The sequence below is a fragment of the Coffea arabica genome, chromosome 2c, assembly GCF_036785885.1.
Source record: "Coffea arabica cultivar ET-39 chromosome 2c, Coffea Arabica ET-39 HiFi, whole genome shotgun sequence".
Taxonomy (NCBI): Eukaryota; Viridiplantae; Streptophyta; class Magnoliopsida; order Gentianales; family Rubiaceae; genus Coffea; species Coffea arabica.
The window spans coordinates 26206600-26271690 of NC_092312.1; the positions used below are offsets into that span (position 1 = coordinate 26206600).

General features: G+C 35.4%; 10 protein-coding genes across 12 annotated transcripts; 5 read left to right on the forward strand and 5 right to left on the reverse strand.

Moving 5' to 3' along the window:
• The first annotated feature begins 1776 nt into the window (after positions 1-1776).
• Positions 1777-3173, forward strand: LOC140035271 (uncharacterized). Its single transcript, XM_072075533.1, has 3 exons — positions 1777-2201; positions 2317-2469; positions 2616-3173. Exons 1-3 carry the CDS (start codon positions 1905-1907, stop codon positions 2811-2813), a joined length of 648 nt encoding a protein of 215 aa, XP_071931634.1. The 5' UTR covers positions 1777-1904; the 3' UTR covers positions 2814-3173.
• A 5781-nt stretch (positions 3174-8954) lies between these two features.
• Positions 8955-9972, forward strand: LOC140035578 (uncharacterized). Its single transcript, XM_072076855.1, has 2 exons — positions 8955-9135; positions 9260-9972. Exons 1-2 carry the CDS (start codon positions 8955-8957, stop codon positions 9970-9972), a joined length of 894 nt encoding a protein of 297 aa, XP_071932956.1.
• Positions 9973-12189: 2217 nt separating this feature from the next.
• On the forward strand, positions 12190-14300 carry LOC113732201 (thioredoxin-like protein Clot). The gene is made up of 2 exons (XM_027257858.2): positions 12190-12405; positions 13876-14300. The coding sequence occupies exons 1-2, from the start codon at positions 12261-12263 to the stop codon at positions 14127-14129; spliced, it is 399 nt and encodes a 132-aa protein (XP_027113659.1). The 5' UTR covers positions 12190-12260; the 3' UTR covers positions 14130-14300.
• Positions 14301-14916: 616 nt separating this feature from the next.
• On the reverse strand, positions 14917-21667 carry LOC140003714 (sister chromatid cohesion 1 protein 3-like). 3 transcript variants are annotated; one of them, XM_072075535.1, is made up of 14 exons: positions 21379-21667; positions 20106-20373; positions 19981-20027; positions 19843-19892; positions 19676-19743; positions 19225-19595; positions 19018-19135; positions 18803-18939; positions 18256-18725; positions 17874-17913; positions 17637-17721; positions 17427-17562; positions 16928-17059; positions 14917-15379 (listed from the first exon to the last, which is right to left on the reverse strand). In XM_072075535.1, the coding sequence occupies exons 1-13, from the start codon at positions 21500-21502 to the stop codon at positions 16955-16957; spliced, it is 2019 nt and encodes a 672-aa protein (XP_071931636.1). In that variant the 5' UTR covers positions 21503-21667; the 3' UTR covers positions 14917-15379; positions 16928-16954. The 3 variants fall into 3 exon arrangements, with proteins under 3 accessions (XP_071931636.1, XP_071931635.1, XP_071931637.1); XM_072075534.1 differs by having other exon boundaries at positions 14917-15416; XM_072075536.1 differs by having other exon boundaries at positions 14917-15416; positions 20106-20353; positions 21379-21479.
• A 1767-nt stretch (positions 21668-23434) lies between these two features.
• On the reverse strand, positions 23435-26890 carry LOC140035272 (small ribosomal subunit protein cS22-like). Its single transcript, XM_072075538.1, has 4 exons — positions 26397-26890; positions 25206-25307; positions 24775-25074; positions 23435-24061 (listed from the first exon to the last, which is right to left on the reverse strand). The coding sequence occupies exons 1-4, from the start codon at positions 26745-26747 to the stop codon at positions 24023-24025; spliced, it is 792 nt and encodes a 263-aa protein (XP_071931639.1). The 5' UTR covers positions 26748-26890; the 3' UTR covers positions 23435-24022.
• Positions 26891-30538: 3648 nt separating this feature from the next.
• Positions 30539-34968, forward strand: LOC113728850 (FT-interacting protein 3-like). Its single transcript, XM_072075539.1, has 2 exons — positions 30539-30892; positions 32393-34968. Exon 2 carries the CDS (start codon positions 32398-32400, stop codon positions 34780-34782), a length of 2385 nt encoding a protein of 794 aa, XP_071931640.1. The 5' UTR covers positions 30539-30892; positions 32393-32397; the 3' UTR covers positions 34783-34968.
• Positions 34969-35288: 320 nt separating this feature from the next.
• LOC113732205 (histone H3.2) lies at positions 35289-36163 on the reverse strand. Its single transcript, XM_027257863.2, has one exon. It carries the CDS (start codon positions 35891-35893, stop codon positions 35483-35485), a length of 411 nt encoding a protein of 136 aa, XP_027113664.1. The 5' UTR covers positions 35894-36163; the 3' UTR covers positions 35289-35482.
• An 8225-nt stretch (positions 36164-44388) lies between these two features.
• LOC113732204 (histone H3.2) lies at positions 44389-45137 on the forward strand. Its single transcript, XM_027257862.2, has one exon. It carries the CDS (start codon positions 44509-44511, stop codon positions 44917-44919), a length of 411 nt encoding a protein of 136 aa, XP_027113663.1. The 5' UTR covers positions 44389-44508; the 3' UTR covers positions 44920-45137.
• A 935-nt stretch (positions 45138-46072) lies between these two features.
• LOC113724160 (FT-interacting protein 1-like) lies at positions 46073-49397 on the reverse strand. The gene has a single exon (XM_072075540.1). The coding sequence runs from the start codon at positions 49323-49325 to the stop codon at positions 46161-46163; it is 3165 nt and encodes a 1054-aa protein (XP_071931641.1). The 5' UTR covers positions 49326-49397; the 3' UTR covers positions 46073-46160.
• A 3668-nt stretch (positions 49398-53065) lies between these two features.
• Positions 53066-64062, reverse strand: LOC113727052 (chaperone protein dnaJ GFA2, mitochondrial-like). Its single transcript, XM_027251023.2, has 18 exons — positions 63799-64062; positions 63608-63701; positions 63345-63422; positions 62121-62203; positions 61922-62005; positions 61782-61820; positions 60681-60788; positions 59779-59814; positions 59608-59695; positions 58186-58250; positions 58005-58079; positions 57279-57351; positions 55932-56023; positions 55768-55839; positions 54557-54613; positions 54374-54422; positions 53716-53782; positions 53066-53456 (listed from the first exon to the last, which is right to left on the reverse strand). The coding sequence occupies exons 1-18, from the start codon at positions 63883-63885 to the stop codon at positions 53360-53362; spliced, it is 1344 nt and encodes a 447-aa protein (XP_027106824.1). The 5' UTR covers positions 63886-64062; the 3' UTR covers positions 53066-53359.
• Positions 64063-65091: the final 1029 nt, after the last annotated feature.

Here is a 65091-nt window from a genome sequence, read left to right on the forward strand (position 1 = left end):
ATGTGATGAGAAAATTCAAAGTTCCTGGTAGAAAATAATCTGTCAGTCAATGTACATATCACAAAAGAAAAATTGGAGAAAACTTTGATTGAAAATTTTTTTTATTTGTTGTCAGTTTATACGAACATCTGTAGTTTAGTCGAATTAATGCAAACTTAACAGCCCATGTAACTTTGGGGTGATTATATTATCCGAAGGAGAAAAAAAAAGGGGGGCTTGTTTTTGTCTAATTAAATTTTGTCTTTTCTTTTTTGATTAGAAAGCCTTAAAATAGATGGTTACGAACTTTTTTCTATTTAATATGGTTTTTATATTAATAATTGCCAACGTACATGAAATTGTATAAATAAAAAAAGGAGGGTATAATAGGAAGTACATAAACTAAGACCATAGGATGCATTATGCATACACTTGAAAGCATTAGGACTCATCATATATAATAAAAATAATAATAATTGTTTACAGAGCAATGAAATTTTTTTTTTGAAAAAAAAAAAGAGCTTCTATTCTTCTGATTCAGACATTATTTTTGAGAGTTACAAGCATAACCATAACCCTAAATTGTTTACTCCTTGTTGTTTTAGATTTCACAAAATCTCATGAATTAGTACCTATTGATTCTATAAGATTTATACTCTCTTGTATTGAGAAAACTAACATTTTGACCCGTGCTATGCACGGAGATATATTTCAAATCAAAATAATATTGTATTTATTTATATATTGTGGTACACAATAATATATATATATATATACACTTTTAAAAGTTTTAAAATGTCCAATTTCGTTCCGATTTGGTAACTAACTTTTATTCCATTCCTGACCAATTTGACACGACAACATATCTTGTGTCGTAAGTCGAATAGCGCAACGGATCTTCTGTCCCACACTTTGTGCCACATTCTGTTTCACTTTTTATTATATTGTTATTTCTCCTACATAAACATCATGTTTTAGCTCTTTTTTGTTTCCTTAAGATCCAATAACTATTAATTGAGTAAAAAATAAATACAACAATTTCAAAAAATCAATATATAATAGAAAATTAAAAAATATAGCAAAAAATTCATAAAAAGTCTCATTTTTTATGTATTTTGATTTTTTGAGTTTGTTAAATACAGCAATTTCAAAAAATCAATATATAATAGAAAATTAAAAAATATAGCAAAAAATTCATAAAAAGTCTCATTTTTTATGTATTTTGATTTTTTGAGTTTGTTAAATTTTGTGTATTACTCAATTAATAGTTATTGGATCTTAAGGAAACAAAAAAGAGCTAAAACATGATGTTTATATAGGAGAAATAGCAATATAATAAAAAGTGAGATAAAGTGTGATACAGAGTGTGGTACAGAAGATCCGTTGCGATCTAATAGTCGAAACGCTTGTTTTGACATCAAAGTCGATCAAAATCCACCTTTTGAGTTCTGGGTACAAGAAATTAGGATTTATGCCTTCATTATTATGCCTTCATTCTTTTTTATTATGACATTATACCGCAGTTCCATTTATTAGCCCTAAAGATTTGATACCCTATTTATTTTATATATTTAATAATTATACCAGCTTAGTTGCATTCATTATACAAAACAAAAAATCCATAAATTACATGAGTATAGTTCTTCTGCTAGTTTAAAAGTAAGGGACAAATCGAGCGATTTGCTGGTGAGAATTTTCTAGCGATCAGGTTGGCGGTGTAAATGGGTTGAACCGGTAATAGCTGACCCAATACATTTTAGACCCGTATCTCTCGATTTTAGTGTGTATAAAAACCAAGAGGATAGAGTCGATAGGTCTAATCGCTCCGTAGGATTTAGGAACGCTTGTTTTGACATCAAAGTCGATCAAAATCCACCTTGTAGTTCTGGGTACAAGAAATTAGGGTTTGTGGCTTCTGGAACAAGATGACCAGGCGCAGTGGGAAACGTGAGAAGGCGATCTCTTCTACGAGCGACGACCGCAGGAAACCTGAGAAATCAGGGGCGGAAGCGCCACCCAAAGCAGTTGGTGAGAGTGGCAGCAGCCGAAAGGTGCTGGGTCTCAAGAAGGATAACAGGCATAAGAAAATTATGAGGAATTACAGAAAAATGCAACGCGCTCGGCGCAAGGATCCTTACGCTGATTTCCGCCAATATCCCACTAACAAGCTGGCGGATCTGGACCTAATCCACAACTACATCAGGCAGCTAAAAGAGAGCGATGTTAGTGTTTAAATTATTAGTGGTTTCTCCTGTCATATTCTCTTTTCCTGGAATCCCATAGTCATGGACTGTATTGGTTTATATTCTTCTCTTTCTTTTTTTTGTTTTCTGGCAGGGTTTTGACGTGGATGTTTATCCGGGTCTTTGTTTCGCAGCTGTGTACGTCCCTCGACCCGAGTTTAAGGAACCTTGCCAACTTCGAACAGATGCTATTGAAATGTCTCAGTTGGCACTTGCCCAATTCAACAGTGACAACAGAGAGAGCAAGGTTTGATCTATTTGCTGCTGGCATCCTCTCGCTGTTCCCAATTCTTTTGTTAATTATCCAATTGCTTCTAAATTTGTTCCGTCTACTTGCTGAATTTTGTGGGGCATCTTAGAGTCTAGTTTACAAGAGTTGTTGCATTGCTGCAGGGGGTACCATACGAGTTCCAAGGTATTGAGAGGGTAGTTTCATACTCTTGTAATGGGGAAATCTTTCTCATTACCTTCCAAGCTCGAGAGGCTGAAACTGATGACATCAAGACTTTTCAAGCTAAGGTGTTTGATCCTCCCGGTTTGGACGAGGAGGAGGAGAGAGAGGTCATGCTCGTCAGACTTAAAGAATTCTAGATTAATGATAATGGGGAATTGGAATGTGCGACCTCAGCTCCTTTGTCTATGTGTTTCTCTACATTTTCAAGTGTACACATCGAGTGTTCGTGTAGTGGTTGTCTTTGTATGCATGTTTGTGTTTTATCTTTAATATGAGTACAGTATCTCTCATGTCATTGTCTTGCTCAGTCAGGGAAGTACTTTAAGTCATCAGATAGCAGCTAACTGTAGCCCTTTGGGTGCTCTCTTAAGCCATGTCTTCTGTCTAGTTTTAGAGTTCAATGAAAGTCTCCAATTACCCAACTATGGAGTTGTATGCAAATGGTGTTACTATGGTGGTATTTACGTGAGTAAAGGTCTGGATCTTGAAATTTGTTACTTTCCAATTTGCAGTAGGTTCTATTTTGGCAGAGCCAATGAAAGATTGCACAGAAAACAATCTTAGTACCTCTGTGTTTGCTAAAATATCAACAGAGCAATTGCAACAAAGTTCTCGAGAAATTGCAGCACATTCAGCGAAAATGCTTTTTTAACTTTTACTGATAGATTCTTGGGTTCAAATAGATGTATTACACCCTTCACTAGAGCATACATTCCGATAGCACTAGTATGGCGTGGGTGTATCTTTTGGTTTTTGGATATGTACTTTTTAAGGCTACTGAGGTTTAACTTGTGTTACCCTCTATTTTGCCCTTTTATCATGTAGTATATGTCTTAAGTGGGATAAGTGAGTCTCATTAGCTAGAATATTATGTTAGTTTGGACTTGGGATGTATGCTAAATTTGCTTGGCTGTGTTTGTTTGAGAGCTTTATGTTAACATAAGCAAACATTAGCTTGATTTCACTTACTAATGCAAAAAGAGTGAAGTACTTCCCAATCGATGACTGTTACTTTTGTTGTTAGCTGGTTTTGGCATTTCTGTCTGGTTACAACTTTCAGGCGTTATATTACTAGTGCTGCTTCATGAATGAAGAGGCTATTGGAGTTTGAAATTGTGAGACTTGTCAGGTGTTCGGATGGATGGTAGAACTTTGTTAATGTTTATTTGTGTCACTTAATGATAAATTTCATATTCAAGATATAATATTGAAATATGTTAGGGAACTATTTCTGTTACTCTTTTAGTTTGACATGCTCCCTGCAGTAATTTCCTGTATCCCCTTGTATGTGGTTGTATTGGCAAGAGGAATTTGATCTCTGAACTCGAGGGGTGATGCTTACAATAGTGATAAACCTCAGGGTAGTTATGTTGTAAATTCATGCCATAGAAATTTTCAGAATTTTTTTGGTTCCTCCATATTTTTTTTTTTTTGGCCCTTGCCATCTCTTTGGACGTCCCTTGTGTGTGGCTTTTCATGTGCGCATCTCGTCTTTGTTTTGTTAGCATTGGTGATTTAACAGAGCAAAATTGTTGCTTGTGAGATATGATTGAGAACTGAATGCGTTATTTTTCGCATAGATCTTTCCTTTGTAGTCCTCTGAAATTGACTGCAAGTAAATTGTTGCTTGTTAATCTCTTCCCCTTCGTCAAATCTAGACTACTACTTAAGGTTTGTTGCTTTTAGATTTCACCATGAAGTTGCTCAATCTGGTCTTGAAGCCTTTCCTGCTTCCCGAACATCAAACCCATGGCTTTCTAATTCCACAACGCGTTTCCAAGATGTGCTTTTGGGATCATCAAATTGCAGCCTCGAGGTTCTCTCTACCACACTAGAAAAGATAACCATATAACCTATGTCTAATACTTCTCGCGAACTTCTTTACGCTGTTCCAACAGGCGAAAAATGTGGCTTCTGTGGCAATTTCTAGAAAACTCTCATGGATTCAAGTGTTGACCAAAGCAAGGTGTTCTTCACAAGGGGCACGTTTTGGAGCTCACTGCCAACAATTTCCCCGTTTGTCAACCATTGACAATTGCTAACCGTCCATTACCGGCCATAGAACATTGCTCAGTGTTTCTAATTGGTGGCGATTGTTCTAATAGGCATAAATAGCCATCGACTCATTTTTTGGATTGTAACCACTAGTTTTATATTGGCACAGCCCAAAAACGAGTGGGAATTAACAAATAATGGTTAACAAGCGGGAAGTCTGGGCAGCAGCGACAGAAAGTACAGTCAAAAGAATGGCTAGATTCTCCGTCCTAACCTCTTGTATGTTGGGTTGAAAATAATGGTTGAACACTTGGGAATGAACAAACACTGGAGGAGATTATTTGGGATGGGAGTAGAGCGGTTAAACCAATCGAATTATTCATTAGCTCAACTCGACTTAGCTCGTAGGAGTAGAGCGGTTAAATCAATCGAACTATTCGTTAGCTCAACTCGACTTGGCTCGTATGAGGTCGAGTTTGACTCATTTTTTGAGTTCATTTGAACTCGATATTTTCTTAGCGATTCAAGTTCGAATGGAGTACTATTTTAGGCTCATAAGGTAATCGAGTCAAGCTCAAAAGGCAAAGTCTAGTCGACTCGACTTGTTTATAACTAAGGTTGCAAACGAGTCAAATCGAATCGAATTTTGGCCTTATCGAGTTGAGCCTTGATTTACTTTCATCGAACTCGAGCTCGACGAGCTGGCAATTTTGAAGCGAGCTCAACTCGATTCGATCCGAGCTCGAGCTCGAAAAAAATAAAAATAATTATTTTATTTTTTCTTAATAAATAATAAAATATTAAGGATATTTATGTAATTTTACTATTAAAATAAAAATAAATAAATAAATAAATATATATATATATATATTTACTCGAGCTCGAGAGTTTAACGAGTTTAATATTTTGAACTCGAGCTCAACTTTGACTCGACCAGCTCGAGCTCGAGTCGAGTTTGAATCGAGCTGCTTGCAAGCCGGCTCGAGTCGTGAACGGCTCGATTCATTTGCACCCCTATTTATAACTCTAAATATGTGATTATTTAGAATAATTTTTTTTAAAAAAATACTATAACACTTTTTGGATATAATATATGTAATACAAAAAATATTAATCTTTTCTACACTGATAGTGTATACACTGTAAATTTTTTATGAATGACAACTATACAAAATTTGAATTTATAACGCAAATAGATAAATTTGTGTAAATAATTCACTATCCAAACACACAAAAAATCCTTTTCATAAATCTATTTTACAGGCTCATCACCACTAAACTGCCCATCAAGATAAACTTGCACGTTTATTAATTTCATAAATCTATTTGTGCCCCAGCACAGAAAAAGAGACTGATTAACGTTCTTAGTTGATCTAGTCATTGATTACATGTTTGCTCTTGAGCAATCCATATTCCATAACACTGTACCGTTTGTATTAGATTCGTTCTTCTAGGTAGGATTAGATTCTTTTACTCCAACATAATTTTATGCCATGCAACATTTTAGATTGTGTTTTTTGCAGAAAATTTTTATGTTTTGTGTGAATTGATTTTCCAATCATCTTTTTAGCTCACATGCATGTACACTTTTCTGCAAAAAACTCCTAAAAATAACAATTGAAACCAGAAATTTTCCAGGAAGTGGTTTAACTAAATTGTCTAAAATTAAAATGAAACTTATACAAGAACTAAGAAGTAATTTCCTAGGAAAAAGGGGAGAAAAAAAAAAGAGTGAAACACAACAGACTAAATTGAGGGTTGGCACGAAACTTTGCTGGCAAGGGAAACAAATAAAGTTGCATAAATGTGGAAATATGGCCTCATAAATAACAATCATCCTTAGGATTCTCAAAAATCGAGTTTATTGTCAAAATAACTCTCCTTCTAAAACATATACCCAAAGTAACCTAATTTTAAAATTTATGATTTTTTTTTTGCCACATAGGTTGCACATGTGGAAATAGAGGCACACTCTATTTCTTTTTTCCATCTAATATCTTCCTCAAGTATTTTTTTTTCCTTTCGTTGTCTTTTCCTTGTCAAACGTCATTTTGAGAAGTCAGTATTTATATTAACAGTATGTAAAACTTCATTATCATCCTTGATAATATCAAGGTAAACAAAGATTATTCTCTCATCTTTTCTATTTTGCAGTTTTTGGAACATTGCTATAGCGCTCAAAAAAATTTTGAATATTAATGGTATAACAAATGATTTCTCACACCATGTGTTTGATAAAATGTTTAGAAGAAAAACTACACAACAACATAGATTCGTGCTCAATATGTTTGATTTCCACCACATATATGAGCATGTTCAGTTATAGTGCCTCTCTATCACATGATCAAATAATCTCGTATACTTAAAATATTTTGGCACATTTATTCAACGTCAATCGGTGGCTTGTGTTATAGATAGCATGACAATATTTGCTTAATTAATGATTTTTTTAATTTTGTGTAGGCAGTGTTACTAAATTTTGTAGCAATGGTTGGAGGAAATGTTACTATATTTTTTTATTAGAATGGTAGGATGACAACAGGCACACATGGTCTTAGTTACGAGGGTGCTGCTCCAAAAGCCATTCGAGTAAGTTATCAAATAAAATACCATGAACTCATGGACAAGATATATGTTATCACTGGTTATGAAAAACATCAAGTTAAGATCAAAATTATTTGTAGATATCCAAGTACCTACAAGGATTATATACCATTGCTTGTTGAAGATCATGATACTTTGAGTATAGTTCTCGATGTTGCAAAACAACCTAGGATTCATTGTTTGGAATTTTATTGGGAAATAACTTCTATCGCTAGTGATCAGCAAGGTTTTTGCAGTGGCTCTTTCACATAATTACTCACCCAAGAAAATTTATCAAAAGAGGACATTCAAACAAATTGTGACATATTGTTGAGACCTAAAGATCAGCAGCCAGCTGGGGAGATGTTTTCATCACATAATCAAATTAGTAGAAGTACTTTGGAGCAGCAACAGTCCACTGAGGCAAGAATAGAACAAGTACATGTGACGGGTAATATTTTATCCGAAGTTAATTATACATGTACTGTTGAAGAAATTGTCTTAGCTGAACCACATAATTTTCTTTTGGATGGCACTAATATTAATAATGATGGGTCAAACTATGAAGATGAGGCAGAACAAGAAGAAATTGCTGAAGAGTTCATATCATATGAAGAGGCACCAGCTCTAGAGTTCATCAATGTGGATAGGGGTGTGAATCAGAATCAAAATCGGTAATTCGAAACTTTGAAATCGGAATTTTTCGGATTTTTGGTATCAGAATTTTCGACCAATTTTGATTTCGAATTTATCAACTCCGAATTCGAATTCCTTTCGAATTCAATTCGGAATTCGATAAATTCCTATTTCACCGAATTAATGAATATAAAATTTATTATTATTATTATATAAATGTTATATTACAAATGTATAAAAAAATATTATATATATATATATATGTGAAAATGAAATTGAAATCGAAATAGGAATTCCGAATCACCAATTCAAGAATATAAAAATTATTATTATAATATAAATGTTATAATATATACATATTATATATGTGAAAAACGGATTTGAAATCGAAATAGGAATTCCGAATTCCGATTTAGATTTCAATTTTGAATTATGAATTCGAAATCGAAATTTTCGATTTGAAAAATATCACTACCGAATGCCACCCGATTTCGTCTAATTCGAAATCGGATATTTCAATTTCCATTCTGAATTACAGAATTCAAAAATCTGAATTGAATTCGAATTCGGTCGGTAAATCGGAATTTTTCGATTTTGCACACTCTATGGGTGAAATGTGGAACAGGTAAAAGCGCAACAGTTGATGAATTAACTTCTTATCGACAATCTACAAACCTCTCTGATAATGGGGAGTTGTATGTTGGCCAAAGGTTTACAACCAAAGAAGCCTTACAAAATGCAGTGAAATCATATTCTATTAGGGTGCATCAACAAATTCTACACCTACTCTATGGGTGCTTAAATGTAAAGAAGCACCACAATGTCTATGGAAGTTACGTGTTTCAATTCCCAAAGGAACTTGGTTCTTTGAAATACGAAAATATGAAGGCCCTCATACTTGTGTGAATCCTATCCTAAACCGAGATCATCTTCAATTAGATTCCAGCTTCATTGCCCATCAAATCAAAGCACTAGTGAAGGCTCAGATGTCAATTACACTGTTAGCAATTGAAGTCGAAATTTCAGATAAATTCAGCTATAACATTTCTAAGAAGAAAGCACGGATGGCAAAGCAAAAGGCTATTGTTGAGCTTTTGGGTGATTGGGTAGAATCTTACAAGTTACTTCCAAGGTACATGGAAATTCTCAAGATGAAAAATCCTGGAATAGTTGTGCATTGGGATAAGGACACTACATATACTAGCCCATCACGAGAAATATTTAATGGTGTATTTTGGGCCTTTGGTGCTTCTTTTTTTTTTTTTCACTCAAAGGATCAAGAACACACGCACACAGTTAGATTAAACACTCGGAGAACGTCAAAGAACTCAAAGGTGCTTCTTTTTTTGGGCCTTTGGTGCTTCAATAGAAGGCTTTAAGCATTGCCATCCTGTGATAAGTATAGATGGTACATTCTTGTATGGGAAATATAAAGGAGCCATACTTATTGCAGTTTCAGTAGATGCAAACAATCAACTATTTCCACTTGCCTTTTCAATTATGGACAGTGAGAACAATGATAGTTGGGGTTGGTTTATGGCATGCATAAGAGAATTTGTCACTCAACGAAGGGGCCTCTGTGTGATATCTGACCATCATCCAGGTATTATTACCACAATGAGTCAGATAGGATCAAAGTGGATTGAACCATTTGCCTACCATTGTTTTTGCATCCGCCATCTAGCAAGTAATTTTAATACTAAATTTCATGACAAAATATTGAAACACCTTCTAGTTGCAGCTGCAAATGAAAATCAGGTTTTCAAATTTCAGAGAAAGATGGAAACAATTGGCAAGATAAATCCGAAAGCTCGAAAATGGCTAGATGATTTGCCAGTTGAGAAGTGGGCTTTAGCACATGATGGTGGCAAAAGATATGGTATAATGACAACAAATTTATCAGAGGTATTTACCAGTGTGTTGAAGGATAACAGTTTTGGTGCAACTTACTTCTATTGTGTCAACAGCTATTTTGCCATTAGAAGGCAATTAGCAGTTCAAAGAAGTGTTTGCGGCCAATCTTTCACTCCTTTTGTAGATGGAAAAAGCTTGTTCTTATGGGATCAAGGCAGGAGGTCATGAAGTAGTCCTACTTAACCGACCCATTGGTTCATTCAGCATTAAAACTGGTCGATCACCTATAAATAAAAGAAAAGGTGGTCGTGTCCAAGTTGTCAAGTTAAATGAAAAACATATTATTGTTCCTGTCAAAAGTGGCAAATATTTGCATTCCCCTGTTCCCATGTAATTGCTGCATGCCAATATTGTACCCTGGATTACAAAACCTTGATTCAGAATTGATACTCACTATCTACCTATGGGAGAACTTGGGCTCAACTTTTTAATCCAATACTTGACAAATCTTATTGGCCTCCTGGAGAGGACGTGGTGCTTATTCCTCGTGACGCGATGAAAAGAAATACCAAGGGTCGCCCAAAATCAACACGGTTGCACAATGAAATGGATGCTAGAGAAGGTCAAACCAAAGGAACATGTAGATTGTGCGAACAAAAGGGACACAATAAACGCAGATGCTCTATAAATAAAGCAACGTATGCAACCTAAATTCTTAGTAGTTTCTCTTTTTTTTCAAGAGTCATAAGCTGATATTATTGAGGTAGTATTGGCTAAGTGATAAGAATTTTGTTTTTGTAGGAACTTGCATCCATGATGTTCTATCACAGTCAAATTCCTGTGTTGCACTTATTGGGAGTAATTGGCAACAAATTCTATATTTTAAATGCATTATTTAAGCTTCTTGTTGACTCTTTCCAGGAAACCAATAGTTTTTATGCTATGCTTGAAGTGTTTTTTTCATGTGGTTAATCTCACATGAACTGATTTTGGAAGAAAACAATCATGTTGGTAATGGTTGATGCACATTGTCTAAGAGAATATTGATTACTAAAATCCAAAACCTGTGCTATTTGATATCTCATAATTTTTCAGGATTGTCCAAACAAGTTTTGATTTTGAAATTTGAGTTTGCTAATCCTAGAATATATAGTTATATACAAGTGGCTGCCTTCTGCTTAATTTTCACGTAAATTAGACCCTGAATTTTTTTAAATGTGTCTATGACAGCCTTGCAAGTTAGGCAAACAATCAATTTTTTTTCTTGGATTTTCTTATTCAAGAAAAGTGGTGAGAAGTGATTACTTTTGATTGCTGAAGCTTGAAGTTATCATATCTCTTGACTCTTAGCCTGCAATTTAAGCATAATACATCCAAACACGTTTTTTGGCTTTTAGTTTTCTATTATTTTACTTCTAACTTGTGATATCTTTTTGTTTTTCTCATTCTCCATATGTGACTTGCAGTGATCAAATAGAGCTTACCATTCTGGAAATAGGATCAATGATATGCCTGAACTTAGCATTATTAAAGTGCCTGAACATATGATTAGTTGATTGTCTAATGACATTCTTATATTCATTCCATCTTTGCGAGCACTTAAGGAAGCTTCAAGAGTGCTGGCTTAAATATTTCAAATTTGCTTGCAATTGGCAATGATAATAAGACACATTTTTCAATTGCAAATTTATTGTAATTATACCGTGACTAAGTTTTTTTTTAGTTCATAATACCTTGTTTTTTAGTTCTTTGCATAAGATATGGATGTTGAGACTTTTACTGCATTTTTTAAGTTTAATAAAAAGTTCATTTTTGTTAGTTTTCCCTTTACAACATGACTTTTTTTCAAGTAGTAGGATGTCATTGTCTTTTATGCTAGTTGATTACTTATATAATAATCTAGCAGTTTTTTGTTTGCAATTGAAAATTTGAAAATTTCAGTTTTATTACATCTTGTAAAAGTTCCTTTCAAGGAGTAAGAAGGATAATATAAACAAATATGATAATCTTGAAGTTTTTGTAACTTTTTCTTGTTATTGCTTACAATTATTGTTGCAATTTTTTAATTTTTCAATTTTTTTTGAAAAAATATATGCAATAGGTTTGATACATTTCAAGAAAAATGTAAAAACCAATCATAGTAAGGTCAATAATGGTAGAATTTATTTTAAATAATTATAAGAAAATTATCAAAGTTATGCAATCTTATTGTGCCTCTATGATTAAAAAATATTAAAATTTTAGTTCATGTTGGAAACTATAAACTAGATCAAACTTTCCTTTCTTGTTATTCTGCGTGGCAATCAGGATAATTAGGTGGCAATAATAACATCATTATGGGAATAAAATTTTAGAATGAATCATATTGGGAATATTTTTTTTTATAAAGAGTGTTATTTTAGAAAAAAAAAAAAAACTCCTCAAAAATCCTTAAAAACCCACATAGAACACACGCACACACACAACACACGACACACGGTGAAAGCTTTTGGGCAAAGCAATTGACCGTAAAAAAAATGCCAATGAAGGTGTTGGATGCCACCTTATCAAACTTTGATGGGGTGTTTGACAAGTTCAAAGCAGAAGCCCCAAATTACAAAGCCAATCTCATCCTTTTCTTGGCTGATAAAGACCCTGCCACCTCTCTTTCCTGGTGCCCTGGTAAAATTGAAACCAAACCCCAAGAAAATCTCTTCTTTACTTCGCATGTCAAAATTATTTGGTCTTTCCTGCTTATGGTTTATTACGTTGTCTAATTTTGCAGTTTTGGCTTTTTTTTTTTTTGTTTTTGGCATGTATTCCTTTTTCTGTTGTTTTCTTCTTGGTTTCCAATTCTTTTTTAAGTTTGAGCAGTATTTTCGGAGGGCAGTTTTATGTAGTGGTGCAATTTGTAGAAAATCAGTCAATTGTTGCAAGTGAGGGAAAGGGATGATCTAGTTTTGGTGCTGTGGAATTGATTTGATTTTCTTTAGGGATAAATATAGTGCAGTTGTGACTTGTGATATGACCTTGCTCTATGGTCCAGTTCCTGCAAATTGCTAAATGGAAACTAAAATCCCAAAATGAGGTAGCTTTTGGAGTTTTAAAAACTAATTGTGGATTTGAAACTGTATAGACCTGAAGTGCATTGCTTTGGAAGCAGCCTCTGACTTGATTCAACATGGTTTCTTCACTATCAAAATGCCTAGTTAGTTATCTCTTATGTAGTAATCTTAAGTTGGTTCCTGATGATTTAGCAACTGAAATATCAAAATATGTTGCTGTCTGTTAATACTGTATGGATGCTTGCTCCTTTTTTTGAAGTGCTTGGCTTAGTGCCGTTTTAGTTGGAGGGCTGTCTAGCAGCTATGTCGATTTAACTCAACTTTCCCACTTAAGGATTGGAAAGACAATGAAATGCTGCTAGAAAAAATCTTCATCATTCTATTGATGAAGGTATAGCCATAATGAGTTTCATCGCTGCCTTCTTGGTTATAATTTTTTGAAGGTATAGCCATAATTCATGGAGTAGATCCAGCCTGCATAGGAATCTATGAATGGGGGGACATTGACAGAGATCAAGCTCCAAGATCAGCCTTTAAGATATCATCCATTATATTACTGTCTCATTGAAGTTTCTGGCTTCATTTACTCACCAACAGTTTTGTTCCACATTTGTTGGCATGCTAAAACCTTCCTGCATTTGTTTGGAGACCTATTACGTAATTTGTTCCATCCATTTAGGTTGTCAGCAGATTTCTTGGGTTTTATACCCTATCATGTTTGTCCAAGCAATCTATTTGCCAGAAATGCATACAATATTATCTATGGGTATATTCACTAATGTACATTATTGATGTTTACACGTTCCTGTTCAATTTCAGAAATCAGTAAGCTGTTTTGTTCTTAGCAAAATCACCAAAGCCTATTGCTGCATTGGTCTTGCTCCCTTACAACAGCCTTTTGGCCTCTTCTCATTTCCTCCTTGAATTCAATTGATATTTTCTCTGCGTACAAGTAGTACATACTATGCTAGTCCGTGATAAAGAAAAACAACCCACCTATTTATCAGTTAGCTTCTCTCTTTAATCCCCCTTGCAATCTTCTGTATTTTATTAGTAGTACATACTAATTCTTTTCTTCTTTTCGCAGATTGTGTGAGGGCTGAGCCCGTGATATACAAGAAGCTGGAAGTGTCATCAGATGACATAGCACTTTTGAGAGCTTACGTTGGAGATAGACCAACTTGGAGAAATCCTCAGCATCCCTGGAGGGTGGACTCAACATTCAAGCTTAGAGGAGTTCCTACGCTAGTCCGTTGGGAAAATGATGCAATAAAAGGTCGTCTTGAAGATCACGAGGCTCATATCGAACAAAAAATTGATGCCTTAGTTGCTGCAACTTAAATCTTATAGTTTTCTAAAGTATGATAGTTTGATGGGAGATAGGCTTTATGCAATCTCTTGCAGATGTTCCAAAATCAATAATCTACTGTACTCTGAAGTGACAGCCTGGGATCAACACTTAATCTTTAGCTTCAGCAAGATTAATACTGATAAAATAAGGGTTTACCAGTCTTTGTGGAAGATTAATTCAATTGGGCTATGCATACCATAATATCTAAATAGGAACAATGGAAGTGAAATTCAGTGGAATTATTTGATTCAGAGCTCAAGTGCAATTGCAAGTTGTCTATGTAATATATTGCAGACATGCAGAGGACCTGTATTCAATTTACGCAGGTCCAATGCCACCAGCAAGGAATTTGTTTCAAGTGAAGAGCCCGAGTAGCAAATCTGTTGCAGTAGGGTCTTTCTTAATAGCGAGGCAGCGCCAGATACTCCATTCGGCTGGATCCAATTTTACGTTTGTAATCTACGTACTCAAAGCAACCTACCTTGTAGACTGCTCTCAGCATTCAGACTATTTGAGCTTCAAGCTGTGCCCCTTGAGCCAGAAAAGTGAAAATGGACCAGAAATTGCAGTCACCATTCTCTGATCTGATTGAGTAGGAACATTAACATAACCAAAAGATGAAAAGAACCAAAACAAAATGTGTCGTCCGAGTTGGCTGACCTTACAGAACTAAAACAACCAAACATGAAAAGACTAAATGATGTTTAATGACCAAACAGAACCATTTAGCTATTACATCATTCACATGAAACATAAGCTCTTTACGACTCGAGAAAATTAAAAGTAACGTCTCAGATTGGAATAGTACAACTTCAAAGGGTATAACATGAGGTAATCAAAAGCGATTGGCTGCGTAACTGCCAGAATCTGAATTTCTGAAAATTTGGAAGTCGTCACAGGATTTCCCATACCGGACACAATTTCTCATAATTACCTATATATACAAAATTTGTCCTAATAACGAGCTCGGACAAAACTTATTGACAATATACACAGCAAAGGCAACAAGCTAATATCTTAGAATAGCAGAGCCATAAAATGTTGCAAGCCAAGCAGCCCATACAAGCTCTCCTTCAGATGCCTAGTTGTGGCAACCATCCTCACCCTCGGACTGGCAGTACTCAACCGATTGCATCTCATTTCCTCTGCACATCTGCTGCATGCCAAGATTTTGGGCAAGTATCAAACTCTTCATCAAGTTCACAGGAATGTGCTTCATCAGCTTGAGACAATCCAATATCTGTCGTACAAAGAAGCCCAGCTTTGTTCGTAGTTCTCTATCACAATCGACAAAAAGGTGGTGCTGAAAATCAATTCAGGCAAAGGTGCAATGGACAGGAAGACAATGACAGCAAGAGTTTGATACAAGAGTTTGACCACCAAAATGGCATGCCAGATATACGGAGGCAATCCCACTAAAAAAAAAAAAGACGTCTTTCCAAACTCCACATATTTGAACACAATATCAAGTATATATCACCATCACTACTTTCTGAGTGCTAGTTCCAATTGGCTCAGCCTCATGAAGACAAATCCAAGATTCCAAGTAGCTTTATGCCTTTAACTATCAACTAATTACAAGATGGTGGAAGGAGAGAATGCAAAATTGGCAGAAGTTTTACTGTCAGTTCAAGACTGTTCAGCAATCATGATTGAGAAAACCTCAGCCATCTGAACTTCCCTATCTTAGTTTCTAGAAGGCAACGACTTTACAAAAGGATAAGGACTTTACTTACTGGTTGAGTTTCAAAATTACGACAAATTCTGATGAAAATCAATAATCCTAATAACACTGGATTTGCTTCTTATATTCTATATAGCATTGAAACTTGGTAGAATCTCTAGATTCACTGACCACATCAGACAGGCGCATGTATACACTTAGATGACCACAAAAATTTCAGGACAAATCTAAATTGATTTTATTCAATTCATGGACGGAATGACATTGAAAACAAACTGGAGAAACGTGGTGATTGTTTACAATTATTTACAGGTCAATTTGACAGATATCTACCTATTTGAAGTCTAAAAGGATGTTGGCAGGAAACAGTGTACTCATTGCTTCTCTTTTTCATATCTTCTTTTGCTGGGAGGGAGGATGGGTGGGAGCAAAATTAATGATCTGGACTGAAGTGTTATACAGCAGTGGTGTCCAATTATTTACTGCAAATTAAGGAACATTAGTTGCATGGTTAAATCCTAACCAGTAATTTAAGTTTTCAAAATTTTGTACAGCTCAAAGAAACTGTCAAATATGCAATATCAGCAACAGCAGACAAAAAAGGGTGGATAGTAGAAAAGAAAATGGTTCTTCCTGTGTGCCTTTGACCTAAATGTGAACCCACTAATAGTCATCTAAGGCCCACTATAGGCCTTCATGACACAACTGCAGACTAATGCACCAAAATCAACACATCATAAAAAGGGACTCCGATCATCTTTAACAATCATTTGAATTCTAAAAGAGAAGAGTCAAATGATTTTACTTGAATATTGCAATAAAAAAAAGCCGATTTTGTTGTATATAAAATTCATTCACTTGTTCACCTCATACAGCTTGAAACCTTGAATCACAATTTTAAGTATTCAAACTCATAAAAATGAACTTTAGTAAAAGAACTTGAACCATAGTGAATATAATCAACTGGCTCTGAAGACCCACAATTCATAATTAAAAGGGAAAAAAAGAAAAAAAAAACAATGATGAGGAAAAAATTGAACTTACAAGTATGTCTGAATAATTCTACATTAACCCTAGAGTCAGAAGGATTGCTTAATTTGTTACCTGTGGATGAACATCTGCCTGGCACAATTAGCTCGGAAATTTTTCCTTTATGAGTTTTGAAGTCACCTTCAAAGCAATATCACTATAAGGTTCTTCTTGGTTAACGTCTACAAGTGCATAATTTTTTAAAACCTGTAACAGAATTAATGTCATAAGCATAAATCCAGAGGATATGCTCCAAAGAGACTTTGACACTTCAAATTGAAATAACTTGTAGGTAACTTTACTACCTCATAAATTATCAAATGTATAGGTTTTTACGAAAATAATTAACAGTAAAAGCATGGAAATTGAATTCATAGCACAAATACCGCAGAAATTAACAATCCCATGAGTTTTAGCTTCATGGATGACTGAAAATGCAAAAACAAGCAAACAATAAGGTATTCTGTTCCAGGTCTAAGCCTGACCAAATTTGTGAAGTTGACATGATTCCATGTTCTTAAAACCATAGGAAAAACACTATAATCTACAAGAAATAGAAACTTTCATGACTTACTAGTGTTTCAAAAAACATCCGAGCACTTATTTTTCTGGTCTTGCCTTCCAATATTGAGTTCAAGCTGAGAATTCCAGACAATTCTTCGGAGTTGGTGGCTACTGATGACTGCCTTCTCAAATATTGGGCCACAGCTCTGCATAAATCACAGACATTTAAGATACAAAAGCTCGATCAAAAACAAGCATAGAATCCCCTGTTAATAGGTACCTTGTCCTTGCTGACAATTTGTCAAACTCTGGAGTTCCCATTTGTTTTCTTGTCAAGTGATCTGATTCTGGAGTTCTTGGGGTCCCTGCTCACAGATGGATATGTCATCCAATGTACAAGTGACCACAAGGAAACTATCAATGAAAAAAAGGTTTCTAGAGGGAATAGCAGTGCAAAAAACAAGATTCCTACAACAACTAGATACTAGCATCACAAGAACGAAAGTTTTCAGCTTACCACCAGGTGTTTTTTCATCTTGTTCTAGGAAGCTTAAGTCCTGCAATGAGAGTACAAGGCAAGTTGGATGAAACCTCAGCAATAAATATAGCTGATTTTGCAAATGATCAAAGCTACACTATCACACAGGGAACCATTTTCTCAAGTAGTAGTATCAGTTCCAAACTTTGAACATGATACCATCATGTATCATTGGCATGGAATAATCAAAATGCAAGCTAACAATATGAGAAAAGGGAAAGATACAACCACGTTTGAGAATAAACTGGAGAACACAAGGTACGGAATATAAAAATACTTACACTTCCACTCAATCAAAAAGATGGGAGGAATGTTACAATAAAAATTTACAATCACAAAGATGAATGACTAGATAGCATACCCCAGCAGAATTTAGCATCTCGGGGATATCAGAAAGAACAGTGTTCTCCACTCCTAGTGCCCCGCCTAAAAGAGTTGCTGGAGTTTCCATGTCCGAACTAAAAAGTCCACTAGATGCTGCTAAATCTGGGGTAGTCTGTACATCAGTGCCAATAGTTGTTTCTAACCGATCCTGCTCTGAACCAAAATTTGTAGTGGCCGGTGTGGATTCGCCTCTTCTGATCGGAGAAGCCATGGACATCGTAGGAGATGAAATAAATCTATTAGGGGAAGGCAAGATATTAAACATCTCATTGCCACCAGAAGGACCTTCATAGTTGCGAAGATTTTCAATTTCCATTTCATTGTCTCCCCTAGGTGTCGATATTTGTGCATCTCTAGGCTGGAGATGAGGTTCCTCTGAGCCAACTAAGTGAGGTTTCGAAGAAATAACTTCTTTCTTGTAAATGCTAACCAGGTCAGCCGATAATCCTACAAATTTCAAATTTCAATTAATTTACTCCCACACAGGAATTAATGGTTCAAGGAAAAACAGTCAAATGGATTACCAGTTATTAAAGGCTCAAGAAAGACTCTGTCCTTTTTCAATCTCTTCTGTGACTTCCACATGTCCAAATTAGAAGAAGGACAATCCCTTCTTCTTCTTAGCAAATCACTGGAATCTTCTAGCGCCTTCTTCATAGACCTGAAATGTCACCATGCTATATGTGAAAAACAGTAGCAGACTACAGAGGCACCCTGTGATAAAAAGGATCAACCATACTTGTTAGTCAGTACAGTTTGTTCATCATAAAAATCCCTGCTCCTTTTTTTTCTCTGCTTTGCTCTTGGCTGCTCAACTGGAGGTGTTGATCGAATTGCTAGTCCAGGTGATGCATGCCCTGTAAAACAAGAAAGTGCATAAATTGACTGAATTGAACATTAGGTCCTATTCCGTAAATAAAATATGTTATCCAAAGACTGGACTCACCGAAGGGAATGTCTAGATTAAAATTTTCATGGGCCTGCTCTGAAGCAACAGATTGAGGTTCTTCAGCTTGAGGTAATGGCATAGAAGGACCTCCAGAAACCAATATTTCCTCCACAACTGGACTGCTGGCTTCAGTACGTTTCATGATCTGCTCCTCCAGCACTCTGTCAAGTTCCACATCATAGCCTTGATCTGGCCATACAGGAGCATCTTCCATTCGAAAGTCATGTACAGCATCACGCATGATTTCAATATCTGGGAGCTCCTGAGTGGTACTATCTTTTCCAGGTTTTTCATTCAATCCTCCGTGATTGCCGGGAGAAGGATCTCCAATCACTACTGTAATGTCCTCTGGAACCGAAGGACGAGAACTGCAACAACAAAAGAAATTCTTATCAACTTACCAACAAAAATTACCATCATCCACATCAATGAGCTATTAAGTCCCTACTCTTCCTCCATGGGCTTGAGCCCAGACACTGTAGTCTCTTCCAAATCTGGAGAACCCCTCCCCATATCCTACAGCACGACAGTTACTCTGCTTAGTGATAACATGATGCATGACTACGCAGAAAAAATTTATTACCAAACCATAAAAAAGATAGTAATAATGTGAACCTCAGTGAATCTAGTGGGTTCGTGTGGATCTCTTCCTGTTGGCTCTTGGTCTGCAAATGAAACAAATTATAAAGCTACATGTTCACATTAAAAAAAGGAATAAAAATTGAAGCTTGATATAGATGTATGAGCAAACACCTTCAAGCGTGATTTCCTCTCGTCTTCCACGATGATCATCCTCAGACCTGATGTGAAAATCGTGAGAAATCAATAGATACAGGATACAAATGGACACAACTAATAGACTTCCACAAGAGATTTACCTCTCCAGGTCAGAATAACCTTCCAGGTCAATTTTATCAAGTGCAAGTGTTTCAGGCAGAGTGATAGAGTGATATGGTGCTTGAGTTGCACCCTCTGGCAGATTGATATTTGTATTTACAGAAGAAAATGCCTTGAGTATTTCCACCAATGCGACATTGCAATCTTGATAAAAATAGTCAACTTGCTTGGAATAAATACGGACAACACCTAGTAGAAGATGGCCTGACATCCTTAGAGCAATAGGAACCTGAGGAACCAGAATCAGGTCTGGAAAATGAAGTCAAAGAAAATAGCATCACTCCTCTAGACGAACACACTGTAAAGCATCACATGCTGTTACAATCTTTTTTCTATCAACGCACAAGCAATACACTTTATCAATAAAGAATTTCAGAAAGAAAATCCAATCTTATTGATAATTGAAAAATCTGCATGCAGTAAAATGTGTTGAAGATCAGATTAGCATACCATACTTCATGCAAACAATTGATAGAACCACATGCATAGAGTATCATCTGTGACCAATTTGGACAATATTCCCTAATCATTGTGGAAAAGAAACCGACACTATTTTGCTCTGTGAAAGCTTGGGCACGACTCAGGCAAACAATATAATGACATGCCCTCACATTTACAAATGAGGAATGCACAAGCACAACAAAAGTGACTGACAACTACAAAAAATAGTTAAAAATGAAGTATTCTTCCATCAAGCAGTTGGTATTTGAATGAGATTCTCCTATGCATTAATTAAGTAGCGCCACACACTAAGAAGCTTGAACTAAATTTCAATAGCCAATTACCAGTAGCAATTAGCAGTAGGCAAACTAGCGACAAGCTGTAGTGCAATCTCTCTTGTACAAACTAGATAATCCCACAAGTGTCAACCAGTACTACCAAAAAAAACTACAAAATACAAGTAGGCCAGGAAAAAGAAAGGTACTTTTAAACCAAGAATAAACAAACCAACTGCGATCTATCAATATACCAATTACCCCCCATACCCACAAGCTTTGTAATTTAGATTTCTAAAAGCCAAAAAAAAATAATAAACCCAATCAAAAACATCAAAAAAGAGTAATCTTTCAGTTGATAATCAGTTAATCATGCATTACCAATATTAGCAAAGTAAAAAAGTTCCTAATCTGAAAAAACAAAAATCTAGTCTTTTCTCAATATTCAAACAAAGGAAACCCAATCAAAGAAAAAGAGATGGATCTTTGCATCAATGAGAAAGATTAAAAAAGAAATCAGGGAAGGAAAAAAACCGACCAACTGTATCTTTGATGCTAGTGGAGGTGTAGTGAGATTTCTTGAGCTTGTGCTGTAAATGTGCTGCGCACCAAACAGTCCCTAAGGGCCCTTTTCTTGCCAGAAATGATTGTGAATAAAACATCTTTCTCCGTCTTCTGCTTCTTCCTTATTCCTTCCTCTTCTGCTGCAAAAAATTGCTGCTTTTTACTTAATAAATAGATTTAAAAAAAAGTTGTAGAATACTTAGGAATTATGGTAAGTACAAGTGACTTGGCGGAAGTTAAACTTTTTTTCTCATTGTTTTTTTTTTTTTTTTTGCTTCGGAAAAATTGAGGAGACAGTTTGGGAATTTTGATTAGGGTTTTAACGTTGGAAGGGGCGGGAAGGAGGAAATGGCGCGAAGTGCTTCACAACTATTTGACTTTTTCGAGGTGTGGGCTTGATAATGAGACGCAGAGTTTACATAGAATTACGTATCTGCCACTTATTAAATCTCCGTTTTACTCGAAGCTTGTTTAGCACGACGTCCAAAGGACAGGTCTGAGAAACGACGCCGCAGAGGCGAGTTGGAAATCCGGCGAATGTGCCCAGATTACTATAGAAAAAATTAGAAAGTGGGAAATCTCTCTTGCTTTCCTATTTTTAAATGAAAAAAACAATTGTGATTTGATTAGGTGGTGGAATAAGAAAGAAGGATATGTAACCATTATATATTAGTTGTAAACTTGTAGAAAATTTTTTAACCTTTGATTTGAGATAGATATTTAATGTCCTAAATAATTTACTTAAAACTCCGGTGAGATACTAGATTGATTTGATTATTGATTGTAAATCGCTTTTAGGTAAATAATAATAATAATAATAATAATAATAAAAGATACATAATGGTTCGGCAGTTCAATTTTATTCTTTTGTTGAAGGGTGCTTAATTTGTTTATGATATTTTTAATGATATTTTTTGGGTAAAATACCAAAAAACTTTTTGTTATTTGACAAATGTTCAATTTAACTCCCTCTAATTTGAAAATCTACACTATAATTCCCCCTGATTTCGACCAAATTGAAAATGGGACAAAAAGCATCCAATCTAACTGTTGTATGTGCCCTCACCAGGCAGCTCGTTCGGTCACGGCTTCCTCTTCAGGGGTCGTTGTCCGTCCCCCACCCGGGTTCGAGTCTGCCTGGTGCCTACCGTGTCTGAGGAGTAGGGCCTCCTCCTCGGGCCGGAGTGAGATTAGTCGGGCCGAAGGCCCGGATACTCACTCCGTCAGAAAAAAAAAAAAATAACTGTTGTATGTGAAATGTTAATATTACCCTACTATACATTTATATTACCCCTACTTAATAAGACGCTTTCAATTCAATTTTCAATTTAATCGAAACTGCAGGGAAGTATAGTGTACTTTTTCAAACCAGATGGAGTTAAATCAAACTTTCAACAAATCATAAGAAGTTCATTTATATAGAGCCAATATTTGACATTTCACGTATAACTGTTAGATTAGATGATTTCCATCCAATTTTCAATTTAGTTAAAACCACAAAAAACTATATTGTAGGTTTTCAAATAAGGAGGAGTTAAATTCAACATTTAGCAAACCATAAGGAATTTTTTGGTATTTTACCCTCTTTTTTTTTTGGTCAAATGTATTTTCAATGATATTAGATTGGTTGCATTATCAATTTCAAATAGCCCCCAAGTAAAAATACATACATGCTAGTTCACACCGTCCATATATACATACATACATATATATATATATATATATATATATTTTTTTTTTTTTTTCCTTTGCGCCTTGCTGATGAGATCCATACAGTATTAGGAAACAGCTAAGGTTGAGGCCTTAAGAGTTAAGAGTGAGATTCTGAACTCAACTCTTCCTATTGAGGATGACAGTAGTCTAATTTATATTTAGTCTGACTTCAATCTACAAAAAAGGCCATGCTCAATGAATGACTCTTTCTCGTTTAGGTTAGTAAAAGCAGCTTATTTTGAGTTTAGCAACACCAGTGCTTTGTAGTCTCTTCAGGAATGGGGGATGCGAGAGAAGTATACATCATGCCACATAACTCACAAGCAACCCAGTAAGGGAGATGATTTAGTGCACCAAATTCGCAATACAACTGCATGAAAAAATTTTGTGCCAATGAGACATGTTTCCTTCCTGAATTAAGGGCCATTCACAAGTTTCTGTAAACGATTTTGTGACCAATCCATTTGCAAAAGTAGTCTCCTGAGTGCCAACACAGCAGGTGATACACTATTTAACTCAGGCCTTGGCTTTCTCTTCACCAAGTCGTCCAAGCCAGGAAATATTCAGGCACTAGCCACAGCACAGAAGCCTTCAAGAAATTTTCTGTCTCTCTTTACCTCAGGCCCCAGTCAATGAGGCTTTTAAATTTCACACACACATCAACATGTGACAGAATAAAACGTTATGAACTACCACCACAACAAAATACGGTGGAAAACCCAGTAGCTAAAACCTACATCTAAAGCCAATGGGGCATGTAAAATAAATCTATAAGGTCTCAAATATATATAGCACTGTTTTTACCCAATTAACTCCAGCCTTGGTTTTGTTCCACAAACACCTTTCCGGTTCACCATTGCTTTAGTTAGAGAACAAAATGCAGTGCACAGGTTCCCGCACCCTATTTAAGCTTTATTTACACGAATCCTCTGTCCCTCGAGAATCTGCAACAAATAAGTTAGGGAAGTGAGACTTTCACACAACCATGGATAAGAGTTCAACAGAACAAAGAGACAAACTTCTGTCTGAAAAGGTTGAAGAAATTTAACAAGTCAGTGCATTTGGACTGATGGCTAGTTTTATTTTCTTACTGTCTTCTACTTCTAGGCATCAAGTCATCCACGAATTAAGTCAAAAGCTTCACGTGGTCTTATAAACATGAAATCTGTTATACTAGATCATGTCTGTGTTAAATAAAAGGCGAGCCAAATGATGCAAAGAGAAGGAATATGCATGAAGATAAACATGACGTTTCTGGAAATTGCTTATGTGCTGCAGTGTTGCTTAAAGAATCACCTTAATTAGTTAGTAAAATGGGATATCCATACTTTTCATAAGAACATAAGAGGTATGGCATGGCTGTAACACAAAATTCCAGTGCTATCAAAACATTTGTGGTTCACTACCGGAAAGAATTGGGAGTGGGCTAGTTCAGTTCAATAGCACTGTACCAACGACACCACAGGTGAAATAATAATGTAATTGATACTTTACGGAGGACATTAACAAAAATCTAATGATTGAACCGGATGAAAGTGCAATATCATTTCAGATTAGTGCATTACATCAAGGAATAGTTCTACTTATTAGGGTGAAAAGGTGGAATTCTGCCCATATATAAAGATCCATATACTCTTGACTAAGGCAAATAGTTTACCTCATTATTCAGAGATGAAATGGCAGCTTCTACTTCCTCTTCTGAAGAGAATGTAACAAATCCATAACCACTGGACTTAGAAGTCCCTGGAACCCGTGATACTTTAGCACTAAGTACCTTACCCTTCTCAGCAAATAAGTTTTTTAATTTATCTGTGGTTACATCCTTTGCAAGATTACCCACATAAACTTTGTGTGGACTGTCAATGAACTGGGATTCTTCGGCTTGAAGAAGTGACGAATCCAAAGTTTGCAATGGCTTTTCAGTAATATTTACTTTGATTTTACGCCCACCAATTTCCTGCAGAGTAAAGAAGATCAAATAAGTAAAATCTAATCAATAGAACGTTCATAGGAATTAACACGTTTGGAATTTTGGAACTCCAAAAACTTATTGTACTTGCATAAATAACATCTAAAAGCAAATCTTACTGTTTCATTGAGCTTTACAATAGCTGCATTTGCATCCTCAACAGTCTTCATTGTTACAAATGCAAATCGCCGGCTCCTTCCAGACCACTTGTCATACATCACCTGTCAATAGGGGGAAAGTATGGAATTAATTCGGTAGCTTCTTATCAAACTCTATTGCCCCTAAAAACATGTGACTGCAAATTCTCCAACTTTCTTGTTGACCTTACGGATAATCAATCTCACAAGTCTTGATGTGTAGGCTTCCTGGTGGGCATCTTAGGCTAATATAGATCTCAATACATTCTGAAGAGTTTTAAGGAGAGAAACCAAAAACTCAAACAAGACATATGGGAAAGTAGCACTACTACAACATATTATTATTGCAGGATGCTTTTAAACGTGTAAAATCCCTTGCTGCGATCAACGATCTTGGACAATTTGCCAGAGATATAGAATAGCACTAATTCAATGTCAATTTTGTTTTAGTCCTGAAATCTTGTGGGATAGTCTGGGTCCTAAATTCCTCGTTCTTCTTGGCCTTGAAATTAATAAAGTGCCAGGAATATCTAGATCATCAGATAATGTATATGATCAGAATCGAAAAGATTCTTTATAGTTCGGGAACCATGCGCACAGTATAGGGGTTGAGGAAATATAGGACATTTCGACTAGCTATCATGGAGCAGTAAGTTAAGGCAGGTTTTATAGTTCAAAATCCTGTGAAAGGATTGATTTGAAGGAGAAGAAAAGGCACAACTAAGTTTCGGTATTGATTCACTAAGCAAAAGCCAATTTAATGCAGTTCAGTGCCATGCTTGAAGCAAACAGAAATATCAATTTCCACAAGACAATATATTTATCTAATTATGAATAAAATAAACAATAATGGAGGAAATAAAACCAATCAACTAACCAAGTAGTAGTATAACAACTTCCTTGGCTACAACAAATTTCTCTCTTTCAGCCCAGAACTAAACCTACAATACAAGAAAAGTAAACCACGAACACCTCAAATTTCACCGTTATTGAACCAGCAAAAAACCCATAATTTGCTATCTTAGTTCATATAAGACCCATTTCTTCCATCATCCCGGAATTAAAGCTAAATTTTCCAACACAACCAACTACAAATAAACACCTTAAATCCCGACAAAACATAATTCAACCACGATGAAAATTGATCTTTAAATTCTTGAATCACTGAAGTACCTCGGCCTTCTCAACAGCACCATGTTCTTCAACAATCCTTTTAAGCTCGTCGTTGGTGACAGTCCGAGGAATATTCCCAACATAAAGCCTTCTTGCAGCCTCAGAAGAAGGGTCTGCAGCTGTGGCAACTGAGGCTGTTTCAGTTTCTTCTTCAGCAACAGCATTTAGTCTTGTGGGCTGCTGCTCTCTGGTTGTTTGGGGTGAATGGAAAGTGAACTTGAGAGGGGTTTTAAGGTTTTTAAGGCCGTTAAAATTGAGTCTTGAGAAATGGGTTTTGATGAGTTTTGAAGAGGGGATTTGGAGGAGATTTGGAGCTGGGGAAAATACACAAGTGGATGATATAGTGTTCATTATGCTCTTCTGGGCAGGGTTCAATTCTGAAGAAATGAAGCTTGGAAAAATGGGGAGTGCAAAAAGATGGAACGGAGGACAAGGGTTTATCGCTTTATCCAGATGAAGGAAGTTTTTCCTTTTTTTGTTCCATTTTATTTGACTAGTATAAAGAATTTGCTGATTTTTTTTTCTTAAGAATTTGCTGATTTACATATTAAAAAAGTTAATTTTTTTTGTTTTTTTCCCCCATTTGTCATACTGATACATGTGTGATTTAAGAATAAAAATTACTACAGGATGATAAGTATTCTATTTGAGATTTTTGCTTTGGTTGGGGGCAGTTTTTTTCTATAAAAAGATAAAATTTACCAAAAGATTTTTAGAAAAGTTCATCGCAATTATTAGTTTATTGTATTAAGGAAATATTTGCTTTTATTACAAAATATTCAATTGTTTTAAGAAGATGCATGGTGCAAAATATTCATTTGTTTTATGTCACTTTAGTACTAATTAAGCAAGCATTTGCCTATATAGCAGATAACAAAAAACCAAAAAAAAAGGGAAAAAAATGTAAGGAATTATACGATAAATAATGAAGTCAACTTTTAGCACAATATATCTAACCAATGATTAATCAAGTTAAATTTTCAAAGTGACAGACTCAATCGAGCTAAACACCAATTCAAGCTTCGAAACTTAATTCCTTTCAAGTTCTACTAGAATTTTACTTGTACCTTAGAATGGATTTTTTTATTTATTGTTAATTTATACAAATATGAATAATTTTAATATAAAAATTAACAACGGTTCTACATGTTCATTCATATTAATTTTAAAAAATTAACGTATTTTAAATGTTCAATTATTTACTAATTTTAAAAATTTGTTTACATACTTTCACTATAATATAATAGTATATATCAAATAATGTACCTCATATCCAAAATTTGGTAGATATTCTTTTTATAAATATTCTTTTAGATAATTTAAATTTTTATAATGACCATAAATCTAGAATTATATATTCATAGTTAAGTAAGTAGAAAAATATCCATTAATCTATTTTTTTCATCAATAAATATTCAATTTTCAATAATATTGGTAAATCTATCAGTATAATAGTTAATTTTCTTTTTTACACTAAATTAATTCAAAATTAAAAAGAGATGACGAATGATTTGAATACTAATCAATGATATGGTAGTGAAAGAAAGTAATTTATAGAATATATAAAATTTCAATAATTGTGATTTAGAAAGGTTTTACTATACTTCTATGTAATAATTTGGTAGAATTCAGATATCATTAAAATAAGATTGGTTATTTTTTAAAGATATTTTAAAATTAAAGATAATTTTAAACATATAATATAATCATTGTAATAATTTGATAGAAAACAGATATATCATTAAGATAAGATTAGTTCTTTTTAAAGTTACTCCTACTTTAAAATTAGAGATAATTTTTAAATATATAATATAATCCAAATAGGATTCAGTATAGGTAAAATCCAAGTGACTCATAACTCGTTAATTCTCTTCAATTAAGCATGCTACATAGGAGTGAAAAACATTGTGATTAAAATAGTTAATTTCATATATGTATATATACTAGAAGGAACCAGGCTGTGCAAGCACAATCTAGGCCCGACTATAAAATTATGGCTAAAATTCATTACACTATAATTTGCTTTCAAATAAAAAGAAATTATAATTTTCAAAAAATGAGCCTAAAAAAGTTTTATCTTTAGTGGAATGTTCCAACAGTTTGCTCCAACTTGCTTATTGTGATACAATAGAGATATATATTGTATTGTATGGACAAATAATAGCAAAGAATTCAAAAACCAAGCACATGAGAAATGCAAAACCGGTTCAATATTAACATAAATGATACATGCTTCATAAAACTCAAGTATAATGCTATTATAATTACAAATGCATAAAATTTCACCACTATTTCTTTTTCAAACAGGACACTATCATGTAAAACCTTCTATCTGACAAATTCACAATAAAACTTGCGAGAAAGTTGAATGGAAGGCTTTTCAATGCATAAAAAGGGTACAAAAATTCGGTACCAAAGAATAAGTAAAAGAAGTGCAAGATCAATTATGCATTAAAAAGGAACTAAAACATTAGAATTGCAAAAAATAAATTTTGCATTTAGATTTAAGACAAACCTTACAAGAGGAAAACCAATTTGCAGAACCAAAATAATGGAAGTGTATTATTAATTACTATCAAGGAGATCGAGCCAAAATAAATAAATAAACCAAGGTAACAGAATAAAGAGGCAAAAAAGGAAAAATAATAAAAGCTAAATAAAATACAGTTAATAAAAAAAATTTTAAGTCCATATTTGGCAGCGTGAAACAAAGGAAGAATAGGAATAAAAAGAAAATGGAATATACCAAACAGTAGGAGTAGCGGAGGCAAACAGTAGGAGTAGCGGAGGTAAAAGATCTATTGTCTATGTTTCTCCTATGAAACATGATTTTTGAACAATGGAATAAAAGAAACATCCATTCTCGTGCAAGAAAAACGTACATTCAATTAATTATAGAGGAAAAAGGAAAAAATGCATTGATTGAGCGGAACGAGGAAAGGCCAAGAAAAATTAGGATGAAGGAAAAAAAGAAAAAAAAAAAAGCAAAATACTGGATGAAAGAGTTAAAATTGATGGAATAGGAAGTGACAATATAAATCTGTTGATTGTTGCGATACCTCTCAATGGTCAACAATAATCATCTAACAAAAATAGTAAGAAAATAATATTAGTAATTAAGCAGAAAGAGAAAGAAAAGAAGAACTTAGAGGAGAGATATATATGACTTTTGATTAACCAAAAAAAATAGTGAAGCAAAAATTCAACCACAAATAGAAACTGACACTTGTCAAAATAAAAGACTATACACTTGGCAAAAAAAGAGGTTGCTATATATATATATATATATATATATGAGTGGAAAGAAGCGATATTACATCCCCATTCTTTTACATAATTAATTTATAAGATTACTATAGAAATTTTTAATTCACAAATAGTGAAATGAAAACCAACAAACATTTACACTGAATCTCGTAAATTAGTGACACTTGAACTCAAAATCTTTAATAACTCAACCTCTGAATCTTTAATTCCCCAGTCTCTACCAAAATTTTTTGTTTATAGCAAAACAGTGGAATTGAGAACGTTACCAAACGGCCCAATTTGCATTGACATTGTTGTGATTTTTTTAATATTAGTAACTTTGAATACATCGTATATGTGTATAATTTAAAATTTAAATTTGAATTCATATTACGTTATATGATCTAAATTTATTAGCGTAAAAAAAATTTATACACTATAGTATATAAAAAAGTTATTCAAAAACAAATATAAATGTGGTAGGATATCACAAACTGATACTAGAAAACTAGCAGCGAAATTGCCCAACTTGCTATAGCAACTCCACTTTTTCGCAACATTAAACAAACATCATTCCATATCCATCAGTATTCACCGTTCCACTGCTTCAGAACCATTCACCATTCCACTTTCTTCTCTTCAGTATTCACCACTCCAACAACAAATCTGCAAAGCTGGAACTTGGCTCAGCTTTTACAGTTTTCGCCACTCCACTCTCTCGTCTGCAGGTAAGTTGTACCAACTGCCAAGCATTCCCTTTAACCTGCAGTAAAAGATCCTATCCAGAAACAACACCGAAGGAAAAGACAAAAAAAAAAAATGTATACCATAGCATAGCATGACAGTCGGGGGTAAGAGGCAGGCCGCTGCTAACAAACAAACAGCAAACCACGCCAGAGCACACTCTCACTGGGTAGTGACTCTAACGTCCTTTCCTTCCTACCCTTTTCGCCTTTCTTGTAAATAAAGTCATCAAAATGTTTGCAAGAAAACAGGAGAAAATCTTTATATAATCCCAGATAAAAAAGCCTCACCTTTTCTTACTCTCTGTTTTCATATTTCTTACTCTCTGTTCTCAATAGAGACACCAAGTCTTATAGCATGCTTTGGTTACAGAAAAAATGCTGAAATGATCAGACAAAAACCGCAGTTTTGATCACTCCCCCTTTCATAAATATCTGTCCTTTTATCGCAGAACAGAGGAAGCGTTGCCATTTTTGATGGTTCATCTTCGTACTCTTTCCTTGACGGTAAATTCTTTTCTCTGCGTATGCATTAGCACAGAGCCACAATGTGATAGTAGTGCAGCGCCACGTACTGTATGATTTTCTATTTATGTTTCTTTGTTGTTCATTCTTAAGACCTAGGCTTGCATTTTTAGAAGAAAAATCTGATTCTTGTATAAGATTTCTCTTGTTCGTCCCATCTAAAGTCCTCTGCATGTTGAAGATTTTTGCGCTTTTTAAGATGTTTACATCATGGATTTTCTGGATTCTGCCAGAAAACTGTCAAAAACTTCCTAAAATAGTCAGAGCCCAGGAATTTTATAGGCGGACATGGTTTTTTCTACTGCATTTATGGCTTCTATTCTAGATACCATGTTCTGATGTTCATAACTTGTTTTGCTTGCCTGTATATTTAGGATACAAATGAACGTGGAACTCAGGATAGATACAGAAAATTGTTTAGGAAAATGGTAGTATAAAGCTAAAAATAGCATGACAAAGAATTAGGCTTTACCATGAGACACAAAAGAGTGAAGCAGATACGAAGAAGGCAAGAAAGAGTTATCAGAATCAATGGTGGAGAAACTATAAAAAAAAAAAAAGAAAAATTAGATCGTGGAAATAGATATATTTCAAGGGTCTAACCGATGTAGGAGAAGTTTATGATTTTGAATAAGTTAACGTTAAAAAGATTTGAGATAGAGAGACCGTGATAAGGGGAGAAATTCCAGGATTTGTGAACAGATTTGTTTTAAGAAGGCTAATAGAGTTCAAATTCAAAATGAATGACATAATAAACAGAAACGAAGCTAATCAAGGAAGTTTTGTACTGGTAAGATCTGGCAGAGATTATGAGGATGTTTACTACTGCTAATTAAGGGGTCATCTTAAATTTTCGAGAATTTGTGTACATGGACAGAGAAAGAGAGATCTCTGTACTGTGATTTTGTCTGGCAACTGGCAAGTAACTGAAACATGAGTGGGAGACATTAGTCTCCCATCAAGTTGGGGAGAGATTCAGGGGTTAATTGCTCAGACAAAGGTTAAATAAGAAGCCATGCATTCTAATACAAAATCGTGTATGCCTCATAAATGTTTAAGTTCAGAGAAATTTTTCTTGCAAAAACAATTAATGTGGAAAAAAGGGATTCATATTTTTAAAAAAAGCATATAAAAAAGTTCAACAAATTGGAAAATCCAACTTTATGTTTTTTGGTTTCCATGCTCATCTTTTCCTTTTTAATTCTTTTATTGGTGGAGGATTGGCAACTGGCCTATGGATGCAGGTGAGTATCAAGTCCGTGTACTTCATATATCACACCTTACAAACGATGTTAATCCTTGCCTGGTACATATGCACATATAAGATGTTAGGTTCTAGAAAAATTTTCCAGAAAAAGAGGAATGTTACTAAATACCTCATCGCATCAATGTAGCACGTGGTACAATATGATATAGCTTATACATAACAGCAGTAGCTGCTGCTGATTCTTTCTAAGAACTCCTCATTTTCTGTCTTTGCAGTGACAATGCCACCCAAAAACAATCAGAAAGGGAGCCAAAACCAGACACGCAATGCCAATCAAAATTCAATCCCGAGCGAGGATTTTGATATCAGAGAGACCTCACCAGCTCTTGGCGGAGGAAGAGGATCTGGAAATGACAAGGTGGGAACTGCTTTTGATCTTGTGGAGCAAATGCATTACCTTTTCGTGAGGGTGGTTAAGGCCAAAGAATTGCCTACGAAAGATGGTAATGGTACTCCTGATTCCTTTGTTGAAGTAAAACTTGGAAATCTTAGAAGTGAGACTAAGCATTTGAAAAATGTGTCTAATCCTGAATGGAACCAAGTTTTTGCATTCCTGAGTGATAGGATTCAAGCCCCAGCAGTGGAGGTTTTAGTGAGGGACAAAAACAGGAATGGAGATGATTTAATTGGAATGGTTGTTTTAGATGTGATGGACGTTCCAAAAAGAGTTCCACCTGATAGTCCTTTGGCACCACAATGGTACACATTAGAGAATAGGAAGGGGGATAAGGTGAGAGGAGAGATGATGCTAGCTGTTTGGATCGGGACACAAGCTGATGAGGCATTCCCAGAAGCTTGGCATTTGGATGCTACAACTGCAGTTAGTGGCGACGGAATAGCAAATATTAGATCCAAAGTTTATTTATCTCCCAGGCTTTGGTATCTTAGAGTTAATGTTATTGAGGCTCAAGAGTTGCAGCTTTCTGATAAGAATAGGCAGCAACCAGATATCTTTGTGAAGGTTGCACTTGGAAATATGTTTCTGAGAACTAAGATTTCACAAAGCAAAAGTACATGTCCATTATGGAATGAGGACTTGATGTTTGTTGCAGCAGAGCCTTTCGAGGAGCAGTTGGCTTTGAGCGTGGAGGAGAAAGTAGCACCAAACAAGGATGTTGTTCTCGGGAACTGTTTGATTCCTTTACGTGGGGTGGAGAGAAGGATTGATTTGAGAACACCAATTAATAGGTGGTATGGCCTTGAGAAGCATGTTGTTTCTGAAAATGGACACAGGAATTTGGTAAAACTAAATAGCAAGGTTCATCTGAGGATTTCTTTGGATGGTGGATACCATGTTCTTGATGAACTAACTAATTACAGTAGCGATCTAAGGGCATCAGCTAAGCAGCTTTGGAAGCCTGCAATTGGATTACTTGAATTGGGGATCTTGAGTGCCCAAGGATTGTCATCAACAAAGACTAAGGATGGCCATGGAACCACTGATGCTTACTGTGTAGCTAAATATGGGCAGAAATGGATCAGGACCAGGACCATTTTGAACAGTTTGAATCCCAAGTGGAATGAGCAATATACATGGGAGGTTTTTGATCCTTGCACAGTTATCACTATTGGTGTATTTGATAATTGTCATTTGCAAGGAGCAGATAGGGGAGGTGGAGTAAAGGATTCAAGAATTGGGAAGGTAAGAATTCGTTTGTCAACTCTTGAAACTAATCGTGTGTACACACATTCATACCCCCTTATAGTGTTGTTACCTTCTGGGGTGAAAAAGATGGGCGAAATTCAATTAGCAGTGAGGTTCTCTTGTTCATCTTTATTGAACACGCTCCAAATGTACAGCCAGCCTCTGTTGCCAATTTTGCATTACCTTCATCCACTTACTCGTTATCAGACTGACAATTTAAGGCATCAAGCTACTCAAATTGTCTCATTGAGGATGAGCCGTGCAGAGCCACCATTAAGAAGGGAGGTGGTGGAATACATGCTTGATGTGGGTTCAAATATGTGGAGTGTGAGAAGATGTAAAGCGAATCACTACAGGATTGCATCTGCTATGTCTGGAATTGTAGCATTTCTGCAATGGTTCAATGGGATATGCACTTGGAAGAATCCTTTTGCCACAATTCTGGTTCACATCCTGCTGTTAATCTTTGTAGCTTTTCCCCAGATTATTCTGAGCTGTAGTTTTCTCTTCCTTTTTCTGGTTGGGATTTGCAATTACCGAGGGAGGCCAAGGTATCCTCCTCATATGGATATCAAATTGTCTCAAGCTGATAGAGCTCATCCTGATGAACTTGATGAAGAGTTTGATACTTTTCCAACATCCCGGCATTCAGATGTCCTCAGAATGAGATATGATCGCATAAGAAGCATTGGTTCGAGGGTGCAGACTGTTGTTGGTGACTTGGCAACTCAAGGGGAAAGGTTTTATAGTCTGCTTAGTTGGCGAGACCCAAGAGCTACTGGCCTGTTTCTTATCTTCTGTTTGGTTGCTTCTCTTGTAGTTTACATCATTCCATCTAAAGCTCTGGTTGTTGCTGTGGGATTTTATTTGATGAGGCATCCAGCATTCCGTGAAGAGCTTCCTGCATTGCCCCTAAATTTCTTCAGGAGGTTGCCCACACGAACAGACAGCTTGCTTTGATGATCCACCTTGTTCCCAGAGTCAGTTTTTACAATTTTTATCTTGATAATTTACTCGAAGAAACTCAAGATTTTGGTATGTACTGATTAGCAGTAAGCCTCCCCCTTACCGTGTTATGTTTCATTCATACACGTCTGAGCTTTTGGTAATGCATTTCTTTCTGTTTGAGGAATATTTTCTGGCTCTGTTGGTTGTGTTTCTTACTGCATTCATCCCTGCATCGACGTTCTGAGTTATGAAGTGCAGTAGCGATCCAATTTAGCGTGGCCTTTCTGGTGTTGGATTTGAGCAAACAACCCTGCATTGGTTCTATAAGCACGAGTGAACTTGCTTTGCCATAAAAGTTCTTCCATATATGCCAGACTGATTACAAGCCATGGACATCAGCATTCACAGCAATAGTCCTTGGGCGTGAATTTCAATGCAACAAAATTATTCCAGAAAGAGCAACCGACTGAACAAATTAAAGTTAATGGCAATAATTAATAATTCATAAACAGAAGAAATAGAGAGGAAAATTAAACTTCCATTTGATTGAAATTCGTAAAACTAACACACCACCATTACACGATCCTCCAACGATACCCTATCGATTTACATAATCGCCCCCCAAAAACCCTAACCCTACTACACTCCCAGACACACACTCACAAGAAGTCCTGATGAAAACATCAGAATTTCTAAATTATCTAGCATAATTTTAAGCCCTCTCACCCCTAATTCTCCTAGCAAGCTGGATATCCTTGGGCATAATAGTGACTCTCTTGGCATGAATGGCGCACAGATTTGTATCCTCGAACAGTCCAACAAGGTAAGCCTCGGCAGCCTCCTGCAACGCCGCCACAGCACTGCTCTGGAACCTCAAATCAGTCTTGAAATCCTGAGCGATTTCCCTCACAAGCCTCTGGAATGGAAGCTTCCGGATCAACAGCTCGGTACTCTTCTGGTACTTCCTGATCTCTCTCAAAGCCACCGTTCCTGGACGGAAGCGATGGGGCTTCTTCACTCCTCCGGTTGCCGGAGCTGATTTCCTCGCCGCCTTGGTGGCCAGCTGCTTCCTTGGGGCCTTTCCTCCGGTGGACTTCCTTGCAGTCTGCTTCGTACGCGCCATTGATACGAGTGAAAAATACAATGAAAACGATTTAAGAGAGATAGTGCGTCAGTATGTGAAGATTTGTGAGAAATTAGTCTGCGAATTAGAGGGTGCGAAAATGAAGTTGGGAGTTGGGGAATTTATATAGTAGTGGGGACTGGAGCCTGGAACTTTTTGGCGGTGGGTTTTGAAATTTTTTGCGTAAGGAGGGGGGATACATGGACCGTTGGATTCGAAAGCAAAATGAACGGTGAATATTAGAGGTTTTACGCATAGAGCAGATAGAGATCTGCGTGAGGTGCTAATCATCCAATGATTATCCACCACGTGTTGAGGCTTTTTTGCTCACTACCCGGGTGGATTTTCGCTTTTCGATTTTGAAGTTTAGTGGGTGACGTGGGATTTGCGAAATTTTGAATTTTCAGTTTGTGAAATTGGAGCGGGATATTTTTCTGGAAATTACTCCAAGTCATGTTATCTATATAGTTAATTTGGTGTTAGCTTTATCTATTAATCTTTAATTATCAAGATAACTACTAATTGAGATAACTATCAATTCATTAAATAAAATTTCATAAAAATTAATTTAATCTTAAATTGCACACACATGGGTGTACCTTTAACACAAGTTATGATAATTAGAGCAGAACCTCTGAAACTTTTTGTGAATTGACCTTTTATGCCCTATACACTTATTTTGTTTTCTTATGCTTGGACGAAATTGCTTAGAAGGACAACAAACTATTGTCAACATAAAATTTTGGCCAATTAGAGTCCCTTTGACACAATATACTATCTTTTCTTGGTCAAATTGTTTGCCTTAAAATTTTTTTCCAAGGAATATATTTGTTTTTTATTATATTTTTTGTTGTTCAGTTAAATATTTTCAAAATATTTTCTTCAAATATGATAATTATTAGATACTTGTTTGTTTGGATAGAATGTGTTATTTGAAATATTATTTACGATAATTACTGTAGTATTTTTTTTGATGTGATGTATATCAGATAAAATGTGAGTTGCAAAATATTATTTGAAAAAATTTGGTATCCAAACAAACCCGTCTATAAACTTTTGGTCAATGTGTGTATTAGCACCCCTAGTTTTCGTTTAAAATTTTGTTAAACTTAGGGGCATTTAAGCCTATACATGATAAAAGAAAATTAGCTCACCAATTATATTTGAGGGCTTATACCTATAAATCTATCTTCCTGATCTCTAATGAGATTAAAATTTATTATGATGAATTATATTCATTAGAAAAGATGATTATGAAATTTAAATTGTGGATAGAAAGTCAAAAAAATTTTGATTAACTTCTAATTGGTCAACATCATTAATCTAAGTTTTGTAGCTATTGCCTTTGCTTTTGTTTGGAGAAATGATAGGAGTGTTTGGATAACATATTATCCCAAATAATATTTCGCTTACATTATAAACACATTTTCCAATACATCTTTTTATATTTCGAATCACATTTTTATCTCATATACATCACATCACAAAAAATGTTACAGTAATTATTCCAAATAATATTTCAAAATTCTCTTCCACAGTTGCTTGGGCGAATAATGAGCAAATAGATAGCATTAGGTCAAAAAAGTTAACCAAGGGATTTCTAAAAATGTTTCCAATTTAATTGAACCACATATGACTAGAGGTGAATCTGGGCTTAATCGAGCTCGAGTAGTACTATACTCGAACTCGCAGTATAGATAGGTTATTCGAGCTCAAACTTAAGTTCGAACGAGTCATAATTCGCAAGCTTGAATTTGACTCAACAACATATTTGCAGAGCTCGAGACTTAACTCGATTGTGCTTGAGTTTCAGATTGAGCCCAATCGAGCTCGAGGGCTCGAAGGTACTCAAGGTCGATAAAATTTTTCCAGAAGCAATCTGCATTCTACAATTGCTACCATTCAACTTCATAAGCTCTAGAATCAATTTGTTTTAGGCCTTTCATCCATACATGAACAAAACTTCCAATCCAATGTAGTACCAAAAAACTCACACCAAAATAGTAAACAATAGAAACAGTAGAAAATTCATTCCCATCAACAAAGGAAACAAACTTCAAATGATCCATAAATGTACCAAAAATTTTAGGTTCAAGGGAAATAGCAAAAATAACAGAAAATTCACAGTTTCACACCAACACTCCAAATTGGAAGTTCCAATCCATGGCCATGTAAAGATCAGTCTACTCTATTGTCTACACTACTCCAGATTCCAAGCAGAAACAATAGATATGTTAAATGTGAAAAGCAAATTCCAACTAACAAGTGCAACAAATACATGCCAATAAACATGATAGCAAATACAGTCCAATATCTATGAGATATAGTGAAATAAATGTGAAGAAATTAACAAACATATTTGGTGCCATTGGGCCTAAAACTTGAACAGCTTGTTGAGACACTAGTTTGCATCTTTCACAACCAATTTTTAGCTCCTATCTCAATTGTCTTAGCACTTCTCACTCCTCCTCAATTCCCAACGATGCGATACTCTCTACATTAAAAACCCCTAATTTGCATTTAGGGTTTTCATTGCCAAAAATTTCTCCAATTTCATCCATTTTAGTTTATGGTTTGCAAATTTAATAAATAAGAACTTACCTTAGTATGTATGAACTCAAGTGGTGAAAGTGCCTCAATGGCTCAATCTCATTTAGGATGGAAGATTCTATTGCTCTCTCTTCAACTAAAGTTGAAGTCACTTGCCACCAGCTACCAAGTGTACATTGCAAATTTGAGTTGCTAAAAAAGAAGATGAGTTACGCTTTGCGAGTTAAGTATTGAAAAGAAGAAGATGGAGCTACAATTCGCGAAATGAAGAGAAGAAGATGAAGAAGCGATTGTTGAAGAGAAGGGTTTGAAACTCTGAGTGATATGAAGAAATTTGAATAAGAATGAAGCACGATTTTCCCCTTTAGGATTTTTTAGAGTTACAAATTTTCATTTATGAAATGTCTAAGTTACCCGGAATGGATAAAATGTCATAAATTATCTAACTTGAATACCTAAAATAGTAAATTCATTAATATATAATATATAAAATAAATATATATCTAATTACTCGAACAAACTCGTTGACCTTTCGAGCTCCAGAAAACTAATCTTGAACTTGACTTGACTGCCTGTTCGAGTAGCTTGAACTTGACTCGAAATCGATCAAAACCAAGCCCAGGTCGAGTTTCTAATCGAATAGCTTGTAGCTTGTGAGCTATTTGGATCACTTGCACCCTACATATGACACATTTAGTATAAGCTTTCCATGGGGACACTGTGTGTAAATTGACAATGTTCTTAAATGGGTTGCTTCATAAGTAATTTTTGAATGAACATAACAAAAACTTGAGAAATATTTATTGTCTTAGGGTCTGTTTGATTGATAAAAGAAATGCCTTATCTTCAAATAGATTACACATTATCAATATGTATTCAAATTTTTAAGTGAAAATTTTTCACTTAAGTTGCTAAAATGACCACACTTGCGAAGGCTCAAATCTGTTTTAGGGATAGTTTTAGAACCTCTCTTAAGGTTTTTAACAATTTCATTGAACTCCTCTGAGATTTATAAAATGACACATACCTTCATTGATTTGATATTTTTAGTAAACAAACCTTAAAATAGCATTAACTTGGTCAAATTTTTAAATGAATACCCTAAAATGCCCTCATTTAATAAATTTTAATTTACTTATCTATACAATTGTAAGATTATCTAGCACAATTATAATTAAGGTACTGGTGCTAAACTTTTCATGTGTATCTATCTTGTTTGATAAATAACTATAATAATAATTTTATCACTATGAGAAGATACTTCTGATGATGTTTTACAAGGGATTTATATTTACAAGTTAGAGAAAAAAAGTGTTGAAATATATATATTTTTTAAGTTTGTGAAAATTTCCCATAGTGGGATTACCATAATTTGGTAGTGGGTCTGAACCATTTCTTTTACATTTATTGTTGATTTTGATATCCACAGAGAGAGAGAGAGAGAGAACTGAATATCAGCAAAAACGCTGGATCACATTTAAAGTTAACTCGTCAAAAAATATCACTAGATCTATATTTGGATACAATAGAAACAAAAGGCAAAAGTGGTAGTTATATAGTTTTGTTACAGAAAAATAAAAGAGCAATAGGAAGGAAAAACAACAAAAAAATTAATTTTAGAACTTATTCCTACTATAAACATGCCAAATAGAGGAATCATTAAATGTTTAAGGGTAGTATTGTCAAATTAAAAGAGAAATACGTGTAATTTTTAAAACCCTGAAGAAGCTCAGTAAAATTGTCAAAAACTTCAAGAGAGATTTCTAAAATTATCCCTTTGCTTTATTGCTCTTTTTTCTTACTCACATACCAACACATGCACATTTTTTATCATATGCTTAAAACATGTAGTTACATTTTTTCTTCTATCATAGATCCATACACACTTGATAGTTCTCTCTCTCATACACACACAAAGACACTTTGCACTTGTATACATGCATGCACACACATTGTCATATACGCAAGAACATATATAGACTTACTTATCATTTATACTCTTACACACACAAACATACACAAGAACACATATAGACCGCAACGGATCTTCTATCCCACACTCTATGCCACTCTTTGTCACATTTTTATTATATTGCTATTTCTCCTGCATAAATATCATATTTTAGTTTTTTTTGTTTCCTTAAGATCCAATAACTATTAATTGAGTAATACATAAAATTTAACAAACTCAAAAAATCAAAATGCATAAAAAATGAGATTTTTTATGAATTTTCTGCTATATTTTTTAATTTTCTATTATATATTGCTTTTTTGAAACTGCTGTATTTATGTATTATTCAATTAATAATTATTGGATCTTAAGGAAACAAAAAAGAACAAAAACGTGATTTTTATGCAGGAGAAATATCAATATAATAAAAAGACTCACTTACCATTTATACTCTTACACACACAAACATGCACATCTATGCTGTATGTCACCTATAATCATACATAATACACATGTTCTCTCATTTTTTTTTAGTCTCACACACTTTCTCATAGATATACACAGTCACTCTCATAGGCAACTCTTGCTCTCCCTTATACAATTTATCTATCATACATATTTTCAAGTATAAATAAACAAGTTCTCTCTTTTTAAAATGTACAAACACACACTTTCTTATCTAATAGACAAACTTAATAACCACCTTTCAATTGTTACATTATTTTCCCCAAAACATGCTCATATACACACTTTTCTTGATCTTTCATATAAAAATATGCAACGCCTTTAAAAGTAAAATTATCATATTGTTAGATATTCAATTTATGATTCAATTTAATTATTTATCAAACATATATAACTTTATCAATTCAACAATTAATACTTTTATCAGTTAAAATTTAAAATTCAAACTTTAGTTTTGTCAAATGGGGTCTTAGTCCAGTTTGATAAAACTAAAGTTTAAAATCTGAATTCTTATATTTGAAAATTAGGTACTGAAAATATTAAGTTATTGAATTTATAAAGTTATATTTGTCTAGCAACTAATAGAAATATAGCACAAGTATGATAATTTTGTCTTTTTTTTTAAGATTGCCTTCATTTATATATTAGAGAGAAAGAAAAATGTGTGTGCGAAAAAATAATGAAACCATCGAGAGGTGGTATTTAAGCATGCGTATTTATGATTGTGTGAATGCTTTAAAGAAAAAGAGAGGAAATGTATACTTTGTCTAAGAGCATGTGTGAGAGTGTTTTGTATGTATGAGAGGGATAACACGTATCACGTGTTATCAATTTAGAAAATTCAATAAAAAATTTCACTTGAAATTTTGCACACAAATTAAGCAATGTTTAATGTATTAAGAGAGAAGGCATTTTGTTATTGAACAAGTTGAATTCAAAAGGTTATAAATAAATTAAATTTTCAGCATTAAATGGAGTTATTAAACAAGCCCTTAGTTTGTGTTTAGTAATTGATCAACCTAATTGGCTACTACTATTGTTCGAAGCCCAAAGATGGTTAATATATTCCGAATAATTGGTTGGTTATGTTAGAAGTAATAGAAGACAAGAAGTTGCTATGATCTAACTATTACCTGGAGGAGGTATATTTTTTGGGAGATTAACTATTATCATCTACCTTGCTCTCCCCTCTTTCCAACATATAAAGCTAGAGAATTAGCGTGTGGTCATTTTGTAAACTTCCTTTGATACCCCTAATTGTAAGGGTAAAGTATTTCTAACTTATTGGAAAATTGAAAAAATACCCTTTCAACTACACACCATTGAAATTACACGAATATTCACACTTTCACTACTTTCACTCCGTTCTCAAACCCTTTAAATCCACTTAATGAAGTGGCTGTGGCTTTGTAATCATCCATGACACGTGTTATTCTATTTTTTGATGTCTTTTTTACTCTCCTTTCTCCTTTCCTTAATCTCTTAAGCTCTGTTTGAATAGTGGAAAAGTCATATGAGAAAGTGAAGTGCGAGAAAATGAGATAAAGGAAATGAAAAATCTTTTTCCCTAACATGTTTGATTACCAAGAAAAAAATTGAGAGAAGATGGAAATCATACTAATAGTTATTGAAATTTTTGTGTCTAAAAATCGTTTTCCCTCAAAATCCTGCAAATTTATTTTACAGGATACGAAATACAGAAAAGTGAGGAAAAGTGCAAGAAAATTGTTTGACTTTCCTACAAAACAAACATGCACGAAGGAAAAACATAACAAATTATATGTTTGGATAGCAAATTTTTCCAAAAAAATTTTTCGCTTGCATCATAAACACATTTTCCAATCCACCATTTTATATTTCTAATCATCTTTTTATCTCACGTATATCACATCACAAAAAGTGCTACAATAATTATTCCAAATAATTATTTATAATAATTCTCTATCCAAACAATCATTTTCCCATGCTTTTCCTTGCAAACAAAATGTACAACATAGTATGTCATTATTTGAGGTTCTGCTAAAGTCTTGTTTGTACCCTTTTTACCCCTTACCTGTTTGTTTGTCATTATAAATCTTGGCCTTTAAAACGGTAGTGTTGCTCTATGATATGTTTTATTTTACATGACAACTACAACATACTTTTGCAAGTAAGAAAGAAAGCAATACTACTTGATTTTACTTCTTCTAATTGGGTACTTATTCTGCGACTTTGGGGCATCGAAAGAAATAAAACCTTGAAGTAATTATTTGACATATTTGAAATATTATTTGGATAGAGTATTATTGCTATTTGAAATATTATTTGGAATAATTACCGTAGCACTTTTTGTGATGTGATGTATGTGAGATAAAAAGGTAATTGGGAATATAAAAAGGTGAGTTCGGAAATGTGTTTATGATGCAAACGAAATATTATTTGACATATTTGTGCTATCCAAATTGTTTTCACGGTTTTTGATATTGAACTAGATTTTTATGCTATTTAAGATCCATGGAATTATGCACAATAAGGTATATTCAAGTGTTCAATGAAGTGTATATATACACATACACACACTTAATTACCAAATGTATTTTTAAATCATTGGATGCTAGGGGGGTTTGATGTTATTTTGCCTGCAAAAGTTTAAATGACATCGACCTAATATTGGATGCAATCTAGGCAAACTAGGGTTGCATGATAAGATGAGAATTTTATTGCTAACTCACTCCTCTTTCTTATGTGCTTATCCTATGCAGTAAGATATCAAATAGAATAAAAAAAGATGTCCTCAAGGAATTTTTGCCTTGAAGTATTTGTGATAAATCATTACATTAAAGGGATGTACATATTTATTTAAGTAATATTTATTTGACCAAGGAACATATTCACAAACTTCACAAAGATTTTGGTCACATAAAAGCCACACAATCTTAGGAAAAGAAGGGTAAGAATGCATCAAATAATGTCCAAAATGATACTAGTGTTATTTGGAATCAATGAAATACAAAAATTAGGATGAGTGACGGAGTTGTTTAATAGGGAACTTTTCACAATCAAGATTGCATTTAGTCGATGCTATAGTATATAAGAATCAAAACAAAGATCACTTAGAATTTCCTGAGAACCATTTGATTCAATTTTGTATAAAAATGGAAAATTGAACCTGTTTAGATTAGTTTTTTTTTTTTGAGGTTTTTTATAAAGAAATGAACTGTTTATGTGATAAAAAGATAATTAATAAATATGTTTACAACAGATGTAGAAATTTTTTTTTTAAAAAAATGACAAAAAAAAAGACAATACACATGACTTCTTAACCCGCCACCTTGAGAGCCGAAGACAAGGACCGAAAACGAAAGCACCAATGGATGACGTGTCGGCTCTTTATTCGCAACTTAACACTTCACAAGGATCGCTATCCGCTCCATTGCTTTCTCCTAAACTCTCACCGTTCATTCCAAGTCCAATCTAACGGTCCGTATTTCACCATTCCTTTTCCCAAAATTTCAAATCTCACCGCCAAAAATTCCCAAATCTCCCCTCTCCAGTCTACATAAACTCCCTCAGCTCCAATCCTATTCGCTCGCATTAGTCTGATCTCCCTCCCAACTCTATACACACACACACACACTGATTAATCTCTTTCAGTTTTCCACTCGCATCAATGGCGCGCACCAAGCAGACTGCTAGGAAGTCCACCGGAGGAAAGGCCCCAAGGAAGCAACTGGCCACCAAGGCGGCAAGGAAATCAGCTCCGGCAACCGGAGGAGTGAAGAAGCCCCATCGTTTCCGTCCAGGAACGGTGGCGCTGAGGGAAATCAGGAAGTACCAGAAGAGTACCGAGCTGTTGATCCGGAAGCTCCCATTTCAGAGGCTGGTGAGGGAAATTGCTCAGGATTTCAAGACTGATCTGCGCTTCCAGAGCAGTGCTGTGGCGGCTTTGCAGGAGGCTGCGGAGGCTTACCTTGTTGGACTGTTTGAGGATACAAATCTGTGCGCTATTCATGCCAAGAGGGTTACTATCATGCCTAAGGATATCCAGCTCGCTAGGAGGATTAGGGGTGAGAGGGCTTAGGGTTTTAAGAATTTTTAAGATTCCTGATGTTTTTGTATTTTTTAGGGTTTATTATTAGTTTGGAAAAGGTTGGGGTTCGGCGTTTCCTGAGGGTACTGATGTAAATCTGGTGGGGTTTTGTTTTACAATTATGCGTAATGGTGGTGTATTTAGTTTTATCAGTTTAAATCAATGAAAGTTCAGTATTCTGTCATTCTTATTGATGGATTTTTTCAAAATCAATTTTCAGCTCGTTTTGTGCATCACTCCATAAATATTGCATAGATTGCTTTAATGATGTACCTTTTTTGTTCATGATCTGTTTCAGTGTATAGAACAAATTCTCTAAATGTGTTTGGTATAAAATCTGTAGAAATGGACTTCAATTATGAATCTTATTTTAGTTTTCATGACTGTTTGATTGGATTGAATGATTGTTGTGGAATTATGTATTCTAGTACACTACTAGTAGGCAGTGGACTGTATGTGTAGTGGGCATAATGCCAAGTTGGTTCAGTTTTTGGTATTACATCAAGTAAAGGGTGTTTATCAAGGGGAAAATAAAGGTACTGTGTGATTGCACATTGTTCTCAAATAGTTTTGCCAATTTTGGTAATGTATGAATACAAAAAGTGGAAGCTTCTGAAATGTCACTGCTGTCATCCAAATCTTTTAGTTTGATCTTTACTATGCTTGTCTTCTAATGTTTATTGTGTTTTCCTCAATGGGTTGTAGAATTTACTGAGTTGTAGCTGTACATTCATGTCATATCTGCTGCTAAATGTTGGTTATGTACACTGCCTGAGTGTTGGAAAGCTTTGGTGAAATGAGACTTGGGTATTTTTTCTTACTAGCTTTTTACTTGTAAATCCATAGATTCATGTTTCTAGGATGCCTTGGGTTTTCATGATGGTCGACCGGTGTTGTGTAGGGGTAGGTCTGATAGGCTCATTGGCTCATTGATGTAAATTTTTTTATTTTTTCAATCATTTTTTCATTTCAGGTACATCATATTTGCAAAAAGTGTGACAGTAATTTTTCTAAATAATATTTTAATTAATCTCTAATCCAAATTAATTCAAATGTATTATCAATGCATTTGAATTAAGCATTATTACACAATCTTCTTAGTAGTAAGAAAAGATACATTTCCTGAGCTGAGTTCTGAGAGAGGAACAGGGAGAAACCTTTGACAAGAACTTTTATTTGAAATCTGGTAAAAGGTTGAAAATAGAGAGGTGAAATTTGAAGACTTAGAGGCACTATAGAAGGCTATCTGTCCTGGCAGGCAATCTCTTGAAGAAATTGCTCGGAACAGAAGGCAATTTGCTACGAAACCTAGGATGTCGCAGCATATAGAGCCCTGCAACTAAAGTCACCACTCTGAATGGAGTTCCATAGAGCACCACTGCCGCGCACAGACAGAAGACTATAAACAGGCTGGTTGCTCTTGGGTCTCTCCAGACAAGCAGTGACTGAAATCTCTCCCCTTGTGTTGCTATGTCTCCTACTACTGTCTGAATTCTCCCAGCAACACTTCTTAGCCTATCATACCTCATTCTAATAGCATCATGTGGTCTTGAGGTAGGAAATGTGTCAAACTCTTCATCAAGCTCATCAGGATGGACTGCTTCTGCCCATGAAAGCTTAGTATCCATGTGAGGTGGATGCCTTGGTCGGAACCTATAGTTCCACAGGCCAATAAGGAACAAATAAAGAAAGACAGTGGGAAGTATCAACTCTGGGTACCAGATTAATATGAGGAACAGAATATGGACTAGAACTGAGGTGATGGGGTTCCTCCAGTGGCAAACACCTCTAAACCATCCATTAATGGATATGATACCAGAGAGCAATGACATCACTCTGAAGAAGTTAGCTTTACTTCTTCGCATACTCCACATGTGGGAATCCACATCTAACATGTACTCCACCACCTCTTTTCTGAGCGGTGGCTCAGCACGGCCAAGCCTGACAGCAACAATACTCATGGCTTGGTATCTCAGATTTTCTACTTGGTTTACTGTAAAAGGGTGCAAATAATGCATTTTGGGCAATAAGGGATGTTGGTAAATGTATATCATGTTAGCCAGTGAGAGGCTTGTAAACCGAACTGCCAGTTGGAGTTCCCCCATTTTCTTTACCCCTGATGGATGCAGAACAAGAAGGGGGTATGAATGTGTATAAACACGGTGAGATTCCAGGGTTGACAATCTTATGCGTACCTTTCCAATCCGGGAGTCTCGTGTTGCACTAGCCCCAGGTCTCTGGCTTCCCAAGTGGCAGTTGTCAAAAACTCCCATTGTTATCACTGTGCAGGGATCATAAACTTCCCAAGTGTATTGTTCATTCCACTTGGGACTAAAGGTGTCAAGAATCGTTCTGGTACGGATCCATTTCTGCCCATATTTAGCCACAGTATAAGCATCTGTACACCCTCGACCATCTTTCATCTTCATTGGCAGAAGTCCTTGTGCTCCTAATATGCCCACTTCCAGTATGCCGACTGGTGGCTTCCAGAGCTGTTTTGCTGTAGGCTGTTGATCACTTATATACATGGTTGATTCATCTAATACGTGATATCCTCCTTCAAGACACACTCTGAGGTGTACTCTGCTCGAAAATTTGAGCTCTTTCCTTCTGTCAGCTTCTAGAGCCCCAAACCCAAACTTCTCAAGATTGAACCATTGAGAATGAACAGGCCGGTGGTCTAGCCTTTTCTCAAAAGTTGAAAGTGGAAGGCTCAATCTTCCCAGCACGTCATCTTTTGAGGGGTGCACTTGGTCCTCTACAGTAAGGACTAACTGCTCCTCAAAAGGTTCAGCAACTACAAAGACCAAGTCTTCATTCCACATTGGATTTGCTGTAGGAGTTGGGCATATCCCAGTTCTGAGTATTTGACTTCCCACCTGGACTTTAACAGAAACATCCGGGAGACGGCTTCTGTCATTTGGAAGGATGTCTTGAGCTTCAATGACATTTACTCTTAGATACCAAAGTTTAGGTGAGACATAAACCTTGGACCTGATATTGAAAACTCCCTCTCCATGTACAAAAGCAGCATCCGAATGCCACGCCTCTGGAAATGCTTCATCAGCCTGAGTGCCCAACCAAACTGCAAGCATGATATCACCCCTTACCTTTCCTTCCCGATGTCGATCCTCCAATCTGTACCACTGAGGAGCCAAGGGACTATCAGGTGGAACCCTGGTTGGAACTTCATTCAGGTCGAAAATTACCTTTCCAAGGTATTCATCTCGGCCCACCATTTCTTTATCCTTCACAAAGACTTCCAGCACTGATGACTGAATTCTGTCTTTAGAGAAAGCAAATACCTGGTTCCATTCAGGGTTCAGTTTCTTTTCAAAATGTTTTGTTCTTCCTTTGTAGTTGCCGAGCTTTACTTCTACGTAAGGATCACAGGTGGCTGTAATCGAGTTTGGTGGAAGATCTTTGGCCTTGACAACTCGAACATACAGATAAAACATCTGCTCAACCAGATCATATGTGCTGGTGTATCTCTCACTGCTGATCCACCCTCTTCCACCATATGCACCTCCACTTGGCCATTGATCACCAAGCTGGGGGCTGGTGTCCTTCACTTCATAGTCGTCATCTGGGCTGGGATGTGCTTGTGGATTAGCTTGATGATGCATTGTTAGCTGGATGCGTCCTGGTTTGCTTCCCACCACTAAGGCTGGTGTAGAGAACACTTGGTGCCTGTGTATTTCTTTGATTGTCTTTATGACTTCAACAGGCTCTTGGATGACTTCCTCAAGTTCTTTGGTGCGATCAGTGTGGTAAGATTCTGCACCTTCTGTGTTACTGGTAGCTTCAGTTGAAATAACAGCAGTGTTTTTAGTTCCAGATGATTCTGTTTCTGCTACAGGAGTCCTGAGACTAGGAATTTGAGGATTGGAAAGAGAATCTGGTTTATCACTTATTAGGCTGGTGGTTTCTGAAACAGAAACGTCAGGAGGACTAGAAGGTGCTGGTGGAGTTTGCGGAGGAGATATTGGAAAATAGGACTTTGGCTCAGATTCTGATGAGATATAAATTTTCAGGCCTATCTCACCTTTGACAAATGAGAACCACCACTTGCTTTCCAATTGGAATCTCTGATAAACTTCGTCCCCTTTCTTGACAATATAAGAGCAAGGGATTCTCACTCTTCCAAGAAAGTTTCTTCCAGGGTTTGGTTTTCTTTGATGGTGAACAGAGACTTCAATAGTCTGATGAAGATAGTTTCTAGCTTCTTCAAGATTGAAAAGAAGTTTTTGATTCCAAATGGGGTTGAGATTTTTTGGTACCGTTGTGGTTCGACTAAGCTGATTGCCAAAATCAACTTCTACGTATGGACTAGCTGATCCTTTGCCGTCTTTTGGCATAAGATCATGAGCATCCACAACTTCAACTACTAGTTTCATACTCCTTTTCTGCTTGCTTTGATTCTGAATGAAGCTACCAGGAATTAGCTCCTCGCAAGATATCTCAAACTCTATTTAGAAGCAAAGAAGTTCTCCCTAGAAAAGGCACTAAGCAGAAGAAAGAAACTGTTTTGACTCGTATCTCTCTCTGTCTCTCTCCATGCACACACGTGTAGTCAAACACACAACAGAAGGGAATCATATCATCTAGATGGTGATATGCTGAAAGAAAAGAATAATTTGATGAAGAAGCTGTGTTTGAGCTCTGTGGATTTCAATTTTGAGACAAAGAGATGGAGGCAAGGTATAAACATTGTGCAAAAAGTGATAAAGTGAATGATGAGTTCATGTGGGATATCAAAAAAGGGTTGAAACAAATATAGCCTTTATGCTTTGCTTAGTGCTGGAGACACTGATTACAAAAGCTTGTTTAAGCAAAAGTTTCAGCTTCTAGTTCTTTTTGCACATTTCTGTCTTGTCCTTTTTATCTTATGCAACAAAAGCTAGCAAAACAAGTAGAGAAAATTTTGCAAGATGTGCCACAACCCCAGAAGCATCAACTTCACCCATTAACTTGTCCTTGAGGCCTAATCATGTTGCATACAACCTACATTGTTTATTAAAATTTTCAATGCACAAGCTAATGAACCCGGATGTATATTTATTTTCTTAAATTAGGTATAATATAGAGTTTTAATTTAGACACTAGAATGCTCATAAATTATGGCGCTTGTTAGTATCTGTTTTCATGTATTACAAAGCAACAATTCATTTTCAAATAAGGGGAAGAAAAGATGAAAATTTAACTGAGCCAAATAAAAGTGTAGATAGTTAATAAAAGTGATATGTGATAGATAATAAAAGTGTAAATAGTTACAAAGATGGCACAAATATTTGGTGTGGTGTGGAAATCATCCTCTAACAATTCCACAAACAAGCAAAAAACAACTGCATCCAATTATTATTGGAGGGTGGTCACTGCATACCTGTCAAGTTCATTTCAAAAACTGGTCGAACCAGGCAGGTTGGGCTGATCTTTAGCTTTTCCAATTTCCTTTTTCTTTCTTCTTTTATATATATATATATTTCTAATCTCATTTTGGGATCATTCACTCTTAATTTGGACAGTATACACTCAAAAAACAATTTTCTACAACCTTTGTCTGGAGTAATACAACGTTCACTGTCTCTTTGTTCTTTCTAATCGCGCACAGTTTATACAAAAAATCAGTTCATCAGGTCGATCAAACCGGCAAACAGAAAATCCATGAGCTTCCTGGTTAGCTAACAGGGATGGTTTCAGAACATTGGTGGGAATTGCCAAATTGGGTTTCTCAGGAGCCATTTTGCCCATGGAATGTCAACTGGGCAGCAAAACTAGAACCCAGATTTTTTTTGTTAAGAATTTTGTTTGCCAGCATAAAAAAAGATGCCTTCATTCACCAGCCACCCCTTTTCTGTTCGTTGTTAGCAAGCTGAGTTTCTTTCAAGAGCTATTCTGATAATGCTGGCTTGCTTAGAAAAAAGAGGCCCCCGGGGGGGGGGGTGTACATAGCTGCTTTCTAGAGGTTGCTTGGTCGATCCATAATTGAATCTCAGCTGATTCCAAAAGCAGCATAAAGCATGAAAAAGGTAGACATTGCAACTCAGTTTGCTCTGCATCCAAGGATACTAAAATTCGTTGTACCCTTTGATCTATGAAGAAGATTTAGTGTCAAAACTAAAGACATTATAGGACTGCATGCAGCATACTATATGATACATAATTCAAGAATCATTACCTTTTAATTTCGTTGGAATTTCATTCAATTTGATGGCAAGTTTAAGCCGAAAAATGTTTCTTACCATAGAATTTCTTTGGTATGCTAGATGCCAAATTAAGGCAGCTGGTGCATCCAAATGCATATTTTAACAGAAGCCCTTGCTTTGCCATGCGAGATCATCTAAAAAGATCAGGATGCTTGTCATCGATCATTCAACCTCACCAAAGCTAATAGTAGCTGAAAGCATTACATCAATGTTGGAACCATTTTAAGGAGTTAAAAGTCACCCAATGTTCATAACGAGATCAGTGTGATGCATGTTTAGCTCAAAGTTTATGAGCCTCTTAGCAATCGAAAGCCTGTGTGCCAGCTCATTTGATCTAGCCACACTAACAATACTTAGTGTGGTGGAAAATTTGGTTCCGTTGTTCTTTGAGGACCTTTTCTGACTGTATTATATGGAGCAGCAAGAATAGCTAGTAAGGCTGAAAGATGAATCAAACTACTTGATACTCAAATTGAGTTCAATTTGATAAGAGTTCGTTCGAATTTTGTTCATCAATTAGTCAAGTTAAGATTGAACGACGTTTTATGTTTGATAATATTCGAACTTAATAAAAAGCTTGTTCAACCTCAATTCATCAAATAAACAAGTCAAATTTCAACAAAATTTCAAACTCGTTAAAATAATCAAACAAGTTTAAACATTCGGATGTTTGACTTAATTAGATTCGTCTGCACCCCTAACAGCTAGTTACCTAAAGAATCATGGCATGAGTCCCTTGAATTAAACACTTCTCAAACAATCAAAATTCTGCTAAATTTTGGTTTTGCATTTTTCTGGGAAAACAAAATGTCAAATCAAGAGATGCACCAAGCTGTCAATTACACAAGAAGACTGATATACATAAATAGTTTATAAATTAGCTAGAAAAATTCTGAAAATTAGAGTAGTTATTTATGCAGTCAAAATTTTTAACTTTCTTAGGTGATTCAGTTTGCAGTAATAGAACACAGAATAGTTGCACAATAACTATTCTTTCCTAGGCTAGACCCAAGCTGAAAATAGTTTTGAATATAAGGGTTAATTCCAATGTCCTCCATCAACCTATCACAGATTGCCTAGTTTCAGTTAAAACAATGCATCCACCCCGAGGGTTTCAATTCTATTAATCAAATATAGGCTTACAACCAATCCTCAAATTTCAAAATAGAAAGAACTGTTTGATTGCCAACGTGCCTAAGATGCCAATAATGGGTTGATCACATACATGTACATTTTCATAGGCGAAAAATCAATAGTTGTCGTCCAAATGCAAGAAGCACTGGAAACATCACACATTAATCTAGGGTAGTGGAAACATTAACACACTAAGCACACTAAGCACACTAAGAAAGAACCACACCTTAAATCTATAATCACACAATAATGAGAGAGAAGAAGTTGCTCAGGGGATTGAAAAAGGCAACGCAGGAAAAGTCAATTGGCGCGCTTCTGGAGTAGTTCAAGGGTTATAAACCTGGTAAAAAGCACAAAGTAATTGGTGAAGTTTGTGATTCCAAAGGTCAGCAGGTTAAATGGGATTTTATTGTACAGGTAAGAACAAGTCAGGAATGAGAAAATTTTTTTTTTTTTTTTGGCAGGGTAGCCAAGTCCTTTCAATGAAAACTATCCGACCATTAGATTAGGAAAGCTGAAAAGACCAAAGGCAACCTGTGATTGGACTAAGCTGTAGGCGGCATTTTGGGATTAACCCAGAAAATGAGGGTAGTAGCACATTTCTGCAAACTCAGTACACAGCCACTTGAGCAGAAGTCAACCTTCCTTTAAATCCACACGGACCTAGCAGTCTCCAAAAGAATACAAGTCCTCTAGCAAAAAGAAGGCCCAAGTAGTGATAATCCTTCATTGCATTCCAGGGAGAGAGAGAGAGAGAGAGAGATAAACACTACTTTATGTCATTGGCAGTTGCCATATGCGTGTTTAACCTTTTCTTTTATCTGAAAAAATAATGCCTCTTATATACAAATAGCCAAGAGGCGTAATGCCAGATGACTTCACCTCAAACAAAATGGTGAACCCTGTTCAGTTTAGACCAAGTAAAACAGCACATTTCTTGCCTACCAAGAAACCAAAAAGGAAGGGGGGCCAATGATGGACCATATTTGCATTAACAACATCCAGCTCTCTAATGGTGTATCAGTGTGCTTAATCCCTCCTCCATCTACGACATATGGGCCGCTAACACAGCAACCCGGCTACAACTTCGCTCAGCCAGAAGCACCTGCTGCAGCACCCTTGTCATATTCGCCTTGTTCTTCTTTGGCAAATTCCTCAATTAGACGACGCTGCCTTTGCGTCAAATTCCTGTTTTGACATGGAAAAAATGGACAGTGTGAAGATATTTCAATGTGTTCAGAAATATATTGACCATGATATTCCATAATGGACAATGTAGTTCTTGGATATCTTCAGTGCTTGTCAACAATGCAACTGCATTCTTAAGTGAAATATAATCTACTAAATTTATGGCCTACCAGCAAGGGCTGAGGGAAGGGGAGCGAGAGTTGAATGGGGCATGAAAATGTTTTAGGGTTTAAATAAACTTTAAGCAAATTAGACATACGCTGGGATGCTGACGTTGAAGTGCACAAATTGATCTCCAAATGAGAAGGAGTTGCTTGTCTTAATCCCTGCATAAGCAAACACTCAAGCACAATCATGACTCCAAAAGGAAAATAACATATTTGTACCCAATTCAACTTTGTCTTCTTCTTCTCTTGGGGATTGCATGATATCATGATTCACACTTTCCTACTTGAAGGACATCTATAGTTCTTCTTAAATGCTTTTCTCAACTTAGAACCCTAAAATTGGGAGTTGAACCACCCGAAATCACATTAATGTTTGTTGGGTTTACTACAAGAAATACTTTGAAAAAATGACACACAGTATAAATCCACAATTTCGCAACCAATTCTATCACCAAAATACTGGAGAGATATTGTTAAGAATTTGGGCCTTTAATGTATCACAAGTTCAATAGTAAATTGCAGTAAAATTTTTCCGAGGAAACTTCAGCTCTCCTTGCAGCTAGAAGTTTTCAACAGCCCAGTCCAAAGGCTGTACAATATGGAGTGATTTGCAACAGTGCAACTGTTATGTGAAAATGCATGTCAAAGGCAGAAATCGATGGTCATAAATGGAGAAAACTTGAATATCAAGCATCTAATCAGAAGAAGATCACAAACAGAAACAGAAGCATCCTGAACATATCTCTCTACCTTTCCTTTTCAGGACAACCTTTTGGCCGGGTTGGGTACCAGGACGAACCTGAAGATGGAAAGGAAAGCAAAGACAAGTTGGAAAAAAAAGTCTGCTACCCGCAAAAGTGCGAGAAAAAAATACGAAAGGAGCAAAGAAGAAAGAAGAAAAGGGCCCTCAACAATGAAATGTTTCAAACCTACCTTGAGAACAACATCTCCAGTCAAAGTCGGAACTTGGATTGTCCCTCCCAAGATAGCCTGCAAGAGAATATTCAAATTAATATGTCAAACATGATAAAGAAGGTAATCCAAGTCCTCTGGCATGAAATGAACAAGCCAGTAAAGCTGTTTTCTTTCTTCTTTGCTTTAGGAAAGTTTGAACTAACAACAAACAAGCTATTATGCCGTTAAACGAGCAAGCTACTAAAGCTGGTGCTTTCTTTGATTCTGAAAATCTGAAGTAAACAATAAATATGCAGTTTTGCCTCGTAGAAAAGCAAAAGAATCAAAGAAAATGAGCTCATGGTATCAACTTCTATAGATGATAAAGGATTAGAGGTCCTTTATCATTAGGCAAACAGCAATTAGTTGACTGCCATAAATAAGAGCACTAGTAGTCACTTGAGAAAATACATATTTAATAGGGAAAGATGCATTCCAAAGTTTTGAAAATAGTAATATGAGTGGTTCAGAAAAAGTCATAAGCAACCCTGGGCAAGGTCGATCACGTCTAGAGTTGTAAGCAGGATGCAAAAGATGGCAATTGATCTTCAGGAGACACAGTCTTCCATGTGGATTCCTTGAAAGTAGTTAAGTGTACCAAAACATGTGTGAAGGAGTACAAGTTCCAAAAAGACAGCTGAAAGCAATTGCTTCTGAGAAAAAAATAATGCTGTTTATAAGAGCACCAAGTAGGTAAGATTTTCTAAAGTAGAGCTATGCTACCAGCTGGAAGAATTAAACCATTCAACAGGCAGATTGAAATGGTACAAGGATTGGAAATGAACAAAGTCAGAGAAACCACATAAAGGAGCTCTACAGAGCAGCATGAAGCTGATGTCTTATGTTGCCAAATATGGAAGTGGGAAGAACAGTGGAGTTCATCCAAGAAGTAAGGGCATTTCAGTTTTCCCAATAAGCAGGTCAATAAAGGAAATTGAGTTCATTTGTGATAGGGCTGATGTTATTGAAGCCTGGGAGAGCAATGCCCTTCACTAAGAAAATTCACACTAACTTTTGTAGCTTGGAAACTAGCTATGTATCTGAGATGTAAGAGCCAGCTTGGGCAGACTGTTGGGCTCCAGTGGTAAAGTAAAAATTTCACATGTAACACGTATTACAATGTTGCATTTGTGTCATTTACCAAATAGTATTTGCCCCGTGGCAAAGGAATTGCAAAAGTGACGAAATACCTGAGTGATACTGAGAACAGCATCAACGTGAATATCAGCCCCTTCTCTCCGGAAAACAGGGTCCTCTCTCACCTGGAAAGTACAAACACAAAATTGGGGAGCAACTCAACCTTGAAACAAAACAAAATAAAACTGACCAGGCTAACAGAAGCTATTTGTTAAACCTTGATAGTAACATAAAGATCTCCTGATTGATTGCCTTCTGGATCTGCTCCACCACTTCCATAGACCTTCATAGTTTGGTCATTGTCTACTCCTGTAGCCAAAAGTGAACCAATTGAACCAGAGACCACAGAGATGTTATCAGATAATTTCACAAGAAAGTTAAAGAAAACGCTCAACATGGCCACATCAATATCTTCTACTTTAAGAAGCTGCTCCATGCCCACCCACCCAAAAATGTGAGTATTTATAGTCCACATCATGTGTGTGCGCGGAGTGGATGTGTTCCACTTTAATCATGAAACCAGAAGCACAATAGTAAACATCAGCATCTTCATAGCAAAATACGTATGCCGAACTGAAATGTCATTAAGCAGCAGCAAACATATCCCAACAAGGGTAATTCAGGCTGCTTTTAAAAGAGGGGAAATTTCTAGGAGAAACTGCATCGCAGGAAACTTTAACTGAGATGAAGGAAAAAGGAATTATGTTTCGCATACATAATTTTGTTTGACAATCAAATGACTTACCCACAAGGAAACGTGTGGGAAGTTAAAGTGAAAAACATGCACACACACACACGACATATGCTCAAAATATGACAAAGTTACATATTCCAATTCCTTCTAGGTTCTGTTACAAAACAGCAATTGGTAACAGAACATCAGGAAATTTTTTCGTATTCTCTTTCATAATACTAGAAGTTGTTCAAATAAGAAACACAGCACTTTCCACTATCACATGTACTCAAGGCAGACCAAGTAATTTGCTTTACTTTTATACTATCTGTGCTTCTTGTTTAGAAAAGTATTCTGTCAAATTTGTACAATCAAAGTGGAGCAGGTAACTTATCTCATCGCATACTGGATATGTAACCATCTATTCCAAAGATAACTCATCCTCGTTAATATGAACTATAGTTCTTTGTTGGCTGCATATTTACCCTCTGATTACAGGGACTTGTGATATGCTGGATATATGACTATCTGTTCAAGACATAACTCATCATTGTTAATATAAACTTAAGTTCTTTCCTGTTCTTTTCATTTTACCCCAATAATGTAAAAGTTACAAGTACATAATATCTACCATTCTGTTGATAACAACATTTCCTCACTTTGTATCAGGATTCAGTTTTCTGGGCAAGTGGATATAAAAACACTAGTCAACCAAACTGAGTATATAAATAATCAACACCTTCCTGTCACGGTCAACCTTGCACAGTAGTTAATGCTGACTTCCACAAACTTGGTTAAGGCAGTATAAAGTAAGCAATCATCTCAACTCTGGGGGGAGATTTACAATTTATTTTAAGGAAACAAAGCAATGTGATAGATAATTTCAAGTACCTGGCTTGATGTCTAGTTTAACAGTTTTTGTTCCTTTCACAACACGTTCCCCCTTGCAAGACTTACAGACATCCTACACCAATCAATAAGAACAGAGGTTCAGAATCTGAAGATAAGAATGGACAGTCCATAGATGATGGAACATAAAAACACAAAATTGCATAGAAGGTATCGCACACTCATGAAACTAAGCCAAGAAACTTCCCAGTTCCACAGTCAGAGAAGTTTTATTCAATTGAATTAGTTAACTCCCACAAGAAATTCAGTATCAATTTTAAATTCCATAATTTATAACATTTCACATGATATGTCAGTAACTGCAGTAAATAGATATCAAAGTAAGCAGCACACACGAAAGAAGATTATCTAGTGACATGCATAAAATCCATTCAATTTTCATTCTTAATTACTAATACCAGAGGGAAGGTTAGTATGCCTGGTCAACCACCCAACCAAATAAAAATCAAGTAGTCAAGAGAAAGGAGAACAAAAGCACCAACAACTTTTTAAGCTGCATTATGTACCAGGAGAATTTCCACAGAGTCAGGAAAGAACCAGAAACAAAGATCAACCATCTAACAAGATTGTTCTTTAATTAAGCATCAAATTAATTGCATCAAACTTTGTTATAGATGGATAATCTGCAGCAAGCCAACTACAAGAAGATAAAAATCATTTCCATTAAGAGAAAAGCATCGTTTGACCCAAGTAGTGGAATTGGCATACCGATACAATCTTTCCAGACCCACCACATTTCCGACAATTCATCTGAAAAAATACATTTCCTCCATGAAATTTTGCCTGCGCATGATGAGTAAGATGAGTAAGAGAAACATAGACCAATTACTTTAGGTCAGACTATCAGATTCAATAAGGCGCCAATGAGCAACAAGTCCGAGGAACATACCGTTCCGGAGCCTCTACAAAGTGGACAAGTTTCAGGGCGCGTGCCTGGAGGAACACCTGCTCCACCTGACAAAATCAAGAAGCAATTCAATCAGGCCAGAAAAAACCTAATGCAAAATAAGTTAAACCTTTCACATGACTTGAACTACTACCTCATATAGCCTAGTCTCCAGAGGTAAATTACTACAAATAAGGAACACAAACTTAAAAAGTTCAATACAACCCCATCTACTAAGAACTATAGCAACGACAGGTGAAGTGCCTTCAGAGAGGTTAAGCAAAAGAGAAGCAAGTGCAAGTCTAATCCTTTTCATTCTCCAAAACCACACTAAAACTGCAGAAGCACAAAACAAGCCTGTTTTATTGAATTTTTTTTCTCAAATTTCCAATTCCTATTCACCATTGCGAATTTTCTTTGTGGTTAATCTACTTCAACAGTCCATTAACAGGTTGCATGAAGAGCATTTGGGGCTGAGAAACACAGGATAACAGCATTGCCTACATGACAAAGTCCCTTGGCAGGGCTGTGAGCTCATCCATAAAATGGGTGAGGACCTATATTTTTGAAAAACCAATGGCCTAGCACTGGGGACTGCACAATACCCAGATAACTGTTTATATCCAGGGGAAGCAAAGGCCGCATTATCCTTTTGCTGTCAATAACTTCTTTCAGCATTCAATTTCTGTTTAAGATCACCAAGTGTTCGTGTGTATGTGTATAAGAAATCTTCCTCTCCCCCTAACCCAAAAAAAAAAAAAAATCTACTGTATGTCCTTATCCCCTAATTTTCTTCTGCAACCTCCACTTCCTGGTGTATGTTTCAGAGTCCCCTCCTATTTTCTCTCACCAAACCTTCCCCTTCTATTTATCTTTCTCCCTTTTCTCCTACACCCACCCCTCTATTTTTTCTCATCCCTTCCTCTTCTACCAACTCCTTCGTCTCCCTCCTCCAAAATGTCTTCCACTTACAAACTACACTGACATATATTTGGATGACACAAAAAGGGTAACATGCTTGCATATACAGATAACTAATACAGAGATGAAAAGATTCAGTCACTGATGATGATGATTTCACGCTTAACGTGACTTTCAAATGCCTTGAAAGCTTGAAGCTTAAAATTGACCCCATGTTTGCTACACTTGTTTTACTGTTTTACTTCTATATTAACTATGCTTATTTAATTTGTCGTGGCATACTAATCTTTCGTGCATTTATTTGCAACATCTTATGCTAGAATTCTAAAATCACTATGCATTCAGTGATGTTTTAGATTTTTGGTCATGTTATTGTTAGCCATCAAAAATATACAAAAAGTGCATGAAAGCATACCTAAGATTCTGCAGTTCGTGCTAATGCCCTAGCAACCTAATGTGGTTTGCCCTTTAACTACTGTGTTACAGAAAGAAAATTGTTTTTACCACAAGTATTGCAAGGTATTTCAGTCTGGAAACTTATAGTTTTGGAGCATCCTTGAACTGCTTCCATGAAGGACAGTTCAATAGAGACCTACAATAGTCAACAAAGCAGTGAGACATAATAAATTAACTATTATCCCTGAAAAATTACTATTACAGATTTACATATCAAACCTTGACATCTTCGCCGCCCATATTTTTTCTCATAAACTGGTCTCCAATTTAAGTGCAGCCACACCAGCAGACCATGCAAAAAATGAATAAAATTTAGATCTCAGACATTGCCTTGGAGTTGTAAAGAAAAATGAGAGATTGGTTAAACATGACTAAAAAAATTACAAGAAAAATGACAGATTAGTTAAACATGCTCATCACAAATTAGGTTCTAGAGCATTTCCCTCTCTTCCTACTTTCTGTAGTTCATCTACTTATTTGATTGGAGGTGCGGACAGCAACACCTACACTTGCTACATATGGATGAGGACAGCAGGATGTGGTACTTTTCATCAAAACATTGCCCTTTCCATTTATATTTATCTCTGTTATAAGAAAAGAAATTAAAAAGCGAACTCCCAGAAAAACCAAACATAACAAACAAAATAATGTGAGAAAAAGTTCAATAACTGAAACTACTCCATACAATTCAAAAAGCAACTCCTGCCACTATATCTCTTTACTCCCAGATCCATGATGAGTTTACTGCTTTCAAATAACTCAACAGGTTTTTCCTCACTTCAGAATTCATATAGCAAAAAATTAAGCATTCGAAATCAGTGATCTGGAAACCTATTTACTCAAAGTGGGTTCTTTACCATGGATTTGCTCAGACAGACTGGCTGTAATATGTCCTACTAGTCTATGATTCTACAGGACATTAATCTCATCAATTACCTAACATATATCCAATATAAGTATTCTATCTGACAGGACATTAATCTCATCAATTCCCTAAAATATATCCAATATAAGTATTCTATCTTGCTAGCAGAGAAGGAAAGGCCAAAAAGTGGTAAGTCATACCAAAGCAAATTAAATGGAAAAAAATTGAATAAGTAAACTTATTATGAAATACATACGTCAAAACCATGAAAGAATTCCTGAAAAGGGTTAAAGCCGCCTTCTTGAAATGGGTCGTACCCGGCACCACCATTCTGTCTATTAATTTTAAAAGCATCATGGCCAACCTAGAACAATTGTCACGACACAAATAAGCATTATTATCCAGGTGGAGACAAATAGACGAGCAAACAATCATAAACAAATACGAACCAGCAAAAATGAAAAACATGCCAACTGTGTACCTAAAACACTAAATCTTTGCATAAGCATTGAACAAAATGGAACAAGGTGCAAGACCCAGGATCAAGTAATTATTAGGCGATACAATCATTAATAGAAATACTTCTTATTCCCACAAAAATATGTGGAAAGACTAAAAAATTAATTAGTACCCAAAAAGCTAAAAATCAAGATAAATAGCCCATCAAGTAAGAAGCAAGCAGAGAAACAATATATTGCTCTTAAAAATACTTTAAATTTACTAAGTAAAATATAAAAAATAAGCTGATCAAGATAAAAAGAAATGCAGTAACCTTTTTTTTTTGCATGGGAATGGTGTAGCAGAGTTTGAACCGTGCCCCTTCTTAAGCCAGTACACATATATACACAGATAAATAGATCTACACTAGTACAGACAACTTATAGATAAGTAGGTCTACACTTATACAGGCAATTTATAGATAAATAGGTCAATACTTATACAGAAAACTCATCCATTTTGGTTTCAGGAACAGTTCAAGTAGCTCTTTCAATGAAAAAACAAAGGAGTAAAAACAACCACATCATCGTACTTTTAAGTCTAAAATTCTGAATTCAATGATTCAAAATAATGCATGTAACAACTTCAAAGTAAATACCGAAATTATTTTGTTTTTACTTCCCATTTTAACCCTTGCATTTGAAGTGGAAGGGATGCATTATCTGTAATTGCATTCCTGTAGTAAAGAGGTAAGGCTTAGATATCCTCCTCTCTATTTCTTTTTTTATTTGCTTTCCCCTAACCCTCCTATCTTCTACTTTCCCTTCTTCAATTAATTAACATATAGGGGTCGACGCCAAACCCCGCCATCTCAAGGTGGCAATTCCCATAAAAAGAAAACAAAATTTAAACTAGAAACCTCATCATACTCCGCGCGTTTCTTCTCATCTTTCAGAACCTACAGAAAAATATCAGAAAGTTAATCAATTAGAAAGTATAGGAAAGCAACAAGAAGTTTCAACTCAGGGTGCAGAAATCTAGTTCCTAACTGCCAAATACCTCATATGCCTCCTGAACTTCTTGGAATTTTGCCGCGGCTCCAGGATCACTTTTATTGGTATCAGGATGCAAGTTTTTTGCAAGCTGCAGATAGTCAAAATGACTACATATCATGAAACAGGGGACCGCGTCGGAAGAAAGGAAACTTAACACAGGCAAAAATACATGTCTTCACTATGTACATAAGAAAGGGACTTACCCCATAATAAGCTTTCTTGATCTCTGATGGGGTGGCATTCCTACTTACTCCAAGGACATCATAGTAATCCCCTGATGTAGTAGCTAATCAAGGAAAAGGCAAGTCAGTGGACCTATCCAAGAAAACAGACCCCAGTATAGTCTTCTATAAGGCGCGAACGATAAATTCTAAGAGACCGGAAATCAAAGACAGGAAAAGAAGTCATAACACTTTCAATTCCTCACATTTCCTCTTTCACTCAATGAGCTTCTTCAAGACTTAATTGCATCCAACAAGTGTAGAATTTCCCACTTACCCCTTCTTGCTCTATGCCAACAGATAAATTTTAACCAAGAAAATAATATAAGGCTGAAGTAACCTAGTCATCTGGACTTAATACTATTTCTCAATATTAATCATGAACTCAATGTTTTGAAATTGGCAGATGAAAGCAGCATCCAGTTATGTTTATATGTGACAGAATTAGTTGAAGGATTTTCATAAAGTAAATAACTTATCAAACTGAATGATTACCATACTCTTTACATTTTATTCTAATTATGCAATTCAACAAGGAGCATCACTATTAGTTAGGTATAATTATCCCAAATTACTGCAATTTCTGTACAAAATTTAATTCTGTGAGCATTATTTAGTCCTGCAAGTAATCTGCTATCAGTTATAAGTCAAAAGTTTTAGGCAATTTGTCAGTTTTGAGACCAAAATAGTATATTGAATCCAAATATCATGCTTCAAATGTCAATCTATTTAAAAAAAAAAAAGAAGAATTAGGATAGAAAAATGATGATCGTATATCCAACTCAACGCCACAATGTCAGCTAAACTTTTCCTTTTTTGATTTTGATAAAGCAAAACAGTAAACCTCTCAGTCAAATACCCAAGGACACAAAACTTCTGTAGTCCTACATAACTAAGTCCCTGCTACAGCCACAATCTAAATTTGTGCATTACAAGAAAGATAATCCATTTTATGCTGAATATACTTTAGCACGCAGTACTCACAACTAGTGAAGTCCCAAGAATCAACAAGAAATTAAAGAAAAACAGCAGGCATCAACCTGGTAACCAACTAATTATTCAACTGAAAACACATTAAACATATTGCATTACTATAAGCATATTCTGCAGCACAATAATAATACATACTCCCCATAAAAAACACAGAGTAAAACACTTGTACAATTTTTATATATAAAAGAACACATAGACAGAAAGAGAAGTAACCTGTGGCATGAATTGATCGCGCCGCACCCAAATTAGCTACTAATGATCCTAGTCTCAGCCGTTCTCTTCCATCATTTACTGCAATTTTTAACAAAATAATAAGAAGAAGATTTAAAACAAAAAAAGGTTAATTCAATCCGATCTCCCAAATTGCAGGAAGCATTTTTGCCTTTCTCCAAATTAAAAAAATCCAGGACCCAAAAAAAAAACCTCTAAAAATTCGAATTTTAGCAAAATAGACATATCTCTAATTTAAAACATACCATTTCTCGAGTTGGAAAATCTAAAGACCCTATTTTGATTGCAAAATGCAGTGCTGAAACTCCTATACCCGCCTCTCAACAACGCTTCATTTAGCTGTCATAAATTCCACGAAATAAAAAAAAATACATTGATAAATACGTAACTACTCATCAAATGAGCAAGAGAGGGGGGAATGGGTGGTGAGGCATACCGAAGAAGAAGAACCGTGGAGGAGATGAGAAGCGAGAGAGCGGAGAGCGAAGCGGCGGACGAGTCTGAGGCCGTTTGAGCGGACCATTTGTGGGGGCCGGTTGGAGAATTGGGGAAGGAGAGAAAAACCCTAGCTCAGAGGGCAGCCCCGCCAGCCAGCCAGTCGCTTAAACCCTAGAAGAGAGAGAAAGTGGGCAACCCAATAAAACTGGAAGAAGAAGAAATGCAAATCCACTAAAAAAAAAAAAAGAGTTGCTTGCGTCGTAATTAATCGAAGCTTCTAGCCCCGTCTTAAAAAAAAAAGTAATGAAGCAGAGGTGGTACTTCTCCGACTTGTTCACTAGGGTTTTTTTTTTTTATAAAACTTTTTTGTGTCTTAAAAATTAGGGTTAATCACATTTTATCCCCTTAAAGAATACTCTATTTTGCAGTTTACCCCCTAACCTTTAATTTTGTTCACTAAACCCCCTTTAGGACAAAATTGCCCTTGTATTATTTGAATTTTTCATTTACCTTGTTTTCCTTTCTTTTATTTCTTTTTCTCTTTTTTCTTTATTTAATTCTTCCTCTTTCCCACAAAAATCTTCACCTTAATGATTGAAATTAATAAAGAGGAATTACAGAAATTTATCTTCTCCTTAAATGATTAAAAAAATATTCAAATCACTTTCCTAAAATACAATTTTTTTAGCCTTTCAATTCTTTTAATTTTGGATTTTCCTCTTTCCTTTTTAGTTTCTCATTTTATTCCCAAGAAAATATCTTAAGATGAAATTGTGACCTGATTAATAATCATTAATTGAAATTTATGACACGTGGCATCATACAAAAAATCAAAAATTAGTTTTTGATGCCTTTTAAACTTTTACCCAGAAATTTGTAATTACAAAGTCAAAACAAAAATTTTCGTTGAAATGGAATTTCTATTGGGAAGGATGAAAGAGAAAAAAAAGAGAAAAAGAAATAAAAGAAAGGAAAACAATTTCATCTTATGATATTTTCTTGAGAATAAAATGAGAAACTAGAAAGGAAAGAGGAAAATCCAAAATTAAAAAAATTGAAAGGCTAAAAAAATTGTATTTTAGGAAAGTGATTTGAATATTTTTTTAATCATTTAATGAGAAGATAGATCTCTGCAATTCCTCTTTTTTAATTTAAATCATTAAGGTGAAAATTTTTGTGGGAAAGAGGAAGAATTAAATAAAGAAGAAAGAGAAAAAGAAATAAAAGAAAGAAAAATAAGGTAAATGAAAAGTCAAAATAATGCAAGGGCAATTTTGTTTTAAAGGGGATT

Excerpts from the sequence above, each read along its gene's own strand:
- LOC113728850 (XM_072075539.1), top strand. The coding sequence starts at position 32,398 with ATGCCACCCAAAAACAATCAGAAAGGGAGCCAAAACCAGACACGCAAT.
- LOC140003714 (XM_072075535.1), bottom strand. The coding sequence starts at position 21,502 with ATGTTTTATTCACAATCATTTCTGGCAAGAAAAGGGCCCTTAGGGACT. Across the intron at positions 20,374-21,378 it reads TAGCATCAAAGATACAGTTG|ACCTGATTCTGGTTCCTCAG; the intron begins GTCGGTTTTTTT and ends TTCATTTTCCAG. Across the intron at positions 17,722-17,873 it reads AGATGAAAAAACACCTGGTG|GGACCCCAAGAACTCCAGAA; the intron begins GTAAGCTGAAAA and ends ATCTGTGAGCAG.
- LOC113732204 (XM_027257862.2), top strand. The coding sequence starts at position 44,509 with ATGGCGCGCACCAAGCAGACTGCTAGGAAGTCCACCGGAGGAAAGGCC.
- LOC140035578 (XM_072076855.1), top strand. The coding sequence starts at position 8,955 with ATGGCAAAGCAAAAGGCTATTGTTGAGCTTTTGGGTGATTGGGTAGAA. Across the intron at positions 9,136-9,259 it reads TGGTGTATTTTGGGCCTTTG|AAGGCTTTAAGCATTGCCAT; the intron begins GTGCTTCTTTTT and ends GTGCTTCAATAG.
- LOC140035271 (XM_072075533.1), top strand. The coding sequence starts at position 1,905 with ATGACCAGGCGCAGTGGGAAACGTGAGAAGGCGATCTCTTCTACGAGC. Across the intron at positions 2,202-2,316 it reads GGCAGCTAAAAGAGAGCGAT|GGTTTTGACGTGGATGTTTA; the intron begins GTTAGTGTTTAA and ends GTTTTCTGGCAG. Across the intron at positions 2,470-2,615 it reads GTGACAACAGAGAGAGCAAG|GGGGTACCATACGAGTTCCA; the intron begins GTTTGATCTATT and ends GCATTGCTGCAG.
- LOC113724160 (XM_072075540.1), bottom strand. The coding sequence starts at position 49,325 with ATGAAACTAGTAGTTGAAGTTGTGGATGCTCATGATCTTATGCCAAAA.
- LOC140035272 (XM_072075538.1), bottom strand. The coding sequence starts at position 26,747 with ATGAACACTATATCATCCACTTGTGTATTTTCCCCAGCTCCAAATCTC. Across the intron at positions 25,308-26,396 it reads GTGCTGTTGAGAAGGCCGAG|GTGATGTATGACAAGTGGTC; the intron begins GTACTTCAGTGA and ends CCCTATTGACAG. Across the intron at positions 24,062-24,774 it reads TTTCATCTCTGAATAATGAG|ATTCTCGAGGGACAGAGGAT; the intron begins GTAAACTATTTG and ends TATTTGTTGCAG.
- LOC113732201 (XM_027257858.2), top strand. The coding sequence starts at position 12,261 with ATGCCAATGAAGGTGTTGGATGCCACCTTATCAAACTTTGATGGGGTG. Across the intron at positions 12,406-13,875 it reads CTCTCTTTCCTGGTGCCCTG|ATTGTGTGAGGGCTGAGCCC; the intron begins GTAAAATTGAAA and ends TTCTTTTCGCAG.
- LOC113727052 (XM_027251023.2), bottom strand. The coding sequence starts at position 63,885 with ATGGTCCGCTCAAACGGCCTCAGACTCGTCCGCCGCTTCGCTCTCCGC. Across the intron at positions 58,080-58,185 it reads TTTGTAGAGGCTCCGGAACG|GCAAAATTTCATGGAGGAAA; the intron begins GTATGTTCCTCG and ends CATCATGCGCAG. Across the intron at positions 56,024-57,278 it reads TAAACTAGACATCAAGCCAG|GAGTAGACAATGACCAAACT; the intron begins GTACTTGAAATT and ends TTTTGGCTACAG.
- LOC113732205 (XM_027257863.2), bottom strand. The coding sequence starts at position 35,893 with ATGGCGCGTACGAAGCAGACTGCAAGGAAGTCCACCGGAGGAAAGGCC.